The sequence below is a fragment of the Antechinus flavipes genome, chromosome 4 (assembly GCF_016432865.1).
Source record: "Antechinus flavipes isolate AdamAnt ecotype Samford, QLD, Australia chromosome 4, AdamAnt_v2, whole genome shotgun sequence".
Taxonomy (NCBI): domain Eukaryota; kingdom Metazoa; phylum Chordata; class Mammalia; order Dasyuromorphia; family Dasyuridae; genus Antechinus; species Antechinus flavipes.
The window spans coordinates 49,686,275-49,737,156 of record NC_067401.1 but is presented as its reverse complement, the minus strand read 5'-3'; the positions used below and the strand labels follow the sequence as shown (position 1 = coordinate 49,737,156).

At 40.9% G+C, this 50,882-nt stretch overlaps 3 protein-coding genes and 1 long non-coding RNA gene across 8 annotated transcripts; 2 read left to right on the top strand and 2 right to left on the bottom strand.

Moving 5' to 3' along the window:
- Positions 1 to 390: 390 nt before the first annotated feature.
- On the bottom strand, positions 391 to 7,593 carry BCL2L15 (BCL2 like 15). The gene is made up of 4 exons (XM_051992987.1): positions 7,283 to 7,593; positions 5,696 to 5,838; positions 2,255 to 2,491; positions 391 to 971 (listed from the first exon to the last, which is right to left on the bottom strand). Exons 1-4 carry the CDS (start codon positions 7,398 to 7,400, stop codon positions 945 to 947), a joined length of 525 nt encoding a protein of 174 aa, XP_051848947.1. The 5' UTR covers positions 7,401 to 7,593; the 3' UTR covers positions 391 to 944.
- An 8,760-nt stretch (positions 7,594 to 16,353) lies between these two features.
- LOC127559298 (uncharacterized) lies at positions 16,354 to 22,959 on the top strand. The gene is made up of 2 exons (XR_007953099.1): positions 16,354 to 17,759; positions 18,390 to 22,959. It is a non-coding gene; the product is annotated as an uncharacterized LOC127559298 (long non-coding RNA).
- Positions 22,960 to 23,746: 787 nt separating this feature from the next.
- Positions 23,747 to 32,956, bottom strand: AP4B1 (adaptor related protein complex 4 subunit beta 1). 3 transcript variants are annotated; one of them, XM_051992982.1, is made up of 12 exons: positions 32,861 to 32,951; positions 32,319 to 32,502; positions 31,693 to 31,864; positions 31,156 to 31,380; positions 30,553 to 30,683; positions 30,016 to 30,163; positions 28,777 to 29,273; positions 27,162 to 27,245; positions 25,949 to 26,052; positions 25,036 to 25,243; positions 24,511 to 24,792; positions 23,747 to 24,220 (listed from the first exon to the last, which is right to left on the bottom strand). In XM_051992982.1, exons 3-12 carry the CDS (start codon positions 31,803 to 31,805, stop codon positions 23,796 to 23,798), a joined length of 2,217 nt encoding a protein of 738 aa, XP_051848942.1. In that variant the 5' UTR covers positions 31,806 to 31,864; positions 32,319 to 32,502; positions 32,861 to 32,951; the 3' UTR covers positions 23,747 to 23,795. The 3 variants fall into 3 exon arrangements, with proteins under 3 accessions (XP_051848942.1, XP_051848943.1, XP_051848941.1); XM_051992983.1 differs by lacking the exon at positions 32,319 to 32,502 and having other exon boundaries at positions 32,861 to 32,956; XM_051992981.1 differs by lacking the exon at positions 32,861 to 32,951 and having other exon boundaries at positions 32,319 to 32,758.
- On the top strand, positions 32,918 to 49,822 carry DCLRE1B (DNA cross-link repair 1B). Of its 3 annotated transcripts, XM_051992986.1 has the most exons (5): positions 32,918 to 32,996; positions 33,125 to 33,439; positions 34,187 to 34,352; positions 34,591 to 34,773; positions 48,751 to 49,822. In XM_051992986.1, exons 2-5 carry the CDS (start codon positions 33,251 to 33,253, stop codon positions 49,806 to 49,808), a joined length of 1,596 nt encoding a protein of 531 aa, XP_051848946.1. In that variant the 5' UTR covers positions 32,918 to 32,996; positions 33,125 to 33,250; the 3' UTR covers positions 49,809 to 49,822. The 3 variants fall into 3 exon arrangements, with proteins under 3 accessions (XP_051848946.1, XP_051848945.1, XP_051848944.1); XM_051992985.1 differs by lacking the exon at positions 32,918 to 32,996 and having other exon boundaries at positions 33,010 to 33,439; XM_051992984.1 differs by lacking the exons at positions 32,918 to 32,996; positions 33,125 to 33,439 and having other exon boundaries at positions 33,461 to 34,352.
- Positions 49,823 to 50,882: the final 1,060 nt, after the last annotated feature.

The following is a 50,882-nucleotide window of genomic DNA, read 5'->3' as shown; positions in this document are numbered from 1 at the left end:
GCATAAGCGGAAGTCTATACAAATAACTAAAGTTAAGGAGAACAGGGGTAGCTTTGGACTTATGCAGAATAAAGTGAATAGAGAATAATTTTTACTATTAAAAATTGTAAAAATGAACAATTTTCAGAGGCTTAATAATTATGACAAAGATCACAGTTCTTGGGATCTAGTGATTTTGAATACTACCTAACTTCTGACAAAAGGCAAATGGGCTAGATATTCAGAGTGAGGCACTCATTCCGGGCATTACCAATGTGGGAGTATATCTTGCTTAACTATGTATATTTATTGCAGAATTTTTTAGTTTTCTTTACAATGGAGGCAGAGGAGTGAGGTGGGAGAGAAAGAAGGATTGGAAAAAGGAAAAATTAATTTAAAAAAGAAAATATATGAAGTTAGGAGATATATTTTATTCAAGGAAAAATAAGGTAGCCAGTATCATTAGATCAAAGATTACATAGAGGGCAGAGTTACAGTTTGAGTTCCCCACATCAATGAAATTACAATCTCAACCCAAAATTAATTTTTTTTAAATAGGGGAAGTGCCATCTCATAGATTTCCCAAAAATTCTTTCGTACACATATCAGTGCAATAGCAGACAAACTCAAATCAAGTGGTAAGACTGATTTTATAGCCATTTACCTACAGGTTATGATATGAGAATACCTCTGCCCCAAAGTCTCTCCTACAAGTTAGATCACAGTGTCACCAATTCTTCAATCAAAAATTCCTTCCTTTCAGTCTTGAAGATGTTTCTATCTGTTTGTAAATAAAAACAAAGACTGCAAAATGCCTGTGGATGTCATGAATTTGCTCCATAACCACAGGAATCTGTAAAAGAGTAATTAAACAGCTAAAATTCAGGTGTTGAACAAACGAACTTTTTCTTTCTTTCTTTTTCAACAGAAGATGTTCAATTAGCCAGTCAAGATTTAGATAATGGTCAATGGAGAGTTGGTATCAGATTCTCCTGCCAAAAAATAAAAACAAAAACCCTAATGTCAGATGGTTCTCATTCTTCAAAAACTTTTAAAAGGGAAATTTGGGAATCTCACCTTCCCTCATCCCCCCAATGGCTCAGAATTATCTCTGGAAAATATTCTCTTAAAAGGTCCTTTGATAAATTTTGTTAACAGAGGGGAGCAATGCTTCAGATCATCCCAAAGAACAGATCTTGTGAAAATAATTTAGATTTAGCCAGATTATATACTATATAATTACTTTTCCAACCTTTCAAATGTGTTGGGTTTTGTTTTGCTTAGATTTATCTTCAAATTAATGTGCACTCACTAACAACACAAACTGAAATTTACATTTTGCTACATATAATTCGCAAATTAGACAATCCACATTAAGATTTCACTATAGAGATAGAACTAGGGAATTAGTCTTGAAGACCCGAGTTCAAGTCCTGACTCTTACATATACTTGTTCTGTGACTCTGCACAAGTTGTCTTCTCTCAATGCTGTAAGCAATTTCCTAAGACAATAGAGGTGATGACCTGTAGGCATCTCCTGGCCCAGTAATTCCCTAGACAATGAAATCATGTGATATATAAATATATATATGTGTGTGTGTATGTATGTCTATATCTATATGGGGATATATATATGTGTATGTATGTATATATAAGGCATATATAATAGGTATATATGTATAGGTATGTATATATGCTATATGAGATATATATATATACATTCAAATATATGTATACATGCATATATACCCACACATACACACATATAATTAAATATGTGAATAAATAAGTGTATTATATATGTATATGGGCATGTATCTAAGTATATATGCACATGCATATGTATATGTATGTATGTATTGACAGGTAAGAATTCCATTCAAATCAGCCATGGAGAGCTGACTGCTAAATTTTTAGGGTGAGCATTTATTTCTTAGAAATCAGCCAACATTATAAATCAGGGCTTAATTTATTGTTTTCTTGATTTCTAGACTTAAGAAAAGGATAAAGAAAATGTTAGTAATACAGATTAAACTTAAAAGTGTACTATGTATACTCTTCCCTTCCCCCTCCCGAAATCCAGTTCATTAAAACATTTGCCAGCAAACTGCTAGTTATAAATATCAGCATGGAACAACTACACACAGACAGTTACTGGCAACAGGCCTGGCCAATCTCACAACCAGGAAATTGTGACAGAGTAAAGAATTGTAAATCCCTGCTCATCAGTCCAAACAAAAGGCAAAAGCCCAGCAGAATTAAAAAGAGCACTTACCCAACCACCCTGTCCTTCAATAAACTGTCGAACACCTGTGTCCTCATTGATCATGTTCCTCATGGGCCTTGCTAACTGCCTGGCCATGTGAGGTATTTTGCGGGAAACGACATCCAGTAACTTTACAGACACAGCCAGAAAGGCCCTCTCATAGACTAGGTTAGGATCTTGGGCACACCACGTCTGGCTGAGTGATTGCACTGTAGATTTTACTGTGTCCTGTAGTGAAGCAATTGCCTGGAGAAAAACAATCAATAAATCAATAAGTATGTATCAGGACCTCGTATATTTCTGTCCGTGCTGGTGCTGGGGATACAAAAATAGACTTTAAACTCCTGCCCTCAAGAAATGAAAAGTTGATAGGTAGATAGCACAGGTGTGGGTATGTGTATGTGTAAAAATATATCCATACATAATATAAAGAAAATAAATACAAACTAATTAGGGAACAACAAGGCATTACTAGGAGCTGGAGTGATCCAGAAACATTTCATGTAGAAAATGGTGCTTGAGAGCTAAGGTTTGAATGAAACTAGGCATGAAAAGAATGAAAGAAAGAACATTAAGACAGGAGGCAGTGAAGCACAAATGTGGGAAGGGTAGTGTTGGGAGGAAAGGCAAGAAGGCCATTTTGGCTAGACTAGTAGGTGCCTAAAGATGGTGGAAATGTGGATTGGGGAAGCTAAAAAAGTTTATTCAGCAAGAGAGTAACAGGTAGGAAGGAAGGACAGAGGAATGAGTCAAGGATAACTCCTAAGTTTCAAATATAACTTACTAGAAGGTGAGCATTGTTTATGGACAGAAATAAGTCAGTTTGGAAGAGGGATGAATTTAGGTAATGTGCTCTGGTTTGGACATGTCTATTTTAAGATGTCAAAAGGACATGAAACTAGATGTGTTACCAACAGGTAGTTGGTAATATGGGACTAGAGTCTAGAAGAGAAACTAGGTGGATTCAGGGATGTGGGGATACTAATGAAACCCATGGGAGCTAATGAGGTTACCAAAAGAGAGAAAACAGAGCAAAAAAGAGAAGAGGTCCTAAAACAATGCTGTGAGAGAGAGCCAGAGTTAGAGAGAGAGATTCAGATGATAATCCAGCAAAGAATCTGGAAAAAAAAAAGAAATAAAGTAATAGCACAAAAACCCAGAAAGAAGACAGTATTCAAGCTGGGGAGAAAGTAGTCAGCAGTGTCTAATACCACAAGAATGGTTACTTTAAAAAGGCCATTCTCATATTTGGCAAACGAGAGATCATTGGGGAGAAACCAAGTTCAGTTGAGAGATGAGGTTATGAGGTAGAAAGTTAGGTTGTTAGAGACAAGGTGTGTCAGTTCATGGGACATGTGAGTTAAAAATCCATGAGGCATTTAACAGGGAACAGGCTTTCAGATGAATGAATTCTGCTGCTTCTGGAAGGGGGCTAAAACCATATATCTAACACTGCTTTGGGCAGAGATTGAGGATAGTAGCTGGGTTCTCTAACCCCTGCCTTCAACAACATCCTCCAGGAAATATTGACTATTGCCCTGTTGGGTGAGAAATAATGCATGATCATGGTACAGGAGATCTTGTCTCGTGACTTCAGTTAGTATTCTAATGTATGACTGAATATACCTCAACTCTTATCCCTTACTCCATTGCTAATTTATCTGAAACTGACCCTGCTTTTTTAGATTCCATAATTATAGGAAAAAGAAAAGTTATCCCTCCTTTAAAGAAATAAACCAAAACACAACTGAAGTTGTCATGCAATGGATCCAACCGTTCTGGAGAGCAATTTGGAATATTGCCCAAAGGGCTATCAAACTGTGCATACCCTTTGACCCAGCAGTGTTTCTTCTGGGCTTATATCCCAAAGAGATCTTAAAGAAGGAAAAGGGACCTGTATGTGCAAAAATGTTTGTGGCAGCCCTTTTGGTAGTGACAAGAAACTGGAAACCAAAAGGATGCCCATCGATTGGAGAATGGCTGGGTAAGTTATGGTTTATGAGTATTATGGAATATTATTGTCCTATAAGAAATAACCATCAGGATGATTTCAGAGAGGCCTGGAGAGACTTACAGGAACTGATGTTAAGTGAAATGTACAGAACCAGGAGATCATTATACACAGCAACAATTAGATTATATGGTGATCAATTCTGATGGACTTGGCTCTGTTCAACAATGAGATGATTCAGACCATTTCCAGTGATCTTGTGATGAAGAAAGCCATTTGCACCCAGAGAGAGAATTATGGGGGACTGAGTGGCGTTTACAACATAACATTTTCATTCTTTTTGTTGTTGTTTGCTTGCATTTTATTTTGCTTTTCTCTCTCTCTTTTTTTTTTATTGGTTTGATTTGATTTTTCTTCTGCAGCAAGATAATTGTATAAATATGTATGCGTACATTGGATTTAACATATATTTTTATCATGTTTAACGCATATTGGATTACCAGCCATCTAGGGGAGAGGATGGGAGAAGGGGAGGGAAAATTGGAACACAAGGTTTTGCTAGGATTAATGTTGAAAAATTATCAATGCATATGTTTTGAAAATAAAAAGCTTTAATAAAAAAATTTTTTAAAAAAGAAGTTGTCATGCAGAGTGCCTCTGAAAAAGTGGTTTGGTTTTTTTAAAAGCTCTTTTCCACCCCCAAATTGTCCTAAATGTAAGCTCTTCTACCCACAGGTTCTAGATCAGCCTTTTGTTGTCCCTCATTCTTTAAGAGGAGGAGACATCAGGGAGGTGATACCAACGAGTGCAAGTAAATCAAATTTAAATGAGGGAGGGCAGTGAAAAGTCATCAGCCTCACTTTTTCCTGCAGTCATCTGGGTCCATTGACCAAATATAGACCAGGAGGATTGGATGCAATGGAAGACCTTGGCCTTTTTAAACTAATGCCTTTAGCAGATCTCAGTTCAACTGAGGCAATATCCAATCGGTGATTAGGGCTTAGATCAGCCCTTGAGAGCAAAATAAAACATATCTATTCCATAAAATAAATCTTCAGATGTTTGAAAATCTCTCATTCTTTTTTACTAAATCTTTTCATCCCCATTTCCTTCAGTCAGTCCCTATATAGCAAGACTTCTCCACCAAATACAACACTGAGAACAACAAATTGTATTGAGTATACCAAACCATGTCTGTGAAGTGTTCTGTCACAGGGAAGTAACCTCCTTTCAGCTCAGTCTGCAGTTAGCTCCTACATACTTGGCAACAATTGAATTCTCTGAATTACTGTGAACTTAAGAACCCAAACAGATAAATTAGATGGCATCTGAGGTCCTCCCTAACTCTGCAATTCTATGATACTTTGGGTTAATTTAATCATATTTCTAACTTCAGAGCTTTTAGAGCAGATTGACTGGGTTTGGGGTCTCACTTTTTTTTTCCTTTGAATTGCTATAGTAGAACAAAGTGAATAGTAAGCAAGGATTAGAAACCCAACCTGTTCTGTAGTAACTTTGGTGATGACTATTTTGGCAGATTTTTCCACTTTTCTATATATTTCCATGTTTTCATTTAACTGATCACCTAGCATTCTTAGACGAGCAGCAATGATTGTCACATCAAAAGAGCTTGGCTCACCACCTAAGACAAAGGAAACAAAATCATCCTTTAGGGAATGGGTAAATACTGTCAACATTTTGAATAATCTCAGCCCTCTTCTGTTATGGATTCCCCCTCTTAATAATATTGACATGGTCCCACAGAAAATCCCTTTGCTGAATTACCATGGTGTGTCTCCTATCCCAGAGGAGACACAAATTTAACTCTTAATTTGCAGAAAATTTTGGCTGGCTGGTGGCCCATTTTTACTTTTTGTAAACTACCTAATGTTTAAAAAGAAAAAGTTAGAACAGACCACCAACCAGAATTTTCTGTTAACTAACATGATGCTAGGTGACCCAATGGATAGAGTACCAAGTCTGGAGTCATTAAGAATCATCTTTCTGAGTTCAAATCTGGCCTAAGTTACTTTTTTGTGTGAGCCTGGACAAGTCATTTGGCTCTGCCTCATTTCCATATCTGTAAAAGGAGCTAGAGAGAGAAATGATAAATCATTCCAATATCCAATATCAGAAAATCCCAATTGGAGTTGCGGAGAGTCGGACACAAGGGAACAACATCAAACCTACCTAATAAAAGGAGGAGGGAAGACAATGTTAAAGACCAACACAGAGAAAACCAAAAGGGCTGTGTCTTGTGAACAGAGACCTGGCCTTGGAGGAGGAAAGAAGAAGAGCATTGTTGTCCTGTTCTTTTGACACATACTGTGGGCCACAATCCAGGGCAAGTTAGTTAATCTCTCAGTGCCTGAAGCCATTCTCTAAAACTATAACTTGTCGACGTGGTACTGACTTACTTTAGTAGAAAATTCTTCATGCGGGAGGTCCAGTGCCTAGGCAGTGGTCCTCAAAGTGTAGTCCAAAGAATTGTTGGGGTCTCTGAAACCCTTTCAGAGGGTCTACAAATTCAAAATAATTTTTTATTTCTAATATAGTAAATAGCTATAAATAAAACCCATGTGAACAAAAACTCTTTGAACAGATCCTCTATAGTTTTTATTTTATTTTATTTTATAATAACTTTATATTGACAGAATCCATGCCAGGGTAATTTTTTACAACATTATCCCTTGCACTCGGTTCTGTTCCGATTTTTCCCCTTCCTTCCTTTACCCCCTCCTCCAGATGGCAAGCAGTCCTATATATGTTAAATATGTTGCAGTATATCCTAGATACAATATATGTTTGCAGAACCAAACAGTTCTCTTGTTGCCCAGGGAGAATTGGATTCAGAAGGTAAAAATAACCCGGGAAGAAAAACAAAATTGCAAATAGTTCACATTCATTTCCCAGTGTTCTTTCTTTGGGTGCAGCTGCTTCTGTCCATCATTTATCAATTGAAACTCATTTAGGTCTCTTTGTCAAAGACTCGATAGTTTTTTAACATGAAGATACTGAGAACAAAGTTTGTGAACCACTGGCCTAGAGCATTGAGCCAGAGCCATTACTTACTCAGAAAGTCTTACCAGAGTCTGGGACATCAGCACTACGGAACGAGGGGCCTTGGGACATCATTGGTGGAGGCAAGAATTCATTGAACAGGGATTCCACAATGCACTCAGTTTGTTCCTCAAAAGTCTTCATGTCAGATCTGTAGCCTTTTCCCTAAACAAGTGGCCCTCATGCACTTCAGCAGAAAATGAGACTAACAGTAGTTTTGCTTCTTCTGGGTGATTTCCACGTACAATAGCTTACACAGAGCCAATTGGAGCCCTGCCCATCAGAATGAGTTTTCTGCTAACAGCCAAAGGCTGTATAAAGAACTGAAACCTTCCCTTTGGGCTGATGTAACACCAGGAAGTCTTTCTTTGCAATGACTCTCCAGTTGCTTATCGTTGGTCTCCACTTGGTAGTTGCACAGAAATTAATAAATAACTATATATTAGGCAATGGCCCTTGGAAGAAAGTCTGTGCGTTAAGCGACTTCTCTGGGATGTCCTCTCAAAGTGTCTCATGGTTGACTAGGCCTGAGTACTTGGTTCTTTTAGTTTCTGTCTATGTCAAAGAAGAAACTGTTCGTTTTGATCAGCAGGATGTTTCAGAGAAGTCTGGAGAGACTATATGAACTGGTGCAAAGTGCTGTGAGTAGAAGCAAGAGAACATTGTACACAGCAACAAGAAGAATATGCAATGACCAATTCTGGTGAACTTGGCTTTTTAACGATGAAGTGATTTGGGTCAATTCCAATAGATTCATCATGGGGAAAGCCACCTGCAGGGAGAGGACTGTGGGAAGTGAATGTGGACCACAACACAGTATTTTTGCCTTTTTTATTGCTGTTTGCTTGCTTTTTTTTCCTTTCTCCTTCTTTTTTCTTTTTGTTCTGATTTTTCTTGTGCAGCATAAATGTAGAAATAGGTTTAGAAAAACTGCATTTTTAACCTATATTAGAATGCTTGCTATACTTGCGAGGGGATGGGGGGAAAGAGGAAGAAAAAATTTGGAACACTACATTTTGCAAGGGTGAATGTTGAAAACTGTCTTTGCAAATATTTTGAAAATAAAAAAACTATTACTAAAAATTTTTTTTAAAGAAATTGTTAGTTTTCTGTAACTAAGACTCCTTCTATGATATCTGTTTTTGCTGTGCTCAAATACAAACTCCTGGGCTTGGTCTTTAAACAACTTTGATTCTGATCTACCTTTCCAGTCTTATTTTCTATTACTCCCCTTCATTCTTCCTTATAGAATATACCCCATATTCCAGGCAAATGAGCCTTCTGGTGGTCTACATACACAAGACTCCATCTCCCATCTCTATATCCATTTGCTCAGGCTATTTACTTCCTTCACACCTAGAAAGTTGGTAAAACGGATAGCAGCCCCTTGACACATCTCATGGATGGCTCTTCAGATGTAAGAACAATCCAATTACTCTATGGTGGTCTTTGAGGATCCATATCTATATGTTACTGATATTTGTATCTCTTCCAATTTTTAGTGCTTCACCATGGCCAGAAGGGACCCCTGGATTCTTGCAGTTTATGACAGCTTACAAAAAACTCTAGAAGTTCCTATGAAACTGGAAAAATATAGCCCATGATCTGTTTTACACTAGTCATCTAAAGATCAACTTCACTAGTGATGAGCCAAAAACTCATTGCCAAGCTGGCTGCAGGGGAAACAAATCTTCCAAGTGTGACAACTTTCAAATGTGATACAAAGATTGAAATCTGTGGAGGGAAAGCCAGGTCAAACTCATTTACTGCTCTTTGATGTCATGAGGAAGGGTCTTTCCTCAGCATATTGTAGTGCACTAACGCATTGGTTAGAGAAATGGCTCTTGTAGTCCTTTGGATTGGCTACAGATGTAGTTTAGTTTAGAGAGATCACCTGAGACACAACCTTAATTTTACAGATTAAATTGTTTTTAAAATCTTGTTTGATTTTAGATAATCAGAATTAGAGAATTCAGAGAATCGGAGGTTTTGCTACTTATTACCCATGAGACATTGGACAAATTATCTAAAACAATGTACTTAAAACAGAGATCACAGTGGCATAGGAGTAGAATGCAAATATAAATCTTTTCAGCTCAACACCTGTTACCACACCCAAGAGGAAAAAAGTTTTCATTACACTTTCAGGGCTCCATGAACCGTCAAACTACAGATAGCTCGGGTAAAGGTTAGTTATGGTGAAGAAAGCAACTACAGGAAAATGACTTCCTTATAGTTCTGTTGATTCACTTTTTTTTTTTCAGCTGGACTTTGGGGGCTATATCCATCACTAAAAAAGCATTTAATGAGAGGATATATAGGTCAACAGCAATGGTCAGGACCTTGAGGTCTGACAGATGTAGAGAGGCAGATGGGACATGAAAGAAGGGGATGGGGCACCAAAGCAGTATCAGGAAGCAGAAGGATGTTAGAGAATTCAAAGATCCTCTGTCGGACTAAGAAAATCCAGTAGCAGAAATGTCTCCTGGTCATTAGTGATCAGGAGTGGGGAGAGGTATGGCTTCAGTCTTAGAAGAATTGGTTTATAAAGGAGAGAAACAAGATACTAGAACTTAGGAGTACAAACAGAACTAGATTCCAAAAATAATATAAAAACCCGTGTTTGCTAGAACCGAGTCAGAGAACAAGCAGTAAATAGCAAGCCTTGTTCTATTAGTCTTCAGTTTCCCATCCAGTGGTAGGACTGATCCCATCGTCTGGGGCAGGGCTGAAACTAGGAAGCTAAGTGTCCGGTGCATGGAGTGATGAACCTGGTGTCAGGAAGTTTTGGAGTTCAATCTGTCTTCAGACATTTACTAGGCTGTGATCCTAGGCAAGTCACCTAACCTCTGGCTGCTTCAGGTGCAGAATGGAGATGATAATAGCACACACTTCCTGTGGTTGTTATGAGCATCAAATGAAATAAATAACATGTAAAGCATTTTGGAAACCTTAAGGTACCATATCAATGCTACCTATTTTTACTATTTTACACAGGCACAAAGCCGCTACAGCTGCAAAGGTTAGAAGGTTACAGGAGCAGAGAGCCAACTAGATAATTATGTTCCCATTATATTTTAACTTCCTGGTGGTTTGGGAGAAACTAGATATAGACCAACATCTCACACTTTATACCAAGATAAGATCAGAATGAGTCCATGATTTAGACATAAAAACATAAGCCATAAAAGGCGCTACCAGAGAGAAATCTGGGAATACGGCAGAATAGGTGAAAAAATTCCAAGCTCAGAGGCAGAGCCAAGTTGACTGAGTAAACTAGCTGAGTTCTCCCCCAAACTGCTCCAAATTCCTTTAAATAATAATTCTAAATAAATTTTAGAGTATCCCAGTCCACAAAAGGACAGAAAGGAATAATTTTCCAGCTGAAGGGGACTTAAGGCCAGCACAGACCCAGGGCTCCAGAGCCAGCAAAACAGGAACAGGCCCAGGGACCTTGATCTACATCAGCGGCAGTGCTGGTGGTTTCTAGACCTCCCAGTCCTGAGATTCAAGAGCAACTTGAAAGGTCGGCAGGAAAGGTTTCTTGGTAAAGTGAGAGGGCCTTGGGGAACCAGCAAACCAGGAGTGGAAGTAGGCAGTGATGGTGGCAGCTTCTGGAGGCCTCCGCTCACGGGAGGTCTCCTTACTAGCCCTGAGGAAGCACTCTTGCTTTAGCCACAGTGGAGTAAGAATACTACTCACTATTCCAGGGCAGCAAGAAGTGCTTATGGTGAGATTCCTAGAAGGACCTTTGAAAACAGCTGCACAAAATCCCCGAAGCTTGGGACACCCTGGAAACAGAGCCCTACTTTCACAAAGAGTTAAAAGCTGAGTACTTTTACTGAGACTGAGGAAATGAGCAAACAGAAAAAGTTTCTGATCATAGAAAGATACTATGGTGACAAGGAAAATCAAAACACACACTCAGAAGAAGATAACAAAATCAAAGCTCCTAAATCCAAAGCTTCCAATGAAAATTTATCTAGGCTGTGAAAGAGCTCAAAGGGGATTTTGAAAATAGAGATAGAGGGAAAATTGGGAAGAGAATGGAGAGTGGTGTAAAAGGAAATACAAAAAAAAAAAAAAAGGCTAAGAAGAAGAATGCCTTAAAAAGCAAAATTGGCCCAATGAGAAAGGAGATACAGAAGCCCATTGAGGAAAATAACCTTGAAAACAAGAATTGAGCAAATGGTATCTAATGATTTTATGAGAAATCAAGAAACTATAAAAATAAACCTCAAAAGAATTAAAAGATAGAAAACAATGTGAAATATCTCATTGGAAAAACAACTGACATGGCAAATAGAACCAGGGGAGACAATTTTTTAAAAAATTTATTGGTCTACCTGAAAACCATGCTCAAAAAAAGAGCCCAGGAGGCAGCTAGGTGGTACAGTGGATACAGCACCAGCCCTGAAGTCAGGAGGACCTGAGTTCAAATCTGCTCAGATACTTAACACTTCTTAGCTGTATGACCGTGGGCAAGTCACTTGTCCCCAATTGCCTTCATAAAAAGAAAAAAAAGAAAAAAAAAAAAGGGAGCCTAGACATCATCATCTTTCAGGAAATTATCAAGGAAAACTGTCCTGATATTCTAGAACCAGAGAGTAAAATAGAAATTGAAAAAATACAACATTCATGTCCTGAAAGAGATCCCAAAATGAAAACTCCCGGGAATATTATCACCAAATTCTGGAACACTTAGGTCAAAGAGAAAATACTGCAAGCATCCAGAAAGAAACAATTCTAATATAATGAAGCTACACTCAAGATAACACAAGATTTAGCAACTTCTACATAAAAAGGATTGGAGATGTGGAATATGATATTCCAAAAAGCAACATAGTTAAGATTACAACCAAGAATCACTTTTCCAGAAAAACTGAGTATATTCCTTCAGAGGAAAATGTGGATATTCAATGAAATAGAGGACTTTTAAGCATTCATGACGAAAAGATCAGAGTTGAACAGGACTCAGGAGAAGCATAAGGAGGTAATCAAGAAAGGTATACCATAAGGGATTTAATAAGGTTTATCTATTTACATTCCTAAGTCTTTTTTTTTCCTGAGGCAATTGGGGTCAAGTGACTTTCCCAGGGTCACACAGCTAGGAAATGCTAAGTGTCTGAGGTCAGATTTGAACTCAGATCCTCCTGACTTCAGGGCTGGTACTTTATCCACTGTACCACCTAGCTGCCCCTATTTACATTCCTACATGGGAAGATGATACTTGTAATCAAAAACAAACAGTTCACACTCATTTCCCAGTCTTCCTTCTCTGGGTGTAGCTGATTCTGTCCATCATTGATCAATTGGAACTGAATTAGATCTTCTCTTTGTCGAAGACATCTACTTCCATCAGAATACATCCTCATACAGTATTGTTTTTGAAGTATATTATGATCTCCTGGTCCTGCTCAATTCATGTAAGTCTCTCTCGGCCTTTCTGAAATCATCCTGCTGATCATTTCTTAAAGCAATAATATTCCAAAATATTCATATACCACAATTTATTCAGCCATTCTCCAATTGATGGGCATCCACTCAGTTTCTAGCTTCTAGCTACTACAAACAGGGCTTCCACAAACATTCTTGCACATACAGGTCCCTTTCCCTTCTTTAGTATCTCTTTGGGATATAAGCCCAGTAGTAACACTGCTGGATCAAAGGGTATACACAGTTTGATAACTTTTTGGGCATAATTCCAGATTGCTCTCCAGAATGGTTGGATTCATTCACATTTCCACTAACAATGCATCAATGTCCCAGTTTTCCCCCATTCCCTCCAACATTCATCATTATTTTTTCCTGTCATCTTGACCAATTTGACAGATGTGTCAGTGGTATCTCAGAGTGTCCTAATTTGCATTTCTCTGATCAGTAGTGATTTGGAACACCCTTTCATATGGGTAGAAATAGTTTCAATTTCATCATCTGAAAATTGTCTGTTTATATCCTTTGACCGAAATGAGGCCTTTATCAGAACCTTTAACTGTAAAAATGTTTTCCCAGTTTGTTGCTTCCCTTCTAATCTTGTTTGCATTAGTTTTGTTTGTACAAAGGCTTTTTAATTTGATATAATCAAAAATTTCTATTTTGTGATCAATAACGATAGCTAGTTCTTCTTTGGTTCCAAATTCCTTCCTCCTCCACAAGTCTGAGAGGTAAACTATCCTATGTTCCTCTAATTTATTTATAATCTCGTTCTTTATGCCTAAATGATGAACCCATTTTGATCTTATCTTGGTGTACGGTGTTAAGTATGGGTCCATTAGGCATGAATCTCAAAAGAATTTTTTTTAAAAAGGAAAAGACCTTATATATACCTATAAGGACTTATATTGAGAGCAGCTCTCTTCTCAGAGCAAAGAATTGAAAATTGAGGGGATGCCTATCAATTGGGAAGTGGCTAAATAGATTGTGGTTTGTGGTTATGATAGAATATTATTGTTCTATGGGAAATGATGATCAGGATGTTCTCAGAAAAATCTGAAAAGTCTTCTATATGAACTTAAGCAAAGTGAAATGTACTGTGTACAAATAGCAATGTTGTAGGATGATCAGCTGTGAATGACTGTTATTCTCAGCAATACAGTGATCCATGACTACTCTGAAGGACTTATTTTTAATAGTATTTTATTTTTCAAAATATATGTAAAGATAGTTTTTAACATGTAAGATAGTTAATTAACATTAAAAGATATGTAAAGATAGATAATTTAACATCTAATGTTAATTTAAACATTAGATTGAACATCTAATTTTTTCTCCTTCCTTCTCTTACATCTCCTCTTCCCCAAGACAACAAGCAATCTGATACAAGTTTAAACATATTTCCACATTTGTCATGTTGTGCAAGAAAAATCAGATCAAAATGGGGAGAAAAAACCCAAGAAAGAAAACAAACCCCAAAAAGCATGCTTTGATCCAAATTCAGTCTCCATAGTCTGAATGCATTTGGCATTTTCCATCCCAAGTCTATTAGAATTATCTTGAATCACCACATTGTTGAGAAGAGCTAAGTACATCACAGATGATCATCACATAATCTGGCTGTTACTATGTACAATGTTCTCTTGGTTCTGCTCATTTTACTCAGCATCAGTTCATGTAGATCCTTTCGGGCTTTTCTGAAATCAGCCTGCTCATCATTTCTTATAGAATAATATTCCATTACATTCATATACCATAACTTATTCAGCCATTTTATTCAGCCATTCCCCAATTGATGAGCAGCCACTCCATTTCCAGTTCCTTGCCACAACAAAAAAAGCTGCTACAAATATTTTTGCACATGTGGGTCCTTTTCCCTTTTTTATGATCTCTTTGGGATACAGATGCACTAGTGAGACTGTTGGACCAAAAGGTATGCAGTTTTATAGCCTTTCAGGCATAGTACTGAAGGACTTATAATGAAAAATGCTATCCATACCTAGAGAAAGAACTGGATGGATCTGAATACAGATGGAAGCATACTCTTTTTTAAACATTATTTTTCTTGAGGGTTTTTTGGGGGAGGAGAAGACATTTCACAACATGATTTTTATGGAAATGTTCTGTATAACTTTACATGTGCCTTCTTAATGGGGGATAGGAATGGAGAGGAAGGGAGAGAATCTGGAATTCAAAGTTTTAAAAACAATATAAAAACTTGTTTTACATGTAATTGGGGAAAATAAAAATATTAAATAAAAAAAAGAAAAACAATGACTATCCAAAAAAAGAAAAGAAAAGAAAATTCCAAGCTCTCCAGATTTCCCTCACAAATAAGACAAAACAGCACCTTAGGTGAGCAGAGAGCAATAAAAACAAAGGAGAGTTGGAACAGAACAGTGGTCCTTTTGGGACAATCAGGGAAGATGCAGAAAGATGCCTAGACAAAGGTTTGATGCACCCTCCTATTGCCCCACTGCAAACACCTCCACACTGACTGCACTGAAACACAACAGTGTTGGGGTAGCTGGGTTAAGAGGTAGTCATTCTCAGCCTCAGTCACAGGAATTTTCAACTCCCTGACAGCATGGAGAATATGTGGTATCTGACTAAGGCAAGATTGGGAACGCTTGCCGATGAGGGGATGCCAGGCCCAGCTGTGCTGGCAGAAATGTGGCCCTGGGTGAGAAGAAACCAGCACATTGAAGGCACTTACAGAAGGCAGAGTACTTGGTTTGGGGTTCCAGGCCAGAAGGGAAAAATGAAGGGAGGACTTGAAGCCAGAGGCACCACCTTCTACTCCCCAGGACTAGCTATGATTACACTAACAAGCATCTTTAAATAAAATTTTAAAAAGCAGGCAAAGGAGAAAGAACTCAACTATAGAAAGTTACAATGGAGTAGAGAAAGCTGGGGGTCATTTTCAAAAGAAGATACTGTCACCTACCCAAAAAGAATTCATAAAACAACTCAAAAATAACTTAGACATCAAATGATTGAGGAAAAACTAAAAAAAAGAAACCCAAGAAAAACAATATTATGAAAAGAGAGTCAACTAGAAAAAGAAATCCAGAATCTTAAGGAAGACAAATCTTAAGAAAGTTTCCTTAAAAACTAGAATTGGGCAAGGGGAAGTGATCAAAGTCATGAAATCAAGAAATAATAAAGCAAAATACAAAGAATGAAAAAAATAAGAAGAGAATATGAGGCACCTCATTTAAAAACAAACAACAAATTTGGAAAACAGATCAAGAAGAGAAAATAAAAATAATAGGACGACCTGAAAGCTATAATCAAAAAAGAATCTTGATACAATAATACAAGAAGTAATTTAAAAAACAAACAAAAAAAGAAACAATTAAAGAAAATTGCCCTGACATGTTAGAACAAGAGAGGAAAGTAGAAATAGAAAAAATTTGCCAGTTATCATCTGTAAGAAATCCTATGAGAAAAACCTACAGGAACATCGTAGCAAATTTCTGAAATCCTCAAATCAAGGAGAAAATATTACTAGCTACAAGAAAAAAAGTAATTCAAAAATGGCAGAACTACAATTAGAATCACACAAAACCTACCAGCCACTACATTAAAAGAATGCAGGTCTTGTAACATTATATATTGAAGAGCAAAAAGAGTTGTCTTGTGGCTGAAAATATCATTATCCTGGATGTAAAAAAAAAAAAAAAAAAAAAAAATGAATACTCAATGAATTGCCAGACTTTCAGGATTTTGTTGTAAGACCTGAACTTGATAGAAATTTTGACCCATAAAATCCAAGAGAAATAAAGGTTAATTACAAGTCACTCAATGAGGACAAATATTTTATGTTTTATATGTGAAAATGTAAACCCTATGCTTAAGATTGTCATTAACTAGTAATTGGGTAGTTTGAAAGATTGGATAGAGCTGAATATAATGTGATTCTAAAAAGCAAAATTGTGTAGGAAATATAGAGGAATTAGGTGGGGAAGGAGGGCTGCTAATTCTGAAATCCTACTTTTATCAAGAATGGGTTAAAGAGGGAATTAAATCAAAATCCAGAAAGAAATAAGAGGATAAGGGGATAGGGAGGGAAGAGCATGTAGATGAATGAGAATGGGATAAAAGAAAAAGGAAGAAAAAGAAAAGAAAAGAAAAAGGAAGAGGGAATGAAAAGGGTATGAGAAAGGATAAGGAAGTGATCATAGGAAGGAGGAGTAGGTTAATTAATAGTAAAGCAAGGTAGTAATTGGAGGAGTCAGGAAATGAGAGATACACATAAACATAATAATAATGATCAGAAGTAGAATTTATTAGAAAAAAGCAGGAGTAATTGTTGATCTCAGACAAAGTTAAAGCTAAAATAGATTCAATCAAAAGAGAAAACTAGGGAAACTACACTATATGTCAATCATATTAATATTGGTTTAGACTATTTAAAATAACTATAGCATAAGGTTGTGATGCGAGTCATGATGAGGTACAAGTCACAAAGGTGGGGAGTCATCTGGAAAGAATTCAGACTCAAACCTTTTCAAAGTCAAGGGGCAATGCTTTATTGGAATACTTAGCAAGCAGAAGTTCTTAATGAACTTTCAATTAAAGAGGGGGAAGGTGGGACTTTTTATGGAGAGGATCCCAAACTAGGCCCATTAACTAACTATGCTGGGTGCATACATAGGATAATCAGCTGGTGGGCGAGCCTGTCCTGTTTGACAAGATGGACTCAGGACAGATAGAGCTTAACACCCCCGCCCATTGTAGAAGGTAACAGGGAGCCTCAGAGCTGCATAATAGCCCTGTCTGTACAAGAGAGCTCCAGGGTTATCCACAGGGCTCCTCGCCCCCGCCCACTCAGACGCTGGCTTATTACCAGGAGCATGGGCTATTGCTGCAGTCCATTCACCCCATCAGTTGGAATATTGCTGGTTTGGCAAATGATGAATTGATGGATTTACAAACTGTAGAAAGACAGAGTTATCAAGGATGATGTTATCCACCTTGAGAGAAAGAGGACAAACAAGTATAATATAAGTATATTATACATTATAAGGCTATAATAGCCTTACATAGATATTTATGAATATGCAGGTAGGTATGTATATGTGTGTGTGTGTGTGTTTCCATGCTTAATTGTAGCCTTCTTGGGAGAGGTGGGAAGGAAAAAAAATAATAAAAATACAAAGTGCAAAGCAGAGAACAAAAGAAAACTTACAAGGAAGCAAAGACAAGATGGGCAGCTCTGAAGACAATGTCTGATAATTATTATACAGGCTTTCTTGAAATGGAAATTTATTCTTTCTTATTTTGAAACCTTTCTTATGTTCTACTTCGCACATGGATTTTTTTTGTTTTTGTTTTCTCTTTTATTTTGTATTTAAGATAAATTAATTTAAAATATTTTTAAAGGGTTATTTATTCCAAAAGCACATTAAAGGACCGTACAATAGTTTATGCACACATATATTCATGCATATTTCTTATACATTCATATATATTTAAATGCAACTTATCTTCTGTGCCTCTTGTATCCTCTAGAAGCCCCGAATAGAACTTGATCTTCCCCTTCCACCTCCTACCTTCTAGAACTAGTGTGGACTCATCCTTCAAGAGCTGAGCTACATTCGGTTTCTGTAGTTTGGTACTACAATCGGGCCTTTTAATTTTATCCACCACTTCACTAACACTCCATCTCTCCGATCTCTCTCCTCCCTTTCACAGCCACGCTCGCAGAAACTCTCTCCTTCCACTATTTTCCCCGCTTCTGAGTCGGAGTCTTCCCGCCTCGCTTCTCACAGGCTTCCGCGGCAACTTTGATCCGTCCTTCCCTCCGCCCGCCGCCTGACACCTCGCTCCGGAGGGTCACCTGATTCCAGACGTCCAATCAGCTTCGAGCCAGGTGCAGCTGAGAAGAGCGGCGGCCTCCCGGGAGCCAGGATGGGCTGCGCCCCCGACGCCAGCTCTTCTCGCTTCTCGGCCTTTGGCTGCGCGGATTCCGACCCATCTCGCCACTGAAACTGATCTCTTCGAAGATGCCGATGGAGCCTTAATTACCAGGTCCGGTGCCGGCTTTTCCTAGCTCCACGCTTTCTCGACCTCTGTGAGGGGCACTTGACATTGCCCAATGGCCTCTCCTCGTCGCTCTCCTCCTTGGGTTTCTGTGACGTGGTCCCTGTCTGTCGGACCTCTCTCTCAGTCTGCTTTGCTGGATCATCACGTGTAACTGGGGCCCCCACTAGAAATGAACTCCAGGGCCTCTCTAAATCACTGGGTGAGCTCATCGGCTGGCCCGCCTTCCTTTGCCATCTCTAGGAGGAAATCTCCCAAGTCTATGCAGGCCTAGGCTCCCCCTCACTCCTGTCCCGGATGCACGTTTGAACTGGATGTATAAAATGGGGGCGGTTTCTCCAGCTCTTCCCTCGAAGCCACCCCTTCTTGCAAGCTTTCCTTTTCTGTTCTCCTCACCCCCAAGTGCACAATCCAGGAGTCGTGCTTGACTCTGCTCGTACATGGCAGTTGGTTGCCGAGTCTCGCTGCCGATGTCTCTTGCATGTTCCCTTTCCCCCACTCACAAGGCCACCTCCCTGGTCCAGTCCCTCCTCACCTCACTTCTCCATTTTTCTCCCAATCCATCTTCCACATACCCAGCCAACTTGTTTTCCTAAAGCGCAGCTCCGACCTAGTCCCTGGCTTGCTGCATGAACTCTTCGAACTGCTCCAGACTGAAACGGGACCAGCTCAGCTCGGCCCGGAGAGGTCTTTATGATGGCCATTATATAATGCTCTCTTCGTGCCCTTCTCAGCCTCGCAAAAGTGGTTCTTACTGATCCTCACCCACAAAACCTTCTCTCTTTGCTGGCTGTTGTGTTCCCCACACCAGGAATGTACAGCTCCTCTTCTGCTTCTAAGAACCCCAAAATTTTCTTCCAAACTAAGCTCAAGCCCTACCCTAGCTGCTAATGACTTTTCCCTACCACATTATCTTTGTATACACTTCTATGTGTGCGTGTTGTCGTCCCCCCTAGTAGCACAGAAACTCCCTAAGGACTAGGACAGCCCTTGTCCTTAGGGATATTTAATGCACATCCCCAGAAGCTGAGTTCCTGGTACAAAAATAGACCCTGATTTAATACCTTTTCTTGATTCTCCTGTATCACGTTTCCCACTCCGTTTTGGGAGGAGCTGGGCTTCTGGGTATTTGGGCAGATGGGTCTTCATAAACTAAAATCACCCCCACCATGTTTAAGGCCCTTCTAGCACGAAAGAAGCTGCTAGAGCGGGCACTCTGTTGGCACAAGTTTTATGTCACTTATTTAAATCTTTACAGGTTTTTCATCCTAATCATTATTTCTTATAGCACAAGCTCATTTTCTTCACACTTTAGATCAACATGTAGGATTGTTTTGACAAACCCAAAGAACCTAGTATTTGGGAAAGAACTATTTGACAAAAATTGCTGGGAAAATTGGAAATTAGTATGGCAGAAACTAGGCATTGACCCACACTTAACACCATACACCAAGATAAGGTCAAAATGGGTTCATAACCTAGGCATAAAGAGAGAAATTATAAATAAATTGGAAGAGCATAGGATAGTTTACCTCTCAGATCTGTGGAAGAGGAAGGAATTTATGACCAAAGAAGAACTAGAAATCATGATTAATTACAAAATAGAAAATTTTGATTGTATCAAATTGAAAAATTTTTGTACAAACAAAACTAATGCAGACAAGATTAGAAGGGAAGCAATAAACTGGGAAAACATTTTTACAGTCAAAGGTTCTGATAAAGGCCTCATTTCCAAAATATATAATTGACTCTAATATATAAGAAATCAAGCCATTCTCCAATTGATAAATGGTCAAAGGATATGAACAGACAATTCTCAGATGAAGAAATTGAAACTATTTCTAGCCATATGAAAAGATGCTCCAAGTCATTATTCATCAGAGAAATGCCAATTAAGACAACTCTGAGATACCACTACACACCTGTCAGACTGGCTAGAATGACAGGGAAAGATAATGTGGAATGTTGGAGGGGATGTGGGAAAACAGGGACACTGATACATTGTTGGTGGAATTGTGAACACATCCAGCCATTCTGGAGAGCAATTTGGAACTATGCTCAAAAAGTTACCAAACTGTGCATACCCTTTGATCCAGCAGTGTTTCTACTGGGCTTATATCCTAAAGAGATACTAAAAAAGGGAAAGGGTCCTGTATGTGCATGAATGTTTGTGGCAGCCCTCTTTGTAGTGGCCAGAAACTGGAAACTGAGTGGATGCCCATCAATTGGAGAATGGCTGAATAAATTGTGGTATATGTATGTTATGGAATATTATTGTTCGGTAAGAAATGACCAACAGGAGGATTTCAGAAAGGCCTGGAGAGACTTACATGAACTGATGCTGAGTGAACCGAGCAGGACCAGGAGATCATTATATACTTCAACAACAATACTATATGATGACCAATTCTGATGGACCTGGCCATCCTCAGCAATGAGATGAACCAAATCAGTTCCAATGGAGCAGTAATGAACTGAACCAGCTACGCCCAGCGAAAGAACTCTGGGAGATGACTAAGAACCATTACATTGAATTCCCAGTCCCTGTATTTTTGCACACCTACATTTTTGAGTTCCTTCACAGGCTAATTGTACAATATTTCAGAGTCCGATTCTTTTTGTACAGCAAAATAATGGTTTGGTCATGTATACTTATTGTGTATCTAATTTATATTTTAATATATTTAACATCTACTGGTCATCCTGCCATCTGGGGAAGGGGGTGGGAAGGAGGGGAAAAACTGGAACTAGAGCTTTGGCAATTGTCAATGCTGTAAAGTTACCCATACATATAACCTGTAAATAAAAGGCTATTAAAATAAAAAAAAAAAAATTGTGCATACCCTTTGATCCAGCAGTGTTACTACTGGGCTTATACCCCAAAGAGATACTAAAGAAGGGAAAGGGACCTGTATGTACCAAAATGTTTGTGGCAGCCCTATTTGTAGTGGCTATAAACGGAAAAATGAACGGATGCCCATCAGCTGGAGAATGGTTGGATAAATTGTGGTATATGAATGTTATGGAATATTATTGTTCTATAAGAAATGACCAGCAGGATGAATACAGAGAGGCTTGGAGAGACTTACATGAACTGATGCTAAGTGAAATGAGCAGAACCAGAAGATCATTATACTCTTTAACAACAATACTGTACAGAGCTGGTTCAATATTAGGAAAACTACCAATATAATTGGCCATATTAATAATCAAATTAACAAAAACCATATGATCATCTCAATAGATGCAGAAAAAGCATTTGATAAAATCCAACATCCATTCCTATTAAAAACTCTTGAGAGGATAGGAATAAATGGACTTTTCCTTAAAATAATCAGTAGCATCTATTTAAAACCAGCAGTAAGCATCATATGTAACAGGGACAAACTGTAACCATTCCCAATAAGATCAGGAGTAAAACAAGGTTGCCCACTCTCACCGTTACTATTTAATATTGTACTAGAAATGCTAGCTTTGGCAATAAGAGTTGAGAAAGAGATTAAAGGAATAAGAATAGGCAATGAGGAAACCAAATTATCACTCTTTGCTGATGATATGATGGTATACTTAGAGAAGCCCAGAGATTCTACCAAAAAGTTATTAGAAACAATCTACACCTTCAGCAAAGTTGCAGGATATAAAATAAACCCACATAAGTCATCAGCATTCTTATATATCACTAACAAAACCCAACAGTTAGAGTTACAAAAAGAAATTCCATTTAAAGTAACTACTGATTGTATAAAATATTTAGGAATCTATCTGCCAAGGGAAAATCAGAAACTTTATGAGCAAAACTACAAAACACTTTCCACACAAATTAAGTCTGATCTAACAACGATACTGTATGAGGATGTATTCTGAAAGAAGTGGATTTCTTTGACAAAGAGATCTAATTCAGTAGAATCAATGATAGAAGAAGCAGCTACACCCAAAGAAAGAACACTGGGAAATGAATGTAAACTGTTTGCATTTTTGTTTTTCTTCCTGGGTTATTTTTACCTTCTGAATCCACCTCTTCCCGTGCAACAAAAGAACTGTTAGATTCTGCACACATATATTGTATCTAGGATATACTGTGACATATTTAACATGTATAGGACAGCTTGCCATCTGCCAGAGGGGGTGGAAGGAGGGAGGGGAAAAGTCAGAACAGAAGTGAGTGCAAGGGATAATGTTGTAAAAAATTACCCAGGCATGGGTTCTGTCAATAAAAAGTTATAATTATTAAAAAAAAAATGTAGGATTGTTTGTTTTGTTTTTCACCTGAGCAATTCAAAACATGAAAGCAGTCCCAGAACTGATCTTTATACCTTTAATCTATGAGATGGATTCTAATATTTTCTATATAATCAATTTGATAATGATAAGACAGTGGGAAAAATCAGTTACTAGCACCTAAATACTTAAGATACCTTCAAGGAAATCAATGTCCATCTATTAATATGAAAGCCTGGATAGGCTTTTGATAGACCCTCGTGTCTAATAAGAACCAGTGCTCAAGTCTCTCCCAGAATGCTGTCCTTGTTGTAGGTGATAGGTCAAAAAGCCTCATGACTCACTGTGTCAACTTGATGGGTTATTTCAGCTTTTGAAGCAACAAACTGGGGAAGTGTTACACTGCCTGCCTCAGGTACTTGGTGCAAGGGGATAGCTTTGAAGCATGAAAGAGAATTGGACCGAGTCAAGAACCTGCATTCTAGGCCTGGGTTCAGCCACACACTAGATATGGGCCTCTCTCATTTAAGGCTTAAGGAAGCTGAAGCAGATAAAGATGAAGATCCTTCTAAGTGCTAAGGTACTAAACAGCCAAACACTTGAATTACTTCTACATCTTCACCTACATGTCTTGCTATCGTGAATTCAGCTTCACAGCACAAATGTGGAAATATGAAGTCATCTGTCTATAAAAGGAAAGACCTTAAAAACCACCTGAGAAACCTGATTCCTGGATTTCTACTTTCCCATTCCTCTACTATTACTCAAATTAAGGAATTGAAAACAAAAGATGAACTTGGATCATTATTTATGCCTCTTTCCAAAGGTAGCAAGATTCTATCAAGATTTTATGTCCACAATTGTCCCAATTACAGTTTTTAATACAGAAATAAAGCTGTTCAGGGCCTCTGCCTTGTCCTGGCTTTGTTTCACTGAGAGGTGCATGTGTGACTGCTCAGGATCTAATAACAACTCGGTAAGGAAAAGGCAGCCTGCCCCATCCTGCGCACTGAGGTAGGCCTTCCAGGGCTGGACACCAGCCTTGCTCAGGGCAATGGGCTGGATGTTCACCATCTGCAGAGCTGTCTGGATGGTGTCAGGATGGGCTACTCCTTGCCAAGGTAAAACTTCTTGGTGGGCCACTTCCAGGCTTAGCCAAGTTTTCTCAAACTGCTCAGCAGTCAGCTGGCCATTAGGAACCAGGAGGAAAGATCCAGAGTCAGAAAGAGGCTGAAGTTCCTCTTTGTTCTCTGAAACTAAGGATCCTAAAATGAAAGAAACAGAACTTTCTTTAAGAGACATGATTAATAAGAGATGTAATGTGTTTAAATGCCCAAATCTCTAAAAGTATAAGGCACGTTTTGTCCATCCTTGGAAATATTTTTAATAACCAGTCTCTGAATTATATTGGTGGCTTCACTTAGATGAGCTTTACTCAATCAACAAGATAATAAAAAATGTCCTATTTTTTTTTGGAAAAAAGGATAAGGATCATATGTGGGTATATGTGGGTAGAGTAATAATATAAGTCTACAGCTCCCCTAACAGTTCTCACCTGATGTAGAAAGGACTCCAGTGCCTGTGGGCTCAAGGCCCCGGGACTCCGACACTTTAAGTGAAGAGATAGCTGCCCAACAGGCTTTGCTGTACATGGGCACTAAGGTGTTGAACTCAGAGACCCAACTGCTTACAGGCCTTTCTGCTTGGTCTTCCAGGAGCCCAAGAGAAGGATCAGACTTGGGGCTACAAAGGATTCGCTTCACCTCATCGATGCCAGTTAAGAGAAGGCGATAGTAGAAGAGTCCTCGGTCTCTGACGGCCATATCCTTTTCTTCCTCTAAGAAAAAAAATCAAAGAGATGCAAATGATTCTAATTTTCTCTCACCATCCCCACCCTGACACATATTTCATTCTGATGTAAGCACTAAAAAAGGAAAAGACAAGAGGGAGGGAAAAAAAAAATAACAAAGAAGGGAAAACAAGCCAAGAAGGTTGAACAGCTGGTTCCTTTTCAGAGTCCAGTCATATTCTGCTACCAAGTCAGAGTCCTAGAGATTATCACTGAGGTTCACGGACCCACCTATGCAGTAGTACAGCAGGCGCCCCAGCATGTCCTGGCACTCAGCGGGCCGGGAGAGAAAGAGGCGCAGCAGTGCAGTCAGTAACTCCATTTTTACTGCTGGGAACGTCTCTGCCTTCACGTTTTCCACAAAGTCCTCCAATACATATGGAGCATTTGGAATTGTTTCCCCATGTACTCCGAGGAGCCAGATCAGGGCCTGTTTTCCCTGCAGAACCAGAGGAGGAAGAAGAGGCCTGTAAAGGACAGGACAGACCACCACCAGTTTTGCCCTTCCCAGCAGGAGGTCCTAGGGATAACCCTGCCCACTCTCTCCCAGAAGGAATTGCCAGGGCTCCATTGGCCTAGGTTTCTTTGGCAGGTTGGTTCCCTAAGCTGTGAGATCAAGGGGCCCAATTTTTCTAATGTTGCAAATGACTGCCAAGGGAACATTATTAAAAACAACAGCTAATGTTTATATAGTGCTTATATAGATCTCATTTGATCCTCCCAACAACCTGGAAAGTAGGGACCATCATTATTTCCATTTTGCAAATAAGGAAACTGAGGCTGCCAAAAGTATGACTTGCCCAGGATCAAATAGCTACTAAGTATCTAAGAAAAATTTGTACTCGCATCTTCCTGACTCCACATCCTGTATTCTACCCACTATGTCATACAGCTCCCTCACTAAATCACTTTACTAAAATTACTCCCAAAGACTAAAGGAAGACAGTGGAATTCTCAAAAACATATGGCTCCAAACTGCTCAAAAGCACAATTATAGCAAATCATCTGTGATCCACATATGTAAGTTAGTTCTATAAAATCCCATTTCAGATCCTAGTTGCAAAGGTGCTATAATACCAGTTCATTGAGCAAAGTCCTAAGCATCCCACCCTGCTCCTCAGAGAAAATAAGGTTGACTCTGTACCTCACTATCCTGGATGTTCTCCTCACAGCCAGGTAGGGCCTGACATACAGCCTCAGTGCACTGTGGACAAAGCCAAACCAAGTTTCGGAAAGTCTGCACCACAGCTTTAACAAAACACAAAACACAATACCACAAAGTTCTAAGTCTCACAAGTAAAAACAAACCAGTCAGGCATTCATTCTATCACATTTGGGGTCTCTGTAAAATTTCCTGGGACTTAAAAAAAAAAAAAAAAAAAGAAAAAGAATGCTATGAGGATTATTGTCTGGGAAGCACCTGACAGGTAAACATTTCCCAACATTAGTTTTTTTACCATTGGGTCAGAGGAAAATATATTTCTTTCTTTGGACTAAAATATTAATTCTAATCAGTGGCAAAACAGAAGAAATAAAAGATCCCATTATAATTCTTCATTTTAGTCATTCCAGTAAGTAATGATAGCTAATAGCTACCATTTACATATACTTTGATGTGTGCAAAGTACTTTAGATATTACCTCATTTGATTTTATTTACATAGATTATCTCAGTTGAAGAAGATGACTGGTATGAAATCCAAACATCCACACAGGATTAAGCAGGGCCATTTATAGCAAGTTCATACCAAGAGTCTGTGCTAAGATGTCTTTGATACTTTAAGACACATAAAGAATTCTAAAGAGATTCAGAGCTCCACATAGTTCTGATAGAACACCCAAGGGAAATGCAGAGAGCAAATTAGGGAATCCTTAAGCAATTTTATGGAATATCACTGGTCTAAAAATCTTGGTTTAAATTAAGCAGATGACTTTAAAAAATAAACAGAAAAGTATTATCCTCGTGTAAAGGGAAGCAACAGCCAAGGGAAAAAAAAAATCTGCAGTGTGGTCTCCATTTGAGAAACACTCAGATTCTGAGCTTGGCTCTTTCCTGGCTGCTGCTGCTCCTGTGCTAGGCGACAGCTCGATTCATGGCCATAGTTAAATGAGTCTGCGCAATGGCTGGATGAAGAGTTATAGTTAATACTTGTTGAGGGATGCCTGGAAGAATGAAAGAAGCCTCAGTGCATAAAGCAGAGGGCAGAGGAAGGAAGGAAATGGCCTGCAACTTTCTCAACACCAATCAAGAGCCAAAGGCACTGTACACTGCAGGTTCAGGCCTGCAGAATCTCTACCTTTCTTTTAAAAAAGTTAAAAACAGCATGTTAGCAAAACCCGTGGCTAGACAGCAATTACCTGAGGTGATGTGCTCCTGCCTGAGTACCAGCAGTTCTGTTAGGATTTGAACACACTGATCTGTGTAGGTCCTGGCAATGCCACCTACCAAAGAAGGGAGGGTAAAAGCACTTGTAAAATAAGAAATAACTACCAAATACAACTGAGTAACTAAGAATCTGAACACCAGACACTCTTCTTTAGGCCAAAAACTAAGTGAGCTAGAGCCACAGGTTCTTGGGGCAAAACTATTTCATTTAAAAAATGTGTTGAGAACTTTCACCAAAAAAAGGATTTTAAGGTGATAGCTTGGAGGTATGCAAATGTCACAGTTCAGCAGAGCTGAGAAATGTACCTGTTAATAGTATTCTGCAGCAATTCCCAGACTCTAAATCTAAATCCTACAAAAAACCAAGAGACTTTTCCCCTATGTCAGAAGATGTTCCTAATACTGTGGCTAAAGCTTTTTAAAATTTTAGCTCCTTTCCTTTTTGTCTAAGTGCTTATAACAGTTTAACAGGAGCAAGCTTCTAGACACTGTCAAAAGGTGCCATCATTTAGTGCAAGATACTACTCCCACTAGTCTAGGAAGTCTGATATAGTAGGAAACAATATAAGATTAAGACTTGGGAGAATTTATATGTAGTCCCAGCTTGTTTATTTAGGCAAATCCCTAAACTTTCCATACCTTGGGTTTTCCATTTGTAAAATGAGAATTTTGATACTTATTCTACCTCCCTTTTAGGGATTTTTGAAAATAACACGAGTATTAGTAATTTGAAAAGTATACAGCTTTATTCAAATGCAAGATATTATAAACTCTAAATGTTTTATCTTGAATTCACTTAAAATGAGTAATATGTAAAAACTCTATCCTTAGAGATACGGTAAATTTAGTGCCGAACAGGTCCTACTCTGCTAATGTGATCTGAATTGTCTTTGAAGGACTCTGAAGATCACCTGGGCAGGATAAGGTACCAGATCCTGAGGTCCTTTCTTGAACTAAACTGCCGAGCATTCCAACTCTACTGCAGAAAGCAAAACTCCATGGGGCTGGCCACATTGTTTGAATACCAAATGTATGCTTGCCAAAAAAATTATGTTATGGAAAGCTCACTTAGGACAAGAGCTCACAAGGTGACCAGAAAAAAGCAATACAAGGGCACTCTCAAGATCTCTCTTCAGAATTTTAGAATCAATTGTATGACATGGGAGATATTGGCACAGGATGGCTCAGCATGGCGTACCCTCATCAGAGAAGATGCTATAACTCTATTAGCAAAGCAGAATTGAATTAGCTCAGGAGAAACATGAGATGTGCAAAATTAGAGAATTTACTCCAAATGTTCACAGGGATTATTTGTGTCCAATCTGAGGCAGAGCCTTCCGTATTGGACTCCTCAGCCACAGTTGGACACACTGTGACTCAACTCTAACATAGCAATGCCATTTTGGTCTTCTCTGAGAATGAAGGACAACCGCCAACCAAATACCAATATCAGCAATTGTGAGTCATTTGCCCAGTTCCTAATCGCAGGCTTTATTACCTCAAAGTTTGCCCATTAGTTTCTAATTTTCCTCTGCCCCTCACTAGGCCCACTAGCCCCAGAGCAGGGTGAAGCAGCCGACACTTTACCTATAGCAAAGATGGCAGCCTGTGCCAGATCAGCCGACACGTCGGTGCAGTAATCCCGAAGCTCCTCCAGCACCTGCTGGACGTTCTCATCATTCACCAGCTCACACAGTACTTCCACCTTCTGCAGTTTGATGTAGTGTGGCTCTGAGTAGGAGCAGAAGAACTTTTTGTAGTGGCTGCTGAAGTGGCCAGGCAGACTACGCAGGATCCGTCGCACGTGGCAGAGAGCAGCAAAGCAGAGCTCCCTGCTCTCTGAGGAGCAGGCTGTCAGCAAGGGCCCCTTGACCCTAACAAGAACATCTGTCTGCACGTGGGGGAATTCTTTTGCCAAAACAAGGAAGAGTTTGGTGGCTGCCATCACCACAGCTGGGCTGTTGCTCTGAAGAGAACTGTCCAACAAATTGAGAATGGCAAAGAGTTCCTCTTCACTTCGGGGTTGGTAGCGTAAAAGGAAGCCCAAGACCTCAGCTTGACCCCACTGGTCCAGGTCTGGCATTCTGTCCCAGAGAAAAAATAAAGTTATGGTTTTGGCAGCAAAAGCACAATTCCTTCCCAGCTGCCATGTTATATCAGCGGCTTAAAACAGGGAAGAACATTTAAAATAAATTCTGGTGGAAGACCACAGAGCTTTAATTAGGTTTATATAGTCTATCACCTGCTCAAGAAGGATGTTATTCTTATATTGGATTTAACATACATAACATGTTTAACATATATTGGATTACTTGCCATCTTGGGGAAAGAGTGAAGGGAAGAGGAGAAAAATTTGGAACACAAGGTTTTGCAAGTGTCAATGCTGAAAAATTATCTATGCACATTTTTTTAAAAATAAAAAGCTTTAATAAAAAAAATTTTTAAGGATGTTATTCTGTATAAACTTGAACATTTCTACAAAATTGCCTTTAAAATCAAAAGCAATAGGATCAGGGACTTAATTTTTGGCTTTGAGTTCAGATTCTCCACATCTTAAAGTAGTAACTGAGAAGTATGTGTGTATGTTAGGAGGATGCTCAGCAGTATAGTAATTCTAAAACAAAATGGGACCTAGTAAGACAAGGCACACTCCCGCTTAATACCTTGAATGTGAACATAAAAGTTCAAACAAAGAAAAAATTATTTTGTGAATTGTGAGGAATTTGCTAACTGTGGTCCTCTTCAGTACCCCAGGGAAAACTCTTCAAGAATTATCCTTAATTTAGTACAGCCAACAAGATGCACCTCCCATCTCTATATACAAACCGATTTAAGAGATGGTGAGCAATGGGTTTATTGATGACAACACCTCCCTCGTGTTTCAAAATCTCTTCTAGAGCTCTCAGGCAATTCACCACTACAATGGGATCCTGGTCTCGCAGGAGACTGTACAATTCGTTCACTAGGGCACCATCTACAATGAAACATAGAAGAATGGAAATTTCCAGCAAAGAAAAAAATTTTCAGGCACAAGAATGGAATTAGGTAATGGATCCAAACATACCAAGGAGAAAATCTCTTCTACAAAAAGAAAGTTAACGACCTCAGGATGTAAAGCAACAAATCTTCACCTCCAGGCCAGTCTGAGCAGATAATGCTAAGGATCTCACTTAGGTTTCCAAAATGGTTCTAACCTCCTAAAACACCAAGAACTATATTCTACTTGAAGGTCCCAGTGTGGTTCATGGTATTTAATAAGTAAAGTTTTCACTGTTTTTTTCTAGTAAAACACAATTTCTTACTGTCCTAAATACTGTGGAAACTCAATAAATAATCATGATGAAAGGAAGGACTGCCACTTACCCACTTCAGAGTCTCCATGGAGATTATACATTTTTGCACAGCCAAGAACAGCCACCCTTCTGACATAGGAGGCTTTATCCCGAAGGCCATTCAGAATAGGTTGCTGGATATACTCTTGCACTCCAGGCATCCTATGCAAAACACTCTGAAGTCAGCCTGGGTTTGAAAAGTCAATCCTGTCTTGATTCAGCACCTATAACACTGAGGTCACAGAAGCTTGAAGGAACATTTTTCCAGTGCAAAACCTGGTAATGTGCATCTAATCAGGAAATAAAGATCTCTTCCTTACTCTAAATGCATGGAATTCTACAGAAGTACCAAAAAAAAGTTACATTTATAATTGCTTAGAAGTCTTCAATAAAAACTAAAGAATCAGACCTCAATGTTCTAAGAAAAAAAACCTCATATTGATATAACTCCTATATGAGTTTTCTAAACCAGAAGAGTGATAAATTTGAGAGACAACAATATTTTCTCCAATGCTATAAGATCACAAATAAATTGATTCTATTTCTTATTGGTTACCCAATTACATCAGTAGAAAAGAAGAGCTGGAAGAATGATTAGAGTGGTCAAGGAAGAGAGAACAGGGAGAACGCTTACCTGAGGCCGCACATGCTCCGTAGGGCCAATCCTCGGACCATGGGGTTAGGGTCTGAGCAGTCCTTGCATAGTGTATTGATGGCCAGGAGGGCAAGGTCTGGTTTCAGGGGAGCATATGTGCACATGTACAAATACACTAGCTTCTTCTGCACAATGTCCACAGTAGCACTGGCTTTCACCATTTCCATGAAGATACTGGACATATCCACACCTTGAGTCATATGCCTAAAATCAAGACATCAGTAAAGGTTTAAAAAACAAAATTACCACGTTTTTATGCCTGTAGGAATTTTAAAGCTTATTTTCACGAGTGTATGTATGTATGACTTTGTCAATTATATTCTTAAAAGGAAGTGGTTGGGTTTTCAGTGTCTTTTGTTATCCCAACGGAGTCTGCTCCATAATCTTCACTTAATCATGGACCAGGCTGGGAAGGGATTTTCTTTTTTCAGGTTTAGGAAGGTGGCTATGTTGGGTGAAGTGAGAGGGGCAGGCAGGAGAAAGCAGGAGGAAAAGCATGAGAGAGAAGACGGGCACCTAATAACCCTCTGGATGACATTGCGATAACGAGGCCTATCCGCCTGAATGTGAGGGTTACACAGAGCTTTCTTCAGTTCCTTCACTACGTCCTCCGAGCCCAGGTACGGCATTTCTCCAGGCTACCTCCCAGGCAGTTCCTGTAGTCCCAGATGCCAAATGAGGGAGCAACCTGTAGGAGAAAGGAGATACCTTTGGGTGACAGGACCTGAGCTGGGGGGCTCCTGGGTGTCAGGTAGCAAAGGCTCACATCACTCACACAAGCCAGAGAGCTCTAAGAGGCCTTGGGAATAAGCTGGTCCGGGAGGATTTCTTAAGCGTTTTTCCATTTGCTACCCCTTTTCACCCGAGGAAGTGACCCAATCCCAGGTATGAAATATAAAACAGCACACAAATCAAGCGTTTACTGATAGTTAATCATAATTCCGGGACCCCCCATTCAGTTCCATGATCCTATGTGGGAGAGCAAGCCACAGTTTAAGAAGCAGGGACTGGACCAACGCCCTCACCTGACACCCAGCAGGTACCTACTAAAAGCTTGTTGAACAAACTGCTCGTTTTACAGATGAGAAAACTACTGTTTTCTGGCAACAACAAAAAATTGAAGTTGAAGACTTGCCACTTACTATTCACGTGATCAGGGAAAGTCTGTGGAAAAGACCACAAAAGGCTCAAGGGGGGCCTCAGTTTCCTCATCTGTGAACGGGCGGTTCCTTCATTCAACACGCATTTGTTAATCGTTCCTTCTGGGCCAAATGCTGGGGATAGGAGCAGGAGTGAAACAGTGCCTGCCCTCGGGGAGCTTACATTCTAAGGAAGAAAACACAGACGTGCATAACTAGATACTTTATATATGTATCTACACGAAAGCAAACATGCATACACGTATGTGTGTAGATAATAATTTCCATGGGGCTATCGGCATGGCAGTGGAATTGACCTCTGACCTGGATGAACTCCAGGATCCCTCCCGCGCTAAATCTGCGGCCCGTGACCCTGATTTGGCCAAGTTTAGCAAATGCCAATCTCATTTTAAGGTTGAAGAACCGAGGCTCGGAGGAAGCCTCCCTCTGCAGGCCGCACCCTTCTTCCCCCCCAATCTCTCCCAGAGTTGGCCCCCACCTTCGCCCAAATTTTCCAGTCAACAGGAATCCCCGCCCTCTCCTACCAGAAGCCGCCTCGAGCCCCGCGCCCGGATGTTTCTGTTCATCCTCCGGAAGTCCCACCTCCTTCCATTCTGGAGACCACGGAAGCTCGGCTGCCCCTGCCATTCACCGAAGCCCAGCCCCTCCAACGTACGGAGGGTACGTCCCTCTCGTTGCTCACTGCGCAGCCGAAGCCGGGGGCACTCTCAGGCTCTCCCAGCCGCCAAATCGGACAGGGACGGATCTTAGTGATCCGAGATCTATTAATACGGTCTATGTTCCCGCAGGGCCACGCCCTGCCGCGCCGCGCGTGGGACACCCGGAGTTTCCGCTCCAACTCCCAGCTGTGATGAGAAGGTACCCCGCCCCCAAGTCCGATCGCGCGCGCTAGCTCCGCGCGTCACTCTGCCACGATGAATGGAACCGTGATCCCGCACACGCCCATCGCGGTGGACTTGTGGAACCTGCGTCGGGCGAGCTCCGCGCGCCTCTTCTTCCTGACCCACCTGCACGCGGATCACACGGAGGGTCTATCCAGCACGTGGGCGCGACCCCTCTACTGCTCCCCGCTCACGGCGCGCCTCGTGCACTGCCGCCTGCAAGTAAGGGGTGGGCAGAGCCTCAGGGCAGGAGGGGAAACTGAGGCAGGAAGGGGGCGGGCTGGGCTTGTCTGCTTCAAACATTTATGTAGCGCCTACTGTATACCGGCCTCGAGCTAGACGCTAGGGATGCGGAAAAATGGCCGAAGGCACTTCCTACCTCCGCCAGACCCCGCGCTCCACCACGCCCCCTAGCGGCCGCCATGAAGGGGTCCTCAAACTACGGCCCGCGGGCCAGATGCCCGGCAGTTGACGTTTATCCCCCTCACCCAGGGCTATGAAGTTTCTTTATTTAAAAGCCCACAAAACAAAGTTTTTGTTTTTGTTATAGTCCCGCCCTCCAACAGTCTGAGGGACAGTGAACTGGCCCCCTATTTTAAAAGTTTGAGGACCGGCGGAAGCAGCATTTGTTGAGCCCCTACACGTGCCGGTGCAGGCGCCGTCTCCTCAGCTCCCTAGCCCGCCTGCTCCGGGGCAGTAATGTTACGGGGCCCCGCAGGTGGTGATAAAGCGCTTTGTAACGTCCCTCAGCAGGAATTACGGCTTTTAATACCTAAGACCCTCCGCAGAACGCCGGGGAGTTGGGAGCTTTTTCAGCATGGCGAGTTTAAATCTCAAGGAGCGGAAACATGGATTTGGAATTGGCAAAACTCCGAGTTTTGCCTGGTCAGAAATGGGCATTACGGGTCCTGGAGGAGGGTCAGGAAGGGAGCACGCTCTCTCCCAATGTCTCTTCCCTGTCCCCCGCAGGTGTCCCAGAAGTGGATACGCGCCCTGGAGGTAGGTGAGAGCCACGTGCTGCCCTTAGACGAGATGGGACACGAGACGGTGACCGTGACCCTGATGGACGCCAACCACTGCCCGGGCTCAGTCATGTTTCTTTTCGAAGGCTATTTTGGAACGATCCTGTACACTGGTAGGCTTCCCTCAGAGTTAGGGTGGACGGAACGAGCAGGAACCCCAGTCCCGCCCCCGCTGGGGCCTAACGACTGCTGGAGAGGTCCAGGGAGCTGGGGAGGCCCGAGCCTCCAGAGCCCTGAGCCTCCAGAGCCCTCCCTCCACCGGGGCCTGCCTTCCTCCCAAGGGAGCCCAGGTCAGAGGGTGGATGGAGAAGGGGCTTCTCCTGACAGTTGCTTGTCTCCCGCGCCTTCCAGGGGACTTCCGTTTCAGCCCCTCCATGCTGCAGGAGCCTGCCCTGAGACTCGGGAAGCAGATCCACACCCTTTACCTGGACAACACCAACTGTGACCCCGCCCTGGTCCTGCCCTCCCGCCAGGAGGCCACCCGGCAGATTGCAGACTTGATCCGCAGACATCCACAGCACGATGTCAAAATTGGTGAGTGTCCCAAACTACTGAAATCACTCCAGATTTTGATGTAACTCAGCCACATGTCAGTCCCACCTCAGGGTGGACATGGGATGATCCTCGCTGGAACCAGTATTTGTTTTCATTTCTTTCTGAGAGTCTTACTTCCCCTGCTTACCCAGCTTGTTAGTGGGTGTCAGCTTTTGTTTATTCTTTTTCCCAGGATGGCCTCTAGGGTAGTGAGAACTGCCAGAGAAAGAAGTTGAGATTTCTTTTTTGCATTTAACTCAGCAACTACTAAAAGTCAAATAAAAGCACTTAGCTTCTTTATTTCTTGACAGCATCCTTTCCTAATGCTGCTCTTAAGACCTCAGATTTAGAGAATTCTTCTGTGCAGTATAGAAAATAGTTGAGCTGGAAGTAGGATGGAAAAGTTGGACAGATTTCTGACACTTCCTGATCCAAGTGTCCAGCATGTGGCTGGTTCCGTTGCAGTATCTCAAATGCACATTTAGCAAAACATAAGGACGAATGTGTAATCTGAAACTCTTGGGCATGCTTTTCTAATATGACAAGGTAGACTGGGGAGTAGATCCTCAGGAGTCTGCTGGACTTTGTTCTCAAAGCCAGACAAGCAGGTTTGGAACATGCATTGTTGGTAACTTAGCGAGAGTGTAAGTGCATTAACACAAGCCCACCTTTTGGAGAAACAGCAATCTTGACGGTGAGCCAGAAGCAACATCTTCATCTGTTGGCTAGAATAAAAGAGATCAGCTGTCCTTTAGCTTGGCATTTAAGGCCCTCTATTCCATGGCTGCCATCTTTCTCTGCAGACACATTTCATGCTACCCCCCCCCCCCTCATGCAGTCTGTGTTCATACACACTAGATGCTGTTCTTTCAGCTAGGGAGCCAAAAGAGAAATGACTGCAGGCAAGAAACCTTACCCCCAAACCTCACAAATTATAACTATACGGGTGACCTTGGACAGGACACTTACAGAAGCCAGGCCTCTTCATATATAATATCAGAAAGCTGACCTTCTGGGCCTTTGAGGTCCTTGCTACTTCTAGGTCTGTAGTCTATGGTCTCCCATCTTTGAACTTTCATATAGGCTGTGCCTCAGGCCTGAAATGATTGCTTTCCTCACGTGTGAATATTTGAATCCATAGCTTCTTTAAGATTCATTCAGGGATGTCCTCTATGAAGCCTTTCCTGATTCCCACCTCTGGGCATTATGTTTGCTTCCCCCTCAACTTATCTTTTATTTATTATGTATGTTGTTTGTACGGAATGTATTACTATCTGTCATACCCACAAAAAACATTCCCAAGCCAAGCATCCCTGGCTTTTGGCTTTCAGTTGTGTTAAAGTTACTTTTGCCAAAGTTCTGCAAGTCAAGAAGAATTTATTGGGTTTTTCTTATGTACCAGGCATTACACTAAGGAGTAGGGAATCAGGAAAATATAAAACAGCCCTTTTCTTCAAGTTCACATTCTAGTGTTGGCAACACTATAAATAGAAACAGATCTGTGTAAGATATGCAGAGTAGATAGAAGGCAAATCCATTGGGGAAGGCACTAGCAGTTGGGAAGACCAGAAAAGACATTGTGTAGGGAGAAGGTAGGACTTGAACTGAGTCCTGAAGGAAACCAGGGAAACATGGAGGAAGAAGAAAGGAGAACAGACAGGTATAGCAGGCCGGGGCTTTAGCCAGGGCAAAGATGTGAAGAAGAGAAGTATCTTGTACAAGGGTGAGCAAGTAGACTAGCTGGCTCACCGAGTGAGTAGAGAGGACAAACATGCAATTAGACTGGAAAGATAGGAAGGAGTCAGGTTATAAAGAAAAAAAATAGAGAGAGAGAGAGAGAGAGTGAGTTTTTTTATTTTTCAAAACGCATGCAAAGATAGTTTTCAACATTCACCCTTACAAAATCTTGCATTTCAAATTTTTTTTCCTACTTCCTCCTCCCTGTTCAAGCAATCATATAGGTTAAACACGTGCAGTTCTTCTAAACATATTTCTACAATTATCATGCTGCACAAGAAAAATCAGATCAAAAAGAAAAAACTATAAGAAAGAAAACAAGCAAGCAAACAACATAAAAGGTGAAAATACTATGTTGTGATCCATATTCAGTCCCCATCATCCTCTCTCTGTATGTAGATGGCTCTCTCCATCACAAGTCCATTGGAATTGGCTTGAATTACCTTATTGTTAAAAAGAACCACATCCATCACAGTTGATCATTACATAATCTTATTGTTACTGTGTACAATGTTCTCTTGATTCCTTTCACTTCACTCAGCATCAGTTCATGTAAGTTTCTCCAGGTCTTTCTGAAATTGTCCTGTTAATCATTTCTTATAAAACGATAGTATTTTATAATATTCATGTACCATAATTTACTCAGCTATTCCCCAAATGATGGGCATCCACTCAGTTTCCAGTTTCTTGCCACTATAAAAAGATCTGCTACATACATTTTTGCATTTGTGGGTCCTTTCCCCCTTTTTTTATGATCTTCTTGGGATATAGGCCTAGTAAAGAAGACACTACTAAATCAAAGGAGATATTCAGATTGATAGTCTATGAAGATCTTTAGATATTAAAAATAAGAGTTTACATTTGATCCTGGAAATGATTTTGAAAAAAAAAACACACCAGAGTTTATTCAGTGAGGGAAGGTGAATGGTCACCGTCTTCCATTTGAACAGCCAAGTGAAGGAGGATTTAGAATGAGGAGAGACAGAAGGTTAAGGGAAGATTTGTGGGATTTGTGGGATTTGGATTTGTGGGGAGTTGAAGCTGACCTAGAGGTTGTAAGCCTGGGTGATTGGAAGGAGACTCATGCCTTTGACAGTAAGCGGGGCTGGAGGATTAAAGCAAAGGGAATTTTGTTTCATTTTGGACATGTTGAGTTTGAGTTGCCTATACAACATCTGTTTGGGGGTATTCAAAGGGCTATTAGTGATGTGGGACTGGAACTTAAGAGAGACGTTAGAACTAGATGTATAGGCCTTGAATCATCTGCAGAGAGATGATCATTGAACCCTTGGGAGCTAATGAGATCACCAATGAAGGTAGGAGAAAGCCAAAAGAGAAATGGGCTCAGGACAGAGCGTCGAGGTGAAGAAGAGAGGGGACCCCTACCCTTAGTGAACACAACATGGAAGAAGTTCCAGCAAAGAAGACTGAGAAAGAACAGTCCAGTAGGATAATCAGGACAGAGTGGGGTCATGAAAAACCAGACCAGAGAGGAAAGAGTATTGGGGGGAAGACTATCAACTTGAAAGATTTAGTAACTGATCAAGCACAATGACCAATCACAATTCCAGAGGACTGGTGATGAAACATGCTGCCCACCTCCAGATGGACTCAGCGTGAACATTGAAACCTCTCTTCTCTTTGTTTTCTTTTTGTTTTAGACATGGCTAATGTGGAAATTTATTTTGTAAAACTGCTAATTTTTCTTGCCTTTTCAATGGACAAGAAGGGGATTTGGAACTGAAAATTTTTTAATTGAAATTAAAATTAAAAAATAAAATTTTTTAACATTTTAAAAGAAAAGGCCATTGGATTTGGCAGTAAAGTATTATAAACCTCGGAAAGAGCAGCTTCATTTAAATGAAGGGGTTAGAAGCAAGATGGTATTGCATTTAAAACTGAGTGATGGGAAGAAGGGAAGGACAGGGGGAAAAGGAGTTCATGGCAAAAGAAATGTCTCTTGTCTCTCATCAAATATGAATCAAGATTTATAACTAAGGATGAAAAGAGCTAATGCCTTGGGGAAGTTCAAGAGAAATTTCAAGGTTTAGAACAGCTTCCTTGGAAAGTGGAATATCAGACTGATTAGAGAGGACTAGAGTTAATGGCCTTGTTATAGGGAGAATCTGGATGAAATTAGGTAACAAATTCGTAGTAGATCCAGTCATTACAGTTTCATCATTTCCTCCAATTCATTGATTAGCATAAGAATCAGAACAAAGTAAATGGGTATTGGGAATAGTCCAGGATTGGAGTTTGGTGTGATGGGTTTGGGTGATATGATCCTTAGAGGAAGGTAATGTTACTGGAGTATTGTTGGTAGAGGGAGGATCTAGAAGGGGGGAGAAGGGGGTAGTTTAGAGAACAAGGAATATTCTGAGTAAAGGCTTCAAGAAGTATTTGGTACAGACTTTATATCACATTTCCTATAATTGTTTCCTTTTCTAATTTTCTTCAAATCTTCAACTCCAGAAGGAGTTTTTCAGGCTTAGCAGATGACCACCAATGAACTGATAAGGCTATCTAACATTAATTCTCTTCTCTTTTCTTCACCTTAGAACTTCTCTATCTTTAAGAAGCGTCTTTTTCCTCTTATACAAGGAAAACTGGTTTTCCTTTATTGATTCATGAGACCACTGCCTTCCTAGTCACCAGAACACATAACCTTGGAATCATTCTTGTCATTCTTTCTCATTGTTCTCTCTTACATCTGATCCCTCCTTGATACTCCCATTCCCACTGTTTTTTCACCATGACCAACTGTCTTCAGAATGGGAACTGGGCCTTGGAGGTCATGGCAAAGCTCTAAAAGGTGTGTGAGATGGGAAGATGGGTCAAATACCAAAACTCCCTCAAGCCAAGTTGGGGCTTGTCCATCACAATCACATTTTTCCTCTCTCTCATGATCATCATATATTCTTCCACTTATACCACCATCAGGATTGTGCAAACTCCAAACCCACGCATTTCTGCCCTACAGCTGGCCTCTGGAGGTAGTTATAACCTGATTTAAATCTAGTCACCAACATCAGCAGCTGGATAGGAAAGTTATTCCCTCCCAGAATTCTCCCCTTTTCCCCTATGTCACCTTGTAGCTTTAACAGAATAGTGACTAGTGAGTAAAACTTTCCTACCTCCCATTAATCATTTTGGGTAGCCCCATCAGTTGAGAAAGCATAAATAGGGCATAGATGACTTTGCAGATATTATTTCATTATTCTTTTCACCAAACCCATCTCTTTCCCAAACTCCTGTATTTCTCTTGAGGATTCTTTTAGTCTCCCAAATTCTACTTGGTGTGACACTCCTACAACATATTCACTTCTCTCATGGATTCATAGTTGCTAGATCTTATTTCTCTCTCCATAGTCTTTCTCCTTTTTGCCCCCTCTGCTAGCTCATATCCTCATTACCTCTTGCCTGGACCAGTATAATATCCTCCTAATTGATCTGTCTGCCTTTCAGTGTCTCCTCCCAGAGAGCAAGTCTGACCATGTCAGACTCTTACTCAAAGTCTGATGGCTCCTTCATGACCCCAACATCAAACATGAATTTCTTTTTGTGACCTTTAATGGTCTTCACAACTGGCCCCATCCAGTCTTTCCAGCCTTGGATTAGAATACTCCCCTTTTTGCTCACAGGTTCAGCCAAATTGGCTTTCTTGCTATTCCTCACACTTCCACTAAAACCACAAATAAGGAATTAATGAATGATTCCATCCATTAAGCAAAACCACTAAAAGAAAAGGGGTGGATCTATACTGAAAATGTTCTGTGGAAAGTGGACAATTTTCTTTTACTTATTGTTACTCAAAATGATCAAAACTGAGTCCATTTTCAAGGATGCCATTATTCTCCCAATTACTGAAGCTCACAACCTAGATGATGCCATTTTTGACTCCCCCACCCCCCATCAGTTTTCAAAGCCTGTTGATTTTAACTTTGTAACATCTTGTGTATGTGGATGCCTCCTTCCTTTCTCTACCTTGGTACCTACCCCATGACCCTAAGCTTGAGCTTTTGTGTTGGTCTCTCTTCATCCCAGTCTGTTCTGCACTAAGCTATCAGTGTGACATTCTAAAAGCACCTCTGGCCATATCACTTCTGCTCAGTAAACCTTTCAGGCCCCAACACCTCCAGCTCTCAATATAAAACCCTCTCTTTGGCCTTCATGGCCTTCATAGCCTGCCTCTCCCCACAGTCTCTCTGTCACACACTCTCGCCCCCAGCTCTCTACTGGCGCTCTTATAAACCCTCCATCTCCTGGCTCTGGGCATTTTTACTGCTGCTTATCCCTGGAATGATCTCCCTCCTCCCTGCTGCCTTGGAGTCCCAGTTACAGTCCCATCTTCTACAGGAAACCTTTCCTACTCCTCCTTAGTGTTGCTACCTTCCCTTTGTTGGTTATTTCTAATTAATCCCATGTCATGTTGTTTCCTTTATTAGATGGTGAGGTCCTTAGAAGCACGGTCTGACTTTATCTTTTCTTACAGCTCCAGTACTCTGTACAGTGCCTGGAACAGCATAAGTAAGCACTTAGTGTTTATTGACTGATTGCCTGTATTGTGTATGGTGAATATTTACATAACACTATTCCTGGTGAAAAGATGTGTCCTGGAATTTGATTGTTGCATTGTATAATTTTCGATTTGAAAAAGCTCACCTGCTTGGCTAACCATTGCTCAGATTGACAAATCATCTACCAGTAAATGTGTGATTTACAAGTCTGTTACACTCCCCAAAACATAGAGACGCTTTTTTGAAAATAAGAAAACATTGCTCTCACAAAAAATTATTAGCTATATTTTTGGTGAGCAAAAAGGTTTTTTGCATCATTCATATTAAAAGTACTGTTTTCCATCTTACTCATCCTTTTACAATTTCTACTTATCTAATTTTGTACGCACTATGTTACAGAGCAATAAGCTCTCATAGATAAAAATGGATCTAAGATCTCATCAGTTTAGGAGTTAACCTCATTGATTCCCGTTGTAGGACATCCTTGCTTGCCCATCATGTGTGACTTTTGTCCGTGTTTTCTTGAAAGTTTGCCCCCATGGCCCATGGAACACGCCAGAGGTCTTCCTCGTCTCTCTGGGCAGTCTGAGACATCAGTGGAGTCCTCTGGCCAGCCATCTGTCACCCAGATGACCAGCCCATCTCCTCCCATCACAAAATACCTCATTTGTGTTTTTGACTTCTGTTTTTGGTGCTCCTTGAATGTCAAATCTGTTACCAAGTCCTGATGTTTCCATCTTAGAACTATCCCCCGTCTTCTGTCCTCCATACACATCTGGGATATAAATAAATCCTCATTAGGCCTGGCCAGGCTCAGAGCAGTAGCCTCCCACAAGACTTCCCCCTCCATCCTCGTGTCCTAATGTTTAAGAAAACACAGTTAAATAATTCCTCCCCAAGATATCTTGAGAGATTTCAGCAAACACGATTTGTATTCCTTGGGGTAGAACCCCCACAAGTCAGGTCTGGCAGTAAGAACCAGACACTGCGCACAGCCTGGGGATGCAGGTGCATCTCTCCTCCAGAAATCTCAATTCTGATAGGGATAGATTACATGTAGTAGCAATATGGGAGGAAGGAAGTAACCCTTTTTAGAGTGCCTCCTCCTTGTTGGGCACTCCGCTAAGTGCTTTACAGGTATTCTCTTGTTTAGTTTCCCCAACAATTCTGAAATGGAGAGGTTGTTATTTTTTCCATTTCATAGATGAGGAAACTGAGGCAGACAGAGTCTTGTCCAGAGTCATCTGAACTCAGACCTCCAGGATTCCCAGCCCTGCACTCTGCACATGAGCCTTCTGCTGCCTCTGAGGAAGATTGCTTTGGTCTGGGAAATCACCAGGTTACTGCCTGGAGTCAGGAAAGCTGATGGACATGACCTTTCCAGGAATAGTAGAGTTCCCTCCATTCCTCTTCTCAGTAGGTAAAAACCAGCATGGGGCCTGGCAGGCCACCGCCCCAAGGGCCTCCAGATTAGCGAAGCCTCCCCCAGAGCCAGGCCCCCACTCACTCGCTTCTGCCCCATAGTGTCCCTTGTCAGTGTCTTTGCTCACACTCCTCCCTGGGTATGAAGTGTTTTCTCTCCTCTGCGACTAATGAATTCCCACCCGTGTTTTAACACTCACCTCAGATGGCTCCTCTTCAAGGAGTCCCACTCTTCTCTGCCCCCCTCAGCTCTCCGATGTCCATCCTTCCTAGCCTTGACTTCCACTTACTCATCTGCCACAGTGTCCCTGATCTCAGGGTGTGCTTCTCTTCCACTTTGGTACCTTTCAGCCCTCTTGGCCCACTCCCCACCTCTGCTCCTCCATCCTGCTTCCTGGATATGCTGTCCTGGGCCCTCTTTTCTTTCCGCACTCTCTGGCAAGGGTCTCAGCTCTGCTGTTCCAACTATCAATTCTGTGAACTCTTTGTGTATGTGAGGCATCCTGGCCTAGTGCACAGTGATCCTGTCTGTGCTAAGTAAGATCTGGGGATACAAATGTGAGATAGATCCTGTTTTCGAGGCAGTCTCTTTTAAAAGGGGAGGAAGACCTATCTCGCTTCTGACACATACTGAGCAAATTACTAAAGCTTTCTGTGCCCCAAACTGCTCCCTTGGACTTTTAAGTTGCTGCACGGCTTTGATTAGCATTAATAGAGGGAATTTCTTCAATGGGAATTTTTTATATCGATGAAATCACAGATCTACTCCAAAAAGAAAAAAAGATTCCCTGGGTAATAGAAAAAACAAAAATGAAAATATCTAGCTTTTACCTTCTTTTGAACATCTTCCCTCTATTTTCTGTCTGCTAAATAGCCTTCTGGTCCTTTAAACCAGCATGCCCAAAACCAAACTCAGCCTCTTTCTCAACTCCCACTAGCTCACCCCAGCCCTTTCTCCTTCCCCTCTTAAGGGCATTTTCATAGACACACTAAAACTGTTCACTCATCCTTTTTTGATCCATTTTTTTTCCCTTACACAAATAATCAGTGACCAAATCCTGTCATTCTTCACTGCATTGTCTCTCAAATCTTTCTCACTTCTTTTCTGTCTGTCATGATCACCATCCTAGTTCAGCCTCCTGGTCTCTTGCCTCTGGTCTCAAAATCCTCACCTCGCTCTCATCATTGACAAATTATTCTTCCATTGACAAATGCAGCAACAATAATGCTTCCAGTTGTACAGCCTATCACCCTCTTTAAGTTCCCCAGTTAGTGGGGCCAACTTTGGTACTCTATGAGGACAGTTTTCCTCTTGAGCATTCCCTGTAAAGGAAGCAATTACACTGTGAATGATTATTGGTGAACCCAACAGTCCATGTTTTGAGGGGATGGGCTTTCTCTCCACAGCTTAATTCAGTATTTTTAGGAAAGATCATTAAGGCAAAACTTTTTTTAAAAAAATTTTTAACACTTCTTTTGTCTCTCACAGTTCCCTGAAATATGTAGATTATTACATCCCATTCTGCTTACTGTTTATTGATTGCAAACAAATTACTGCCACACAGACTCTGTTACAAGATATCTCATACACATATATGAAGATAATTCAGAATTCTTTGAAGATGTGAAAATGAAAATTACCTTGGTGGCCAGGTGTGGCAATAAAAACTTGTCTGCAGGACGTGCTTAGGTTGATGGATTGTGAGCTCATAAGTTCTGAGCTGCAGTGGGGCTGAAATCCATCAGATGCTTTAGTAGGACTAAGGCTGATTGAATGATTAAACTAAGTCTAGCACCAATATGATAAACTCAGATATAGGGGCTCCTTTATATTTAAGTGGGATGAAAAATTCATGTCAGAAATGAATTAGGCTAAAGGTTCTGTCATAGTCAGCAATAGATTGAGTCCAGGAATGGTCAATGCACTAATAGCTTAGGTGAGATAAGGAGATTGGTCTCCAAAAAAAGCAAAACAAAACCTTGTTCTGTGACCATCAAACAAAGGAGAAACTAGGAAAAGATGTGTTCTACAAAAGTATTCCCACTATAAGAAATGATCAACAGGATGATTTCAGAAAGGATTGAAGAGATTCAGATGAAATGATGCTAAGTGAAGTGAACTAAGAGAATATTATACACAGTAACAGCGAGATTATGTGATGATCAACTGTGATGGACTTGGTTCTTTTCAATGATGAGATGATTCAGGCAAGTTCTAATAGAGTTGTGATGGCAAGAACCATTGGTATCCAGAGAAAGAATTATGGGGACTGAGTGTGGATCACAATATAACATATTTTCACCTTTTTTTGTTGTTTGCTTGCTTTTTTGTCCTCTTTTTTCTTTTTGATCTGATTTTTCTTGTGCAGCATAATAATTGTGGAAATATGTATAGAAGAATTGTATATGTTTAACCTATTTGAATTACTTGGTGTCTAGGGGAAGTAAGGAGAGAGGAAGAAAAATTTGGAACACAAGATTTTTCAAGGATGAATGTTGAAATCTTTGCATGTATTTTGAAAATGCAAGGCTATTATTTAAAAAAAAAAACAAAAAACTGTATTCCCAGTGGACAATAAGGTCCCTCTCTTCTCCTCCTCTTTCTTATTTGCAAACTCTCTTTAAGTACTGGCTTTTTCCTTGCCTGCAAATGTATTCTTGTCTCCTATACTTAAAAACCCTTCCCTATTTCCCACCATTTCTACTAGCTGTCATCCTCTCCTCTTCCCCTTCAGAGGCAGAAGTCTTGGAGAAAGCCATTTACACTGAATGCCTCCCCTACCCCTCACTTCTAATTCCTGCACCATCTTGCCTCTAAGTTCATCCTTTAGCTAAAGCTGCTCTCTCGGGTTACCAAGGGATTTTTCTCAATCTCTGGTGCTTCTTGCTCCTCCTCAGCATTTGATGATTTTATTCTCTTTCTCCCCATGATAACGCTTTCTTCTCTGGGGTCTCCTGACCCTGTTCTTTGCTGGTTCTCTTCCATTCTGCCCTCTCCCTCCGTGTCTCCTTTGCTGATCTTCCTCCCTGTAGTTCGACAGCAAAGCAGACAGACATCAGACTGGAGGCAGGAAGATGTGGGCTGAAATCCTGATTGCATTTATGGGATCCTGGACAAGCTCTCAAACTTTCTGAACCTCTCTTGTCTCATCTATACAGTGAAGATGATCATAGCAGCTACCTTACAGTTATAAGGAGCAAATGGGACCAATTTGTTTAATGCTATGTTAATGCTAGCTCTTCTTATTATTGTTGAGATTATCTCCACCAATACTAGGTATCCCCCAGAAGCTGTATCTTGAGCTGCTTTCTCTTTTTGTTTCTGTCCTGCCTAACTTGGTGATTTCATTAGCTCCCATGGGTTCAATTATTATCACTATATAGATGATTCTAAGATCTGTATATTTAGTCCTGACCTTTCTCCTATGCTCCAGTTTTATATCACCAACTGCCCTTTGGATATCTCTAAACGGATGTCCTGTAGGCACCTCAGATCCAGCATGTCCAAAGTAAAATGTATCCTTTTCCCTAAGATCTCCTTCACTCTTAATGTCAGAAGCACCACTTTCTTTCCAATCACTCACTCATCCTCAAGCTCCCCACATAGACTGCCTGTTTGCTTTGCAGATCTTGTCCTTTCTAAGTCTTGCCATCTCCCATATATCTCTTTTTTCCTACTCACAAGACCAACAGCCTTATCAGGAACCTCACCACTTCTCCTTTGGACTGCTAAAAAAGCCTCCTTACTGGTCTCACTGCTGCAGGCCTCATCCCACTCCAGTCCATCCAGTGTTCACCTGCTAAAGCACATGTCTGGCCATTTTAACCCCTTTCCCACCCACCGAATAAACTCCCGTGGTTCCCTATGAATGTCAGGTCCAAACACAAAACTCTGGCATTTCATGACTGTCCTTTCTGCAGTCTTATACTTTTTTTTACTTCTCAGTCTTATACCTTACTCTCTTTCCCATATTCTCCTATCTAGCTTCACTCACCTACTTGCTCTTATTACTGGATACTCAGTTTTCCATCTCTGTGCTTTGTCTGCTATCCCAGGAATGCTTTTCCTCCTCGCCTCAGCCTCTAAGTTTGCCTGGCTTCCTTCTACACTCATCTCAAATCCCACTCTTAGCACAAGGCCTTTTCTTGTTTCCCTAGTTGCCAATGCCTTCCCCACTGGGATCACCTGTGTACTCTGCATATATCTTTATAGCCCTAGTTATTCTTAGATTGTTTCCCACATTAGAATATGAGTTTCTTGAAGGCAAAACTTGAGTGTTTTTTTTTTTTTGGGGGGGGGGTGTTGAATCCTTAGTTCAAGAAGCAAAATATCTGATGCATAAAAAGTGGTTAATAAATACTTCTTGATTTGTCCAGATGAATACAAGCCCTCCCAGCCAAATACCAAGGGTCTAATTGGGGTTATATATATGAAGAGTGGACATAATTATGCCTTTCTTCATGAATGTCTAAGAGAAAAGAAGGGTCAGCCATAAACAGAAAAGAATTCTGAAAGGTTAAGAAATTGAGGATGGACCCTAGGCTAGTTTCAGAGGTTGGTTAATTGAGATCTAGGCTCAATAGCCCAGTAAGTGAAGCTCAAGGAGACCTGGTCTTCAGGAAGGAGATGGAAAAGTTGAGAAAGAGATTATGAAGAACCAGTTCATTAGGTTTGAAAGAATTATTTGTGGTCCACAGATATTCTACAGCTTGATTATCTGCTTTTTTTTTTATTTTTATAAATATTATATTTGCTCTCAACTGACAGATTTGTTATCACTGAGGATATTCCAAAGATTATAACACAGGACATGACTATCGGACCCAGTACATTTTAAGTGATCTTCAGGATGATTGGAGAGATTAGCCTCCCATAGTCCTGATTCAAGAACCATTATTAACCACACCTTGCATTATTATTGTCCTCTCCATTTCTATTGCCATAATTTAAATGTAGGCCCTTTCCTTTTTCTTGCCCAGAATATTTTAGTGGCTTTTTCATTTATGTTCTTGCCTGAAGTCTTTTCCCTATAAGCTATCTTAGATACTGTGCTAGATTCAGCCATAGCTTCAGTCATGTCATTGTCTTGTCTAAAAACCTTCTTTGCTTACAGTTTAGTTCAGATTCCTTATCTTAGGGACATCCGTGATCTACCTCTAACCTGACTTTCTCTTGCACAAAATCTTCAGCTTTTCCCCAAATAAGACTTATGCTTTCATGCTGTTCCTGGTACCTGAATTGCTTCTTCTTAACCCTAATTGTCCTCCTATTGAAGTCCTTAATATTGAAATCCTAACAATACTGTTCAAAGGCCTTGCTCAAATGCCACATCTTCTTTGAACTTTCCACTTGGAAGAACTTTTCTCCCCTCTCCTCCACTCCTGCCACCTTTGTTTGTATTTAATCCCATGCCACATGTAGCACTTTTTGCTTTGTCTACATGCCATTTTGATTGCTAAACTATAAATTCTGGGCAAGGGTAAGGATAAGCTTTTTTCTTCATTTCTTGTAAAACTCATCACAGGAACAAGCTCCATAAAAGTAATTATTGAATTTTAAATGGGCAGGTGAATGTAAACATAGATTGATGAACCCAGAGAGGACATGGTATATCAGTGTTAGAGAATAGAGAAGAATTCTAAGTGGGTTATCAAGGAAGGCTTGCTAGAAGACATGGATTTTGAAGATGGGAACAAAATGAGATAATAGATAAAACTGAGCCTGATAAGTGTTCCTCATCCTCAGCATGCTGCTGATGATTTTTTTCTTTTTTCTTTCCTATTTAATAATATTTTTTTTCCAGTTATGTGTAAAGATAATTTTCAGCATTCATTTTTTAAAAATTTTGAGTTCCACATTTTTCTCAAATAGTATGCTTTGATCTGCATTCGGACTTCACTGTTCTTTTTCTGGGTAGGGATGGTATTTTCTATCTCAAGTATTTTGGAATTGTCTTGGATCCCTGAATTGCTGAGAAGAGGTACATCTATCAAAATTGCCATCACACAGTGTTACTTTCACTGTATACAATGTTCTCTTGGTTTTGCTTACTTTACTCAGCACAGTTCGTGAAAGTCTTTCCAGTCTTTTCCAAAATCAACCCGCTCATCATTTCTTATAGAATAATAGTATCCCATTACATTCGCATACCACAACTTGCTTATCCATTCCCCAGTTGCTGGGCATCCCCTTAATTTCTACTTCTTTGTCACCACAGAAAGAATTGTGATTTCTTTATGATCTTAGTGACTTCTGACACCTCATTCTCTTTCCCTCTCTCCCATTTTTTCTTTTTCTTAGGTCTCTACAGCTTGGGCAAAGAGTCCCTCCTGGAACAGCTTGGTCTGGAGTTCCAGACCTGGATAGTGCTAAGTCCTCGGCGGATGGAGGTGGTCCAGCTGATGGAGCTGGCAGATGTGTTCACTCTTGAGGAAGGAGCTGGCCGCATCCATGCTGTGAATTGTACTGAGGTTTGCTGGAATGCCATGCTGCAGTGGAACCAAATTCATCCGACTATTGCCATCCTTCCCACAAGCCGGAGAATCTCTTTCTCCCACCCTGGGATTCATGTGGTTCCTTATTCTGACCACTCCTCTTTCTCTGAGTTGTGTGACTTTGTGTCTGCACTGAGGCCTTGCCAGATAGTGCCCATTGTCCAAGGAAGACCTTGTCAGCATTATTTTCAGGAAAGCCTGAGTCCCCAGCTACTCCTTGAGCCCCAGGTGCCTCTATCTGTGCAACAGTACATGGGGACCTCTTGGAATACCCCAAAAGCATGGGGCCGTGTTTGCTTACTAGAGAGAGAACCCAAGAGGCCAAAGACTCAGGGTGTTGTCTTTGAGTCACCTGAGAGAGAATCTGATCCACCTCAAACTTTGAGAGATCACAAGAGACTTAAGCGGGGGAACCTTTTCCCCCAGCATAGGGACAATCAGAAAGAGCCCAATCTCCCTGTTTCACATGCCAAGGAACAGCTAGGAGAATCCAACAGTGAGGAGGAAGGAGATTGGTCGGTACCATTCTCATCAGACAAAGCATTGCAGTTGGAGAAGGCTTCCTTGACTAAAGACTTAGGGCGCCTGAGACCTGTCACACAAAGAGACAGATCTAAAGAATTGGGGAAGCAGAGAAATTCGGGATCTCAGCATGTTTGTTGGAGAGAAGATTGTGGGCCCAGTACCAGCACCAGCAAATCCAGGGCACCTGAGTCCTGGGTCCTGGCACTAAAATACCTCCTAACACCCCTGAACTGCCTCCAAATGAAATATTCCGCAAGGAATTTTGACCACCAAGTGGAAAACTATTTTAGGAGTATGGGTGGGGCTACCCATTTGGAGCTCTTATCACAACATAGATGAGAAACAAAGATGAACCTTTTATGTTTCCCTTGTTTTTTTTGCATCTCAGAGTGAAGTGTTTGAGGGTTGGTGGAATGAAGAGGCCCAATTTGGGGCTCTCTTGACCTGCTGTGCCTAACCTCAGACTGCTGTAGGCCTTATAGAGCAGCGGTCTAGCTCACCAGGGTACCCAGAGTATTGGTCTGAGTTGACAAATGCCCCCTCTTTCCTGCTCGTCTTCTCTATTGCTCCTCTCCCATCATTCCCCTCATTCTGCTTTTGTGCCATGAGCATCATCAGCCATGTCCCCCAGAGGATCAGGGTGGGGAGCAAAAGGAGAGTAGGGAGTGGGGAGAAGCACAGCACAAATAGCAGTCCTGACAATCACTCACATACTGTGACTTCAGCCAGTTTCCCATCTTGGGGCCTCTAGGAGGGAGCAGGAAACAAGGGAGAGTCCAGGAACCAACATGATGGGAATTCCACTCTTTTCTCCTCCTCCTCCTGCTCCTGCTCATGGGATTTAATCAGGCTTATTGCTGACCTATATCTTGGAACTCAGCCAGCTGTAGGACCCTTACCATAATTAGTGCTTGCACTCAGCCAACTATTGAGATTGGGGGTGCACTGCAGAAATGGGCCTCCCTTTGGGGGCTACCCAGTTCTGCCGAAGCCCCTGGCCATTTGGCAGGGACAAAGTTGCAAGAGACCAAATGTCCTGCCAGATGTTCCTCCGGTTTGCATAGCTGGGATGTTTGCTGCCCCCCCGGCCTCTTGGGTTGAGCAAGGAGGCCAAGCACACAGCCTGTTTGTTTTAGTTTCCAAGGAAGAAACCATGGAGCCAGCTGGCTGGATGTAAGGGGGGTACAGTTCTGCTCTGGCCTTCTGCTAATACCTCGACTGAATGCCAGGCCAGCCAGCTTGCTGGGCAGGATAGATCAAATGTGCAGGACCAGGTTATTGCTGAACTCCAGAACACGGATAAAAACTGCTGTGGGGGGTGGGGGGAGCTCAAGCCCCTGTTCCATACAAGACAGAAGAAACTCTCTCTAGAGGAAGATGTAATGAATTTAGAAGTGAAAGGCATACATAGTA

Coding starts and splice junctions, on each gene's coding strand:
- BCL2L15 (XM_051992987.1), bottom strand. CDS start 7,400: ATGAAGACTTTTGAGGAACAAACTGAGTGCATTGTGGAATCCCTGTTC. Junction 5,839..7,282: donor TGCTGATGTCCCAGACTCTG/GTAAGACTTTCT, acceptor CCTTTGTCTTAG/GTGGTGAGCCAAGCTCTTTT. Junction 972..2,254: donor TTGAAGGACAGGGTGGTTGG/GTAAGTGCTCTT, acceptor ATTTTTTGGCAG/GAGAATCTGATACCAACTCT.
- AP4B1 (XM_051992983.1), bottom strand. CDS start 31,805: ATGCCGTACCTGGGCTCGGAGGACGTAGTGAAGGAACTGAAGAAAGCT. Junction 31,381..31,692: donor GTCATCCAGAGGGTTATTAG/GTGCCCGTCTTC, acceptor TCTTGATTTTAG/GCATATGACTCAAGGTGTGG. Junction 30,684..31,155: donor CGGAGCATGTGCGGCCTCAG/GTAAGCGTTCTC, acceptor TGTTTTGCATAG/GATGCCTGGAGTGCAAGAGT.
- DCLRE1B (XM_051992984.1), top strand. CDS start 33,917: ATGTTACGGGGCCCCGCAGGTGGTGATAAAGCGCTTTGTAACGTCCCT. Junction 34,353..34,590: donor TGGAACGATCCTGTACACTG/GTAGGCTTCCCT, acceptor CGCGCCTTCCAG/GGGACTTCCGTTTCAGCCCC. Junction 34,774..48,750: donor ACAGCACGATGTCAAAATTG/GTGAGTGTCCCA, acceptor TCTTTTTCTTAG/GTCTCTACAGCTTGGGCAAA.